This window comes from Lycium barbarum, chromosome 4 (genome assembly GCF_019175385.1).
Source record: "Lycium barbarum isolate Lr01 chromosome 4, ASM1917538v2, whole genome shotgun sequence".
NCBI lineage: Eukaryota > Viridiplantae > Streptophyta > Magnoliopsida > Solanales > Solanaceae > Lycium > Lycium barbarum.
In genome coordinates this window covers 16,966,004-17,038,092 of record NC_083340.1, presented here as the reverse complement: position 1 = coordinate 17,038,092, position 72,089 = coordinate 16,966,004, and the positions used below count along the sequence as shown (strand labels likewise).

Below are 72,089 nucleotides of genomic sequence, written 5' to 3'. Positions count from 1 at the left end.
ATAATCGTTAGCTCGATAATTACAGAACCTTTCCCAAACACAACTTATACTTCACTTTCCTTTGACGAACTTAGTCTAGCCAATTCATATAACTCCAAATTCTTATCGCATACAATTTAAAGCTACCAAATATCTTTCTTATGGTCATAAGAGCTCCATGCTCACCTTATGCTTACTCTAGACTACTCACAGTACGACAACCCAAATTTTCAAGGTGCAACACTAGGGTTCTAGGATTTTCTTACACCATTAGAGAATCTAGAACTAGCATAAGAACTTAATAGAGGAATGAAAGTGAACAAAGTAATGGTTAGGACTTACCCTTAAGGATGCTTCCACCAAAGTAAAGAAATAAATCGCCTCTATTGCTCTGGGAAACGTTTAGGGGAGTTTATGGCTAATGACTCATACTTAGCAATATAAAAATAGGTTAATGTTTCCAGATGATTGCTGCAGCAGTTGATGTTTCGGCCCCAGTGGTCCCCCTATAGCAGTCAGACACCTCGTTGTGGCGTACCTATTAAAAGGCACGGCTCGCCATAACGGTCCAGACCGCGCCGTAGCAGTCCCGCTATGGCGGCCCGCGTTCCGCTATAACGGACTTCCTCAAAACCCAACACACCGCGGTGGTAATCAACACTCCGATGTGGCGGTCCCGTATAGTGGCACCATGCCCGCTAAGGCGGTCACACCAAAACTAGAAACTTCTGATTTTTCACCAAGTTTTCTCAAAATCCCGACATCAGTCCGAGGCCCCACATACACAAACCAGCTATGCACGCATAGGTAAAAAAAGAGCTACGAACTCACCCATGACCTTAAAATTCCCAACGGATGTCTAATTTACTAAGTCAACCCCCCAACAGAATTAAACGAGCATCTCAAAAATCGAACCATCCGCCCCGCCAAGTTATAATCGACCCTCTGGACCTCACGAAATCGACTGAAATCCGAAAAAGGTCCGTTTACCCAAATGTCAACTATTGGTCAAATTCCTTTACTTGAGGATTCTAGCTCCTTAAGGTTTCACTAAACTAGCTCCTAGTCTCGGAAATGGATCAGCAAGGGTAAAATGGTCAAAACGTACATAACAACCTAACGAGTCGTTACAACCCTAATCACTTATATCACTAGTATTTTATAAGAAACACAAGGGTAGATTCATAAATAAATAAGAGAGTTGTAAGAAAATGGAACCTGATTTTTGCCACTTTCTTTCTTGCACTATGAAAATGTCTCTGTCTTTCTATTGAAATATGACAATTTTCATTCCCAAAGAAAATTACTGTTGTCTTGGGTTCGTTTCCGTTCAAATCTCCCATAGCTAGACTCGTTGCCCATCGTTTATGTTATTATTATCATTAGCATGTCTCCAAAGGTTATTTGACGAAGATAATTGCACATGAAATTAAACAAGATCTCGAAGTGAACATCTCAGTAATAAAATTACTTCATGAATAAGAGAAATGTATGAAGACAATACTTTCCTTCAATCATAAGCTCACAACTTTGATAAATTGGGAATAATTAACCCATTTCTTGTCAATTCATACCCACAAAGAGAAAATAGTCAGATGCACCCTTAACGTTTGCCCGGTTTAATTATGACGCACCCAACCTTTGCGGGCGTCCTATTACCCCCTGGATTTTTTTTTCTATATTTTTGTACCCTTTTTCGGCCATTTCTTACATGGGCATGTCAACACGAAACAGCAACGCGTGAGGGAATTTTTTAATATGGCCACGTCAGCGCCATGTCAGATTTTTTTAAAATTTTAGTCTTTTCCTTATTATTCATTTGATTTTTCTTTTATTAATTTTATTTACACTAACTAAACTCTAATTAACCAATAAAATCATCCAATAATTTTATTTCCTTCATCACTAAAAAATTCCACCACTACATCTCACCTGAAAAACCATATCCGCCGCCACCTCCGTTATCTTCCTTAATTAACGGAAGATATCTTTTCAATTTTATCTTCATCCCTTTATCTTCCTCAATAAAAACCCATTTTCTTCCTCCATTAAGGCACCCACATTCCATTTCATCATCAAACATACATATCTTTTCAAGAAATCAACCTATTTGGGTTCAAGAATCATGATTTTTTTTTTCTTTTTCTTTCCTTTATCTTCCTCAATTAAAACCCATTTTCGTCCTCAATTAATACACCCACATTCCATTTCATCATCAAACATACATATATTTTCAAGAAATCAACCTATTTGGGTTCAAGAATCATGATTTTTTTTTCTTTTCTTTATCCTTCTCAATTAAAATCCATTTTTTTCCTCCGTTAACACACCCACATTCAATTTCATCATCAATCGTACATGTATTTTCAAGAAATCAACCTATTTGGGTTCAAGAATCATGAAATTTTTAAAATTTTAAAGTGCAACTGAACAAAAATTAAGTGGGTGACTGGGTAGTGGAACTGGTGTTGCGGTGGGGGCGTTGAAATTAAGTGACTGAGCTTTGGGATAATTGGGGTATTCTTATATTCAATTGTTTCATTGATTTTGAAAATTCAAAAAAAACAAAATCAAAATCTGAAAATCCAAAAAGAAATTAAAATATTATCACTGTTTCGACTATCTGAAATCTAAAATATTCGGATTTCATTTGTTGGTGTTTGCTTCTCAACTGGGTTATTGTTGGGCTAAAATGTGAAGTCATGAATTGATTCATTGGCTGAAGTTTGATATAGCAGATGTGAGTTTATTGTTGGGAATAGCTTTGTAGTTGAAAACCCACCATTGAAGCACAAACTTCAAGCTCGATCCGAACTGGACAAGGAGTTTTAAAAAATTTATGTGGGTAATGAGTTCAAGACCGGGTTGTTAGTGAATACCTAAGCTAGTTTTGAGCTTATCCACTACTTTGGATTGACGAACAACAACAAGGAAAATCTGAAAAGCTCGAAATGCAGCCATGGAAGTTCCATTTTGAGCTTGAGTTTAGAATCACAATTTGAAAAGTGAGTTCAACTTTGACGTCTAAATTCCTTGATTCATTCTTTGTTTATTTTGCCCACTTTTTATTCAAGTTTGCTCCAAGTCCCTTCATCTTCACACTGCTTTATTTCTACATAATAAAAATATAATATTAGCACAACTCATCGTAATTAACACTCAAAAGATAATTAAAAGTATTGAAGTAAAATGTGCGGCATCCAATGAATAAATATATGTATTTTAGGCCGAACATCACCAACCCGCACTTAAACTCTTGCTCGTCCTCGAGTAAGGATTAAAAACACTCTCAATAAATCAAGCTTAGCAACGCCACCACTTTGGTTGATACCAACAATTAGGCCCTATAGCAAATTACAACATCAAGTACACTTCCCGATCATTATGCAAGATATACAAGCTAGCACAATCAAACTACAAACTTCTCACCTCAAAGACGGACTGTACAACTCATCAAATTTCGGTTCGCTCACCTACTCTGCCAAATAAAGCTAATAACATCACCTATCTATCATGAAACAAGTGCTCTCACAAGAAATTATCCATACACTCAAATTGGTAGTTGGGCATGAGACGCCTCAACCTTTTTATTTATTGAGCCTGCAGGTCATGGATATCTGAGCCAAATTGGTCTATCTCTTGTTTGAGCTTTGTTCTTTCTTCCATGAAGTATGCTATGTCACCTGTAATTTCCTCAAGATAATCCTCCCATACCTCTAATCGGTGAGCTCGAACCAATAGCCAAGTATCACTTACAACATCCGCTTTGTGAAAATCACTTGAGAGACTAAAAAAATAGTTTGGACACTCATTCCACTTACCACCACACCATTTACAAAAGTTCCAATCATAAAATTTAGAAGGTTCACACAACACATCCTGTATGATCCAAATTTTAGAACAATTTTCCCATGAGTGGGATCCTCCACAAAGTTCACAAAAATCATTTAAACATGAAGACCCAGCATTCAATTTTTCAATGTTAGGTTGGCTAAAATGATTTTTTGAAAAGTTTTCTAAAAATCAGGAAAACGACATCCCTGATAGAACTAGAGAAAACAAGTTCCATAAGTCATTTGCATGCTTATTTTCTTTCCCCTACCCCAAAACGCCACATGTTGTCCGACCCCCACTTTCCCACACAGCCACACCCAACCTCCAACCCCCACCCCTTGCCTCTCACCCTCATCCCCACCACCAGCATACAAACCCCCTTACTCCCCCATCGCCAACTACTCAGCCAATCCCCACCCGTAATCCCCAAGTCACCCCTACTCCTTATCACCTCCACCTCTTCTTGGGAAAATATTTTATGTTTACATATTAAATATTAAAAATAAATAAGAAATTACTTATTTTGAAAAAAAAAAAAAATTTCCTTCGTACGAAAATCAGCCATGCATAGTGTAAAAATTCTGAAAGTTAAATTCTTGAATGTTTTAATGGGTATCAATTATCTTTTAAGTGCATATAGGTACGAGCATACTATGAGAGGAAGTACTTGGCACACTCATTGAATGATACAAAGACGGCAGTGCAACAGCTTCACAAGTTAGCAAGTGGGATAGTGAGTTTCATATTACTTGTGATTTTACTCTTAATGATGGGACTCTTGTCCACACACTTTCTCTCCTCCTATCCCAAATTGTCCTTTTGGGATTTTCTTTCCAAAACACTTGCAAGACTATCTTCGAATCCATCATCTTCGTGTTTGTTGTCCATCCTTTTGACATTGGAGATCGTTGTGTTGTCAATGAAGTTCAGGATCAATTTTAACCTGATGTAGCAAATAATATTTCTTATCCCAACTTGCCCTTTAGGGATTTTCTTTCCAAAACACTTGCAAGACTATCTTCGAATGCATCATCTTCGCGTTTGTTGTCCATCCTTTTGACATTGGAGATTGTTGTGTTGTCAATGGACTTCAGGATCAATTTTAACCTGATGTAGCAAATAATCTTTCTTGTTCTATCTTATTTGTCAACACGTAATGTTTATCAATTATTTAATTACAATAATATCACCTACACAAGCTCTAAATATGTTTATTGTATATATGCAGATGATAGTTGAAGAGATGAATATATTGACAACAGTATTTCTCAGTTATGACAATGAGAAAATATCTACCCGAATGCAGTTTTGATCACAAAGCCAATAAGCAACTTTTATAGATGCCTTGAAATGTATGACGCCGTTTCCTTTGATATTGATACCAACACTTCTATGGAAAACCATCATAGCCCTCAAGAAGGCCATTCAATTGTAAGAACTCTTGTCACTTTCACCCACCCCCTTTTTTAATTAATAATTGCTTTTCAATTTAACTTTTGTGGACTGTACAGGTCAGCTTGTGCGCACCTCAATTATTTCTGGTATTGGGTAACTCTGCTCATCACGGCTTGGGCAGATGGGAAGAAATTGAATCACCTAGTGTTTTGCCTCCATTAGAATTTGAACATGAGACTTCATAGTTCTTCACCCACTTTATTGACCACACCTTGAATGCATTTATGTGGTTTTCTTAACCTATATATCTATATTTTGTGTCAAAATACTTGGTTCGGCTAAACCCACACAAATGAGGTTGTATCCACCTCAAAACTTGTCTTATTTCTCAAGCTATTAATCCTGCTTTTTATAACAGTTATCTATAACTATTTTTTAGGTAACTTGATGATATAAAAAAAATTAGTCTATTAGTGTGCAGAAGTTAACCTCTTTCTGTTTTCTTGATCTGGACCACAGTGATTCTAAATATTTAGATGCAGTGAGTAAGAAGCTGAGTTTTAATTTTAACTTCAGCAAATTGTGATTGCCTGATATACTAGTCTACGTCAGCCACCATTCCAAACTTGTCTTGATATTGCCAGTTCACTGGATGGGATGGCAACCTTGTCTTTTTCTTTTCTTATTTTGTGGATTTGAGGTTCATTTATTCAACTCAAATCAACATATATATGATTATGTGTTTGATGGAAAATATATAATATATATAGGTACCTCGAGAGCAAGCCAAAGTATTGGAATCCAAAACACTCAGTGATAGTGAAAGGAATAGCTAATGAGCACACAGTAGGAAAGATGCTATGTGTTCAACATACGATTAACCATCAGAACTATGGGAATAGAAGCAACATGATCACTGAGCTCATCCTTGAGTTGAAGAAGATCTTTGAGACCCTTAATATCAAATACTCTCTTCTCCCTCAACAAGTCCAAGTGGACATGACCAATCTCAGAAATTAATATGTCATTCAAGAGGTAAAACATTGAGGTAGTTCATTGCTACATGGAATCTAATCTGGTTGCTGATGGACTAGAAAAGTTGGCTATTATGCTTAAAGAAGGTTATCAGGCAATGTAAGAGCTTACCGCAAGCCTCCAAAGGACCTTACCACCTTGACAAATAGTAGTTACCAAGTTTCAGGATTTGCTATGACAAATCCAATTTTTTGTCAGTTAAATTCAGTTCTTTCATCACTGTCCATGGGAGATATTTTTTTGTTGTGTATATATTAGAAGAACACTTTGCTCTTGTAACTCTCCCAGCTTTTTGTAGAGCATCACTATATTATGTATAGGACTAATTTCATGCTTAAGTGTCTCTGTTTTAGTCATACTTCTTTGAGACACAATGGTGGCACTATAGAGTTTTACTGATTTTATTATAGGTGAGTTTGTTCACCTTGTGTGTTGTGGAGGTTAGGCTCACATCCCCCTCCATTTATGTAATTATTACTAATCAATAAACAAGGTGGGATCAAGCCAAAACCCCATCACCTCCAAGCGTTAGCTTTGGGTGAATTTGCTTAATTTACAATAAAATAAAATATGCCATTGCACTCTTTGATCATATTTTATTTGATATCTATATGACAAGCAACAAGATAATTGCAGCTAATTAATTAAGACAGGTCTATAAATTGCAATAATGTTGCTTCTTTAGTTTCTAGATAAAACATTTTATTTGTGGTGTGTGCATTTAATTTTCCTTGTCAACCCTTTATTAACTTCTCAAGTCTCCACCATGTATTAATTTCATTCTCCTTTATTTTAATTATGCTAGTGTTGTTTGCTCCTATTGTCTGTCCTAAGTCTAGACAAAGGAGGATTATAATAGGCTACCCTGATAAATAGTATAAAACAAATCTATTTATGAATCTTACATTATTGTCGATATCATCAAGATGAGAAGCATGGTTGATAAGATGGGATTTTACCAACTTATTTGCATCTTTATACGAGCTTTTGTTGTCTTTAAGTGATGAATATGATTAGATTCTTACATAGGTTGCATGATTTCAGGTTGCAGCAGTTGTAGAGTTAAGAAGACAGGAAGAAATGAAGATCAAATAAGTAAAAGAGCCACAATTACACAACTTTGGACGTTAATTGAGAAGTTCCATTAGCTAATGAAGATCTGTAATCGCATTTGAAAATCGCTAAAAGCGGAATGGTGCAACAAAAAGCAAAAAGGTTGGCCAAGTGACCACTTTTAGAAGATTAGAATTGTCATTGACAGAGGCTGAATCGCTAATAGCAAATCCGGGTCACCATTGACAAGGCTGAATCGCTACGAATAGAAATAGTGATTCTGAATCGCTAATAGCAAATTTGGATGCCTTTCGCGAATTTGATGTTTAGAGGGAAGAAGACAATTTGCTTTTAGCAAAATACAATCACTAAAAGCGATCCAAAAATCATAATTGAGTCATTGTACACGTCTTAATTAAGCCCAAAAGTATAAACAGAATAATGTTTTATTAATTAAAGAACTTTTGTCGTAGAGAGTAGTACTAAGAAACTTTTGAGCTTTCTTCTCAGGGTTCTTGGTGACTTCACATTGGTTTTGCAAAATTTTCCTTCCTCTTTTAGCATTATATTTATGACTATTTTTAAATTTCTTTTGTTTATTTTTTCTTTTAGTATGTTTAGCTATACTCATTTACTAGGATTACGAATTTGAAGTGTTGTTGATGAGTTACTAATATAAATTCTTCTTTCGATTAAACATTGTGTTGTCTAAATGTTTCATTCTTTATTGTATGCTTTATGATTGTAAACACTAGATTAATGGCTATTACGCTTTGATGATTACATGTACTAGACTTCTTTTGCTTCTTCCTCCGCTTCTTCTTATTCTACTTCTTCTCTTATCTAGGATTTGAGATTACCAGATATTTTCTAACAATTGATCTCGAATTTGAATTGGATTTGTTTCATTTATATGAAATAATAAGTTCATGATGGTTGAAAAGCTTGAAAACAATGGCAAATCACCATTGTTGCAAAATGAATTTGTTATATTTGTTGTTTTTGCAAATTGATGATTGGGGTTCGTTCCTTATTATATATGAAACTTATGTTTCAAATTTGAGGTAGATTCGGGTGTTGCCTTGCGTGTTTGATTGTTGAAATTTGAAGAACAATTTGTTGATTTTGGGCAAAATTTTGTTCGCCTAAACTTTATGCGATAGTGTCTGAAGTTTAGCCAGCCTGACCTCATTTGAAAATTTCTTAAGTTTTGGCCTTGACACAGTAAAAATATCATAAGTTAGGTCATGCCGAAGCCACAACCTCAACATTTTGTCTGAAGTTGGATACCACTTGTTGGTATCAAAATAACAGGGCATCATTCGGAAGCTTACAATTGCAAATCTTGAACAGCGATAAATTAGAAAAATAAAGAAAATATACTAAAAAGACATAATATTTTAATAGAATTTGGTCAATTGGCCTACATATGAAAACTAACATAAAGGAAAGCATAAAAACTATCAAGGGAATAATCTCCCCCTAAACAAGACTATCTAAATGCCTACATTGTGGATGCTATTATGTTATGTATGAGAAGAAAAAATCTTCTATTTATAGAAGTCTAAAACTTCTCCTCCAAAAAAAGGATAGATATAGCATAGTCCTTTTCTACAAAGAAAGTGTAAGTATTTTTTAGCATTTTAATATTACAAATTAATATATTAAAGTGTTGCTTTTAAAGTGTCTTTGAAATGGTCAATGACCACGTTCAGTTCATAGCAGAATGTGGAGTTTAATGCCTTTGACTCCTTTATCCAATTATCACATTTATTCCTTTCAGTTAGTGTCATATAGGTAGAAATGGCCTCTCCGTTTTGTCCTTAATTTTCCTTTAAACCACATCAATTAGTGGTAAGAATATGGCCACTATTCTTCCTTTGTAACTCATGTAACCTCCATATAATAATTCTTCCATTATCTACCTATTTTACTACCTCATTCATGCCCTATTCAATTCTAGGATGATTTTCAAAACTATAAATAGAAGTTTTCCTTAGATTTTGGGGGTAGAGAGAAAAATATATACTTCGGAGAGTTCTTAAAAAGTAAGAAAAAAAAAGAGTCTATTAGTTGAAGGAAGGTGTTCTTCTTTTTGGTGGAGCTTTGGACTCAACATCTTGTCCAGAGTTTGTTGAGTTGTACAACGTGATCGGGCTGTTGTATCCTGGAGGGGACAAGTCAGAAAGATTATTGCTGGACCGATAGATTTGCTGCAGTGGGCTTGAATCTCCTTAAAGAGAGCGAGATATTTGAGCCTCAGCCGAAGATATTTTTTTCTTCATTTTATTTTTCAATTGTAATTATAATTTCATTGTATTATCACCAACAGATTTCTATCAAGAAATTTCTTTTTGAAGTAAAACACAATTATGATATAATTCAAATAAGATAGGAAATTTAGAGCAACCCCTAACAATCTGAAGCCTTTTCATATCACCAAATGTTCTCAATGTACTCCCATTTCATTATCAGTCTCCCGTCAAAGCTTGATCTATATTTATATTTCGTCTGTATTTACTAGTACACGTTTAGTTTTTAAGAAATTTCTCTTAATTAGTTAATCTAGCTTGTACTTTTCTAGGTCCTACGTCTTCTTGGTTCAACACAGAGACTATGAAACATATTTTATCCACCAAAAGAAGAAAAGAAAATAGAAACGCTTTTTCCTGTAACTGATTCATGGAGCTTCTATTCTATTTGTTCTAATTGACTTGACCTTTTCAATTTGCCTTAGTATTGCATTCAGATATTTATTATTGAAGGCCACAACGGTCAAATATATGAAGTTAGGCTTTGTCAATGTTACAATTAACTACAGTCAAAACTGTTCGAAGTTGGCTTTTGCGCGCCATACAAAATTTCAGGCAAAAATGTCTAATGTTTGACCTTCACAAGGCCACACTTCAGGAAAAAGTTCTGAAATCAGGCACAAATTTCACAACTTCAGACACGAATATCTGAAGTTGTATCTGATGCAGATAAATTTGACAATTTCTTTTAACTTCGGATATAATTTACTCCTTCCGTCTCAATTTAAATAACATTCTTTCCTTTTTAGTCAGTTCTAAAAAGAATGACACATTTCTATTTTTAGTGACAATTTTAACTTTAAACTTCTCATTTTACTCATAATGAGATAATTTATAGCATACAGATATCTATGACTTTTTTTAGACCATAAGTTTTAAAAGTCCTACTTTAATACGGAGGGAGTAAATGGCGGCCCCAAAAACGGGTGTTTGTGCACTTCACACTCATTTAAGCCTAACTGCCGCTTTTGCGTTAAATGGACAAACAACTTCCAAAAATACTCAAATCTCTCATTTGTGTTATCTGACCGAGTCAATGTTCAATTATTAATTCTAGTAAATTGAATGAAATAAATGTTTATTATATGTAAAAAAAAAAATTGACAAATTTCAAAACAAAAAAAATAACTCTATGGCATTTGCATATTTAACAAACCAACATAATTTATTTGGTTTCTGTCTTTGTATAAACTAAGCCAAATAGAACCATGATTTATTTAGATTCACGTCACATCAATTTTACTTTAAGGGGAAAACGCTTTCCAAAAAGATTCCTTCATTCCAGAGCTTGAACATGATGTCACACCCCCTTTTTTATCCCCCATTCAAAATTCCTCCTCTTTTGAAGTTTTTTAAAAATGGTCATAAGGGAAGGGTTCTTGAAATATCAAAGTGAAAAAATTGAATTCAAAAGGTTTCTTATTTTTTTGAAATCGCACGTAATATTTGTTATTTCTTTAGGTGTTTAGGCCATCTAGTTCTTTTTCTTGAAAATAATTTGTGTTAAAGAAATCATTTTTGAACTAATCCTACCGGTGAGCTACCAAAAATTTAAGGAGATTCTATCGAGGGAAAAATGTTAGGCACCCTTTGAGTGTCGTGTCAGACACGATTGCTCCCGTGACCTAAGTTGGTTTCTAAATAATGCATGCAGTTTAAGACCAAACAATACAAGCATGCAGAGGTATAAGAAAACCTATTCGTTTCCGGTCTAAATTTATAATAAATAAAATAAAATTGCTAAATTGTTCTAACTATGCATTACCCGACATCTAGGGCCTTATCCTCGAACGGTCTCCAATTATATTTGATTTCTTTCGAGACATATCACCTGAAAATAATACATGATATTTTGTAAGTACGTATATCAATAATCAAGCGGATCTAAAGTTTGTCTACCAAATCAGAAAATAATAGTGACGGATAAGGAATGGACCTTAATTAGAGCAATAAATTTTCTTCAAATAGAATGCAAGAACATCCAAAGAATCAGAGCTTACAAAACAATTTGTTCGGATGAAATTAGGGTTGATTTCTCATATGGCCACTCAACTAATTAGTTATTATCTTAGAAAGTCACGCTTCTTCTTGATTCTAATTTCCTTTAATAAAGAAAGTGATTTTCTGAGAAAATAGTTATATTAGTTGTGACCATCTAAGAAATCAACTTGATGAAATTGAAACGGAGAAAATCCGGCCACTGATCTTTGGGCCGAAAATCGAACTGTGATAGGAGCTTCGGCTGGTAAGATCGAGCAATTAGAAGGTGGGAAACTTGTGCCCACCACTTTTTGTTGAAAGTGCTGCGTGAGAGTGTAATATCTCTGTGTCGTCCGAGTGAAATTGTGAATTTGGCAATGAGTGGCGTGGTGAGTTTATTAGGATGATAGCGAAAGATATTGCATAAGGTGTCATATTTTGACAGGCAGAAGAAGGAATAATTCCCAAAAATATAAAAGGAGCACCACAAGTATGTCACATTCGATAGAATTTCCTATGATATCTGCCCAATATATAATGGCATTTGGACTTTTCTTTCAAAATGATTGTACTTGTTCACTTTCTAATCGAAGCAAATAAATAATTTAGAATAACATTTAAGCAAACTAAATGCCATCAAATTTATTTTAAAAACAAAGCCTTGCGAAAAACATTTTATGTTACTTTTTCCTTTCAAAAGTAAATATTACTCCTAGTACTAAATCTTCAAGATCCTAAAAATGAAATTTTTTATTTTTTGTAATTTCATTTAATTTAATTTCGTTTTATCTAAATAGAAGCCAAACTAATCAAGTTGCTTTATTAAATATGCAATCAAACCAAAACCAAATAGATGGGGCACTAACAAAGAGATAATGACCTTGCTACTATTGAGGATATGTTTCCTTCTCTCCAGTAAGTGCGGCAAAAAGACTCTCATTTTACGCGCTTGTTCGACTTATGATATTAATAACTTGCTTTCTAATCAGAGCAATTTTATAACCATAAGAAATAACTACTAGAAAAGTAAAAATTACATGGAGATTTTTCTGCAGAATAAATAAGAAAATTCGCAGATAACCTAATTTTCTGTGGATATTCGTACCAAAAAAATCCGATGGAAAAACCTTCGTGGGTAATTATTACCTGTGGATTTTTAAATCCCCAGATAAGTTACATGGGGATTTTGAAACCTCATACAAATTACCTGCAGATATTAAAATCCGCAGGTAAGCAAAAAAGTGTGATAAGAACCCCATCCCCACCAATATCACCAATTGAATAATGGGGTCTATTTCTGCGTAGGGAAAAATATTAAGTGGGAAAAATAATCGGGTAAAGGAGAAATAATATTTTACTGCGTAGGAAAAGTAAAATAGGAAGAGAGAGATTTTTTTTAATATATTTATGAATAAGTTATTAATTATGTAAACCATGGTTAGAGAGCCTTGCTTTAGTCAATTAAATATTAGCCATTAATTCTAATCCATGTCATGTGTCTCTAATATAAGGTAGAACTTGAGAAAAATGGAGAGAAGGGAAATGGAGAGGAGCCCAATCCGACAAATTTCCTCGGGATTGACTTCGCTGCTAAATTAATTTATTTTCTTTATTTTTTTGGTTTGAAAATGATACAGTATGTATTGGACAGAATTTAACCTACAATTAACTTTAAATAATAAATATTTATGACATTGCTATCAATAAATAAATAAATGGGTGCAAAACATTTGTATCTCCCAAATTTACAATTCACTTATTATCTTTTTTAATAATAGTTATTCTTCCCCCTTTTCCGATGCAATGCCTATTTTATCTTTAACATTTTCAATCCTCCATCTATAATATCTTTATTTATATGATATGAAATATTTTATTTTCTAACCTAGGCATTTTACCTATGTTTAGATAATTTTATATTTATTATAAATTTTTATTTAAGTTCATTAATTAACATTATAAATATATGTATGGGGGTGCTTGTATGTGTGTGTACATTCATGTTTTACTTCTCTCTTAGTCTCTTTTGTTTTTATGGATAAATGAATTTAATTTTCTTTAATAGAATATTTTGTAAATTATAATTTAAAATCTATTTACAATATAATATTTTAGGGATTATTGTAAAATCTACCTCTATTCTTATTGATTTTTTTTTTTTTTGGGTATTGCATTGAAATATGTTTTTAAATTATCAGTCTTTGTTATTTCACTTATCTACATAGGTATTATAGTTTTGATTATTATTATTAAAATTATTTTTTTTCTTTTATGCTCATTTGTTCATTAAGGAACATCATATCATTTACTTACACTTGGTTTGTTGTAGATTTGTTACATATTAAAAAAAAAAATAGATCATGATTTTAACAAAGTTAAAGAAAAGGGCAAAAGTTGATAATATAAGATTAAAATAAACATTAAGATAATTTAATTGACATATGAGGACGAGAATGTGTTCAAAGTTGAGGAGAGAATTTAATTTTTAAAGTAAAGTTGAACGTGTAAATGGTTTTTGCTCTAAATAAATTAACTAAACATGATGATGTTATTAATAATTATGTCAAAATTACTGCTTTAAACCTTTTCTTTTCAAGACCTTATTAGAGTGAAAGTGTATGTCCAACAAAATATTAATACCAACCATAATACGCCCAATAGTTTATTCCGAACAAATTTCACATCATTGATTTTCATATGGAATCGACATTTTAACTAAATATATTATGTATAAATAATCAATAAATATAAAACAGATAAAGTCAATATCGATGGACGTTGTTTGAATATTGACTTTTGTTATTTGGAGGTTAATTTTAAATTATTTAATTCGCACACAGTCACTAACTTTTGTAACCGGCAAAAAATATATATAATTTCTTATATCTCTAATAAATAATTATCAGCTAAATTCACACCAATATAATCTCCAAATAATTCCCTACATAATAATATCCCTAGGTATAACCCACAAAATAATCCCCAGCTAAATTCGTAGTAATAAAATCTCCAAGTAATTCCCTAGGTAATCCAAAATTCAGGTAAATCACCAAGAAATAATCTCTAGATAATTCGCAGCAACAAAATCCCCAAGTAATTCCCTAGGTAATCCAAAATTCCGCAGCAACAAAATCCCCAAGTAATTCCCTAGGTAATCCAAAATTCAGGTAAATCACCAAGAAATAATCTCTAGATAATTCGCAGCAACAAAATCCCCAAGTAATTCCTTAGGTAATAAAATCTCAAAGTAAACCCTCAAGAAAAATAATCCCCAGCTAAATTCGCACCAACAAATTCCCCAAATAAATTCCTAGATAATACAATTTCCAGATAAATCCCCAAGAAGTAATCCCTAGGTAAATCCGCAAGTACCATTACATGGGGATTTTCCTATGAGTTCACAAAGAAAATAATTTTCTTATATTTTTGGTTGTTTACCTGCGGAATTACCTACGAAAATGATACTTGGGGATTATTTTTTCAAATAAATCCATAGGGACTAATTTGGCGCCAAATTTACTTGTGGAGTTACCTTGAAAAATACTATCCGCAAGTAAATATTCTAAAACTTAGGAATTTTTAGATTTTCGCACGAATGAATCCCTTGATTATTTCTAGCAAGTGTTGGTCCATTTAACGTAAAAAGCTGCAGGCTTAAATGATTAACCCACCATATGGAAGAAACCTCCAAAAATTTATCTAAGCATTTGGTCCACAATGGATTTTAACCATTGAACTTGCACCATATTTCTCTTCTTGTACCCTATATTCCCCACTTACCTAACTCCTCACAGCTCACTGAAACATGAATTGATTAACTTTACCCTAGTGATCTGTTACTATACCTTTCTTTATCTAGATGTAGAATCGAAGATAAGAACAAACTCTCACAAATATAAATAAAATAAAGGAGAAGGAAATTAATGCATGGCGATCGACATCTTCTACAAAGTGCTTTTTGACATGCATTTGACGCAATAAGCTATATTAATACATGCGCGAAGGACAGAGCCTAGGAGGCATATAGTTTCATGTACATCTATTCTCCTCTCCTTGTACCATGTAGCAATGTAAGTTAAGAGAACTCAAGGAGGTTTCATACTTCAATTTGAAGCGTTGCTACAGAGAGATTATAAACCCATAGTTTTTTTTTTAAATAAAAATTATCGTCATATGATGTCATAAGCTTTATATCAAGAAAACAGAATTACAAAGCTGAGGGGAGCATATATAAAACCACCCTCTGTTACAGTACGCAGCCAACAACTGCACATAAATAATAATTAAGCTAATGCAAGTTCTGCACAAATATACAAAGAGCCCGTTTGGATTGACTTATAAGTTGTTTTCAGCTTTTTTTAGTGTTTGGCTGGCCAGCTTATAAGCCATTTGTGCTTAAAATAAGACTAAAAAAATAATTGGGTCCGTTTGACTTAGCTTATCTAAAATAACTTATAAGATAAAAATAATTTATAAGTTAAAAAAAATAAGTTGAGTTGCCCCAACTTATTATTATTATTATTATTTTTTTATTTTTTTTTGCTTATAAGTTTTTTTTTTTTTTTAAGCTTATGCAAATAGGCTCAAAGAAGCAAAGAGGGTCCAGTGTCTTTGGCAAAATATTAGCTACAGCAACTCAACTGGACCCGCTCTATACAAAAATATTCCTCATCTGCTTAGGCCTTAGAGAAGATAAACCACAGTTACTTACAATCTCAACTTTGTGCAATTACCATCACAAATCAGAGGTCTTATGACTATGAATAGATGGGGGATACCGCTATAATCACATCAAATAGTAAGAAAGCAGAAATTGTCTTTGATCCACCCTGAATGTATTACTGCAACAGTTCACATATTTTTGTGGATGAACTCCTCCATTTGTATAGCGGTTATCTTCCTCTTACAAATTACATTTACTTCATATATATCTCATTGTATTGAAGATAGTTCAAACTATTTTTCAAGTATATATGATATATTAGGAGAGCTTGTAGTTATGTTCAGCTCGCTCATATAATTGTAAATCTCTTGTTTTGAAAGATGAATAAAATGATCGGGTGTTCAAATCCCATGTTACTCTTGTTACTTTTGCATTTTTGAAGAATTGGGACGACCAATGGGGGATAGGTATGTCCGGTGTTACTTTTGCGTTTTAATTAAGTACATTTTTTCCCTTTTTTCGTTAGGTTTGTTACTTCAAAATTCACAAGTCTGGCATATTGAATCCCTATTTTCCTTTTCATCGTAAAATTTGACATCATCAAAATCAAATGTCTCTATTAAAAGTTTAAAACTAGCAGCAATGGATGATCCCAATATTTTCATTATGTAGATTAGATATATATGTAAAGATTACTAAATTTCAAAAATAATAATAATGAACAAAGAAGACGTAAGAAGAAAGGAAATAGAAATACAAACAGGAAGAAATGATTACCTCGTAGGACAGGACATGCAAAAGAAAGAAATCATGAATTAGACAAAATCATTCTTGTTTTCATTATTGAGCGTCAGAACGTCAGTGCAGCACATTGTCCCTTCCAATGTGGCGTTTGACACTTTTCTATTCTATATAAGCAGGGAGGACCAACACACCTCCTCCTTCTTTTACCATAAGCTTTATAAATTATACACGCAATATCATAAGTTATATAATTTATATATTTTATCCAACTATTTTATATCTCATGTGATTATAGTATTTAATATTTATTTATTTCTCATGTATAGACGTATGCACTTAAATTTTAATTTTTCGATATATTTATTTCTTCCGTACACTTTTACTTGTTTACTTTTGACTTTTCGTATTCTTCCTGAATATTTATTCTCTTCTCATGTATAGACATATGCAGTTCAATTTTAATTCTCCTACACAAATTCATTTCCTCCGTGCACTTTTACTTGTTCACTTTTGACTTTTCACGTTCTTTAAGAATTAATAAATTGCACGTGGATATATGCCGTAGTACTGAATCTTTATTCTCTTCTCATGTATACACATGTGCGCTTCAATTTTAATTCTCCAACACATATTTATTTTTTCCGTACACTTTTACTTGTTCACTTTTGACTTTTCACGTTCTTTAAGAATTAATAAATTCCACGTGGATATATGCCATAGTACTGAATCTTTATTCTCTTCTCATGTATACACATGTGCACTTCAAATTTAATTCTCCGACACATTTATTTCCTCCGTGCACTTTTGACTTTTCACGTTCTTGCTGAATATTTATTTTCTTCCCATGTATACATGTATGCACTTCAATTTTAATTATCCGACACATATTTATTTTCTCCGTGCACTTTTACTTGTTTACTTTTGAATTTTCACGTTATTTAAGAATTAATAAATGAAGTACTCCATCTGTCCCATATTTCTTGGCCACATTACTTAACTTTTCACGTTCTTTAAGAATTAATAAATGAAGTACTCTCTTCGTCTCATATTACTTGGCCGCATTATTATACTTGACTTTTCACGTACTTTAAGAATAAATAAAAATGAAGTACTCCCTTCGTCCATATTACTTGGCCACATTACTAAAAATATATGTCTATTTTTCTATTCTATATTTGTCTTCTTTTGTATTTCTAATCTAATCTAATATATATATATATATATATATATATATATATATAGGTGTAAAGAGAGGACTAACACAACAATAGAAATTTGCACCACAAGCTATATAAATTGTACATTTTAACCAACTACTTTTTTATCCCACGTGGTCATATGTCATAGTACTGAATATTTATCTCTTCTCATGTATACACGTATGCACTTCAAATTTAATTCTCCGACACATTTATTTCCTCTGTGCACCTATACTTGTTGACTTTTGACTTTTTAAGTTCTTTAAGAATTAATAAATAAAATACTCCCTCCATCCCCACATTACTTGGCCACATTACTAAACTACTTTTTTATCCCACGTGAACATATGTCATAGTACTGAATATTTATTCTCTGCTCATGTATACAAGTAGGCACTTTAATTTTAATTCTCAAGACACATATTTATTTCCTCTGTGCACTTTTACTTGTTCATAAATGAAGTACTCAACATTACTAAAAATATTTGTCCAAATTACTTGTTCATTTACAGAACCAAGATAAAATTAATTAAATCTTTCACATCTTATCCTCTCTATCTCATATTACTTGGCCACATTACTAAAAATATATGTCCAAATTACTTTTTCATTTACAAAACCAAGATAAAATTACAAGATAAAATTAATCAAATCTTTCCCATTTTACCCTTAGTAATAAATGTTCTTGAAAATAGTCAATTTTGATTAGAATGTATTTATTGGAGAGAGATAAGGGTAAGATAGTAAAATACATCTTTTATTTCTGATTTCTTAAGGGGCGTGCAAAAGGAAAAGTGACAAGTAATATGGGACAGAGAGAGTATATATTTTACCATAATATTCATATTTATTGGTGTAAGTCTCAATAGCTTTCGAAAATAATTTGAAAATGAGTAATTAATGTGAAGGGTAAAATTAATAATAAGAACACACAAATATTCACCCATTAATTCCATGGAAATTAATGGCCAGCCCCTTCTGCATGATTCTCCCCACTCTTCTTGCGTTGCCTGGCTTGATGGTCCCCATGATTAAAGAAATACAAGAAAAAGGATGACATGTATACAAATATGTACGCCTATAATATATGCGTAGTCGTTATCTTCATACACAATCAACATAATTGAAGTTTCGTACTAATTAATAATTACTATATTGGTTTCTTTCTCTTGATATGTTAACGCGGACAAGTAAAAGTAAACAGAGGGAGTGATTTTTATCTCCGTTTTCCTTCTTTATCAATACTTTAAACGTGAAGAGAGGACGAACAATAGTAATGCAAATTTGGACCAAAAGTTATTTTAATTCTCCTACACATAACTTGTTCACTTTTGACTTTTCATGTTCTTTGAGAATTAATAAATGAAGTATATATTTTATGATAATATCCATATTTATTGATGTATAGTCTCAATAGCCTCAGACAATGATTTGAAAATGAGTAATTAATGTGAAGGGTAAAATAAGAAGAAGAATTTTTTTTTTCTTTGACATGTTAACGTCGACAAGTAAAATTGAAGGGAGGGAGTGGCTTTTATTCCCGTTTTCCTTCTTTGTCAATACTTTACTTATTTACTCTTCTTTGCAGTCTCTGATTATTGTTTCTTTACATTTATAAAATGTATTACTTTATATTTTCATTTTAGAATTAAAATTTGGTGATTTATGATTTAACATATATCTTTCTAATTTTGATTCTTTGTAACAATTTGTTTTATCTATAATTGTTAATATAAAAAATTATAATATATTTTTTAATTAATTTAATAAAAATATTTTATTAGTTTTGCTTTTAAAAAATTCAATATATACAACAATGGTTTTTATGTTTGGATCTGAACAGTTACTTAATTGAAATGAATATCAACCTGTCGGTATACATATAAGATATTAAAGAATTTAAAAGAAAAAATTTAGAATCAAAATATTAATTTTCCCTTATATTCTTATTATTTTCTTTTTCACATCGATGAACAACTTTCATTGTCATGATAATGAGAAAAAAGTCCGACTCTCTCCATCTCAAAGACTTAATTCCATCAACTCTATTTTTTAATTATAACTAAAGTAATGGTACATAAAATACATTTTGTATATGTTGCTATATATAATAACTTATTTTCAAAATACAAACCTTAAAGACTGGCTAATTAAAGTGAATAGATATGTTCGTCCCGTGCATCACACGGGCATGTATTGCTAGTATATACTGAAACGGGTCCTGTGCACCGCACCCTCGCGGTGAGGGCCTCACCTCAGCGCGTTGGTCCACCTCTGAATCTAATCAAATTTTCAAATTAAACTATAAAAATGTGTGAATTGAAATCGAGATAAGCCAATGCACATGCAATATACGGATCCAATGTTATTGTACTACAATAATATCAGCCACACTTTAATTCTAAACTAGTAGTATTCAAACTCACCCGATGCACCGTCGATATAAAAAGAAAATCGTATCATTTTTATATACCAAATTAAGTACTTATCAAATATGCAAACTTATCATTATTGAGTTTTCAAACTCAACTCTTCACCTAACTGCATGTCATTAATTGATATTTGTAATGGTTTCTTAGCAAAGATGTATGTGTCCCTTAGAACTGTAGGATGAAGAGATAAGCCAATGCACCTGGAGGTATACGGGTCCCAATTTTATTGCACTACTATAATGTTAGCCACGAGTTAATTCTGAATAAGTTGAGATCGTTATTTAATTGATCCTTCTCGATAAGGTTTCTCATTTTAAAGATATTTGTATAAAGATAAGAGTAATCTTAAATTAACTAACACTACAACATTACGCATATATAGCTACGAAATACAGCATAGCTAAACATGAAAATTTCTGTAGCTAAACACTTTAGCTACAATATTTTTTCTCGTAGCATTCGTAGCAAAATGTAGCGTAGCTAAAGGTTAGCTATAGACTTTACATGGTCCGTGGCTAGGGACTAATACTTATTGCTACGAATTTTTTTGTGTTGTAGCCATGATGGTAAAAAAAATTTGCCACGAAATATATACTTATAGCAAGTAATCGCATTCTTTTGCCATGACAGATAAAAGTTGTAGCTATCTTCATATTGAAGCCACAAAGTGTATTATTGTAGCAAAATTTTTAATTTATTTGCCATGCAAACACATGTTTTGTGGCTGTTTATACAGCTTAAGCTCATGGCAGTAGTACTCGTATTTAGCTACGAATAAAAAAATTCATAGCTATGAGTAAAAGAATTTGCCACAAATATTTTTCTATTCTAGCTAAGAATCCATACCTTTTGCCATGAAATATATTGAATTATAGCTAAAGTTTTTTTTTCGCATTTTGCAACGGAAAGTAAAAATGTCTTGCTATGTTCTTGTTACGTTGCAATTACATATACCTTTAGCTACGAATTCAAAAATTTCTTGTTACATAGCAATTATATATACCTTTAGCTACGAATTCAAAAATTTATAGCTACAAACTGAAGAATTTGCCACAAGCATTGTTAATTCTGAGAACTTAATAATGCAACTAAGAGAATTCAAAGTTTTTAGATTCCAAAACATGTTTCAAGTTGCACATAATTTTATATTTCAATTAAAATACATTTACAATACAAAATTCCTCTATGACAATATCTTGTTTGAGATCCAGAGTCGCATAGTCTTCTTCTTTCTCTCCTCTCACGGTCTCTGAGTGCACTTTAGCTGGATCAACATTGATTTTAGCTTGTCATTTCTGCTCTAATTCCTCAAATTTACCTATCAGTAGTAAAATATTTTAACATCAGAAAGGAGAAACAATCAATCATATATATATGTGTGTGTGTGAGATAAACCATTGCAATCATCAGTAAAACTCAGACAAAATCTTTTTCTCTTAGTCTTCAATTACCCCCTCCTTTGACAGATTTCCCAGCAAAGAGAATACAGAAATTAGCCAACTTAAAAATACAACTATCAAATCAAAAGCTCAAATTGTCATTGTTCAATATTGCAGGCTTTGAATGTTTTCTTCCTTTGTCCAATTCTTTATTAGTTATGTAAAAATAATTTCAAAAGTTAGCAATAGTTACTGTTTCTTCTGAAGTAGTGACCATTCTCTTAAAATGACTTCATAATTAATGTAGAATAATTTTTTTTACCATTCTAGAGTAATTACTATAAATCTGTTACACTAGTACTACTAAATGATTGTTGATAAAAAAGAGGGTCCATAACAACAAAGGCTATAATATCATGGAGTATGAACTTTAAGTGATATTATACCCATTATATAGCTACATCTTTTTCAATGAATTTGGAGTGAGTTCTTTTTCTTTAGGGGTATGAGACAAAAAAAAAAAAAAAAAACTCAAAAAACAAAGCACACAATTCAATTACAAAACTTATGCTTCCTATTTTTGTGCATAACATTTGTTAATCGATTAAAAAAATCTGTAAAAAAATGATGAATGATATATATATATATATATATATATATATATATATATAAAGGACCTTTAGAACGTGTGGAGTCCAAAAACATAATAAGAGTAATTTAGTCGTTGAGCTATATGAATCTGCTATAGGACCTCGAATCTGTAAGAAGACAAATAGAGAAAACATCAGATGTTGGAGTAATCCAATTCCATTTGATAATCTAAGAACAAGAGAAGTGAGAAACTTTAAATTAAGATTGAAATTTGCAATAATAGAAAAAAGTAAAGGTTGAAATTGGAGATTGAGACATAGGAGAAGAAAAAGACGGAACCTTTCTTCCGGGGATTTTAGGTTGATTCACGTGAGTAATGAGAAATCTTGCTCCTCTGTAAATGATTGATTTTGAGAGTTTTAAGCTTTTAGGGTTTCTGACTCTCTAATCTTACTAGTCAATCTAATAGAAGAAGAAGGCTATAATTTAGGCACAAAAATTTTAGAGCTAAATATTTTGGAGGGAATTCCTTTTTTTCCAAGTCTTGAATTAGTGAATTCATGTTTCCCCCTTAATAATTATAACAATAAAAAGAAGTTTTGGTAAGAAATCTCTTAATACAATACGTTGCAATACATTCCATGTATAGTAATTGGAATTTTTTCATTTTATTTTACAACTTATTAATGAACATTACTTAATTTGATAGAAATTACGGTATATAGATACACTTCTATATTAACTATACCAAATTATTAATCCTTAGTTCAACTAATTATAATTTTACGCTAATCATTAAGTAATTGAATTAGTAGTAGGTCATAAAGTTAATTAGATATAATCATCTATTTATTTAAATTATATTTGAATTTTACGAGTAAGACCCTATAAAATTGAATCGAGTCAAATGACGAACACCACTAATTACACTAGATTGATAAATATTGCTTTGATATATTATGTCTGAATCAAAGAACATGAATTCTCTTGATCGAGATGAAGCTTGAGTGAGACTTAGTGGACTTTAATTTAAATTCAATATAATTAGTTAATCAAAAGTAATTAGGTATAATCACCTATTTATTTAAATTATATTTGAACCTTACAAGTAAGATCATGTAAAATTGAATCGAGTCGAATGATGAACACCTCTAATTAAACTAGATCGATAAGGGTATTGTTCCAATAAATCATGTCCGAGTCAAATAATCATTCCCCAAACACTTAATCAGGGTGAAGCCTGAGTTAGACCTATTGAAATTTTGTTTGAATTTGATATGATTAGTTAATCGAAGTTAATATAATCACTTATTTATTTAAGTTATATTTGAAACCTACAAGCTATAGAATTGAATTGAATCGACCAATTAACACCTCTAATTACACTAGATCAATATATATGTATTATTCTGATCGAACAAGTCTAAGTCAATTAACAATTCTGGAAGCTCTTGATCAAGATGAAGCTTCACTGGGACTTAGTTAAGATTTGTTTAAGTTTGATATAATTAGTTAATCAAAATTAATTAGATATAATCAATTATTTATTGAAATCATTTTTAAAATTTACTGTCAAATTGAATCGAGTCAAATGATGAACACTTCTAATTACACTGGAATAATCAATGCATTGTTCTGATAGATCATGTCCGAGTCAAATAACATGAATTCTCGGAACACTTGATCAAGATGAAGCTTGAGTAGACTTAGTGAAATTTTATTCAAATTCGATATAGAATTAATTAATCAAAAGTAAATTAAATATAGTCACCTCTTTATTTCAATTTTATTTGAAACTTGCAAGTAAGATCTTGTATAATTAAATCGAGTTGATTGATGAACATCTCTAATTACATTGGATCGATAAAGGTACTATTCCAATGTCCGAGTTAAATAACACTTTTCTAAACACTTGATCAGGAGGAAGCTTGAGTGAGACTTATTAAAGTTTTGTTAAATTTGATATAATTAGTTAATTGAAGTTAATATAATAAGTTAATTGAAACTTACAACCGATAAAGTTGAATCGGATCGAATTATTGACGCATCTAATTGCACTAGATCAATGCTATTATTCCGATAGAAAACATTTGAGACAAATAACAATTCTGAAAGCACTTGATCAAGATGAAGCTCCAATGACACTTAGTGAAATTTTGTTTAACTTCGATATAATTAGTTAATCGAAATTAAATAGATATAATCACCTATTTATTTAAATTATAGTTTAAACTTGCAAATAACGCCCTTTAAAATTGAATCGAATAGGATAACTAGTACTATTTTTATGGTAACTTCAAGTGTAAGAAAACAATTATTTAATGTGGCAAAAACATAGTATTGCTGCATCAAATTTTAAATTGTGGTAAAAAAATAATTATTAGCAACGAAAATTTATCAAAATAGTAAATTTGCGGCAATATAATTTTGCCAGGTATAGCTGTTAAGCTAACTATTGCCACGACATTTTAGTACTTGATGCAACAATACTATTTGCTATGGGTTTTTTATTTTAAATATTTTTTTTGACTAAAATGTTTCTATTGCTACAACAAATTTCAACTCATGGCAAATATTAATAATTAGTTACGAAATTTTATTATAGCAAAATATTTGTGGCGGTGTCATTGAACTTTTGCCACAATTTTATAACTTGAAGCAAAAACATTTATTTAGCTACAATATTTTGCTTCACATTATTTATTGTGGCTATAAGGTTATTATTGATACAGTAAGTTTTAACTCATGGCAAAAATTAATAATTAGCTACAGAATTTTATTGTAGCAAAAGATTTGTGGCTATATCATTTAACCATAGATACATTTTTTTTTAACTTGAAGCAAAAATATGTATTTAGCTACAATGTTTTGTTTCAAATAAATTACAGTGGCTAAAAAGTTACTATTGCTACAGTAACTTTTATCGAGTGGCAAAAACTTATGATCAGCTATAAAATTTTATCGTAGCAATAAAGTTTTTTGGCTGGGTGCTACCACGACTCTCATTTATTTGAATTATTATTATTATTATTAGGGGCATGTCGCGCTCACATTAGTACACACAAAATAATGGAGAAGGAAATTAATGCAGGGAGGTTTACATCTACTACGAATTGCCTTATGACACGCATTTCTTGCAATAGGCTGTATTGTTGTGAGATAGAAGACTCATGCATGGATATGAAGTCTTCCATCTATGAGATAACCTAGTTTCCTAGCTTAAGTGTACATGCAGTTGTATACATATTAGGAGTGTATTTTTGTATTTCCTAGTTGTTTACTACTTAGGACTCTACAATTACTATGTGTATAAATAGAGCTAATCGTACATGATCAATTTATCAATAATACTCAACCTTCTCTCATCTCCACGGCTGTGTAATTCTACATGGTATCAGAGCATTAAACACACATCTACGCTGCAAAAACCTGTTATCAGTAAACACAACAATGGCCTCAAACTCTGCCCCCTCTTCCTTGTCCCTCTCTGCTTCCTCACTGCATCACCTTATGGCTGTCCTATCAAGCAAAATCCTACAAACTACCTTATTTGGAGAACTCAAATCATGCAGTTGATGCAAGTCATGAAAGTGAGAAAAATAGTCCATGAAAACAAGCCTGAGACAGGTCCATCTGAGGACAAAGATGATACTGGAAAGGCTGCTGATGAAAAAGAGGAGAAGATCTCTGAGAGCAGTTGGGATGAACAAGATGTTCTTGTGAGGACTTGGATATCAGGAACAATGACTGAGGAAAGTATGTACCTCATTGTTGGATGCAACACTGCCAAAGAGATGTGGGAGTGCTTGGAGGAAGCCTACCTTCAAGCAACAAAGGATAAAGAGTTCCAACTTAAGCAACAACTGCAAAACATTAAGTTAGGGACAAAGAAACTTGATGAGTATTTGAAAGAATTCAAGGGCATATGTGATGGTCTTGCTGCTATACACAAGCCAGTCGATGAAGATAGCAAAGTCATTAACTTTGCCAGAGGTCTAGGTTCAAAGTATAAGACCTTTAGGACTGTCATGTTGGGCAAAGCTCCATATCCCACACTGAATGAATTTGTCAACTCTCTTAGAGGTTTTGACATGAGGGAAGAAGAGGAGGAGATGCCACAACAGAACTACAATATGGTTTTCACTACACAAAGAGGTAGGGGAAGAGGAAAATATAATCAGAGAAGAGGAAACTCCAACTACAATTCAAGAGGAAGGGGTTTCAGACCTGCAGGACAGGCTACCACAAACCAAAACACTCAGAATAACCAAGGGAGGCCTGTCAAATTTGTGGAAGAAACAATCATTCAGCCTTGAAGTGCTTTTACAGATGGGACTACTCGTATCAGGCTGAAGAAGATCTTCCTCAGGCCTTAGCTGCTGTCAACCTACAGAATCCTACAGGTGAGGATGAAGCCATGTATATGGACTCAGGTGCCACTACACACATAATAAATACAACAGGTAATCTGTCTGATCTCCACACTTATAAAGGAACTGATAAAATAATTGTTGGGAATGGTGCACAGTTAGATATTACACACGTTGGCAATACAAAGAAATCAGGATTGCATACTAAGGATATACTTGTAGTTCCTAACATTACAAAAAGGCTTCTGTCAGTTAGTAAAATTGCAAAGGATAATTGTGCAAAACTTGAGTTTGATGAGTTTGGTTTTTCTATTAAGGACAAGAAGTCAGGGACACTACTGGCCAAGGGACCTAATACAAAAGGACTATATCAACTGGAAGATAACAACCTCTATGCCTTAGCAGCAACACAGGATTGGAAGAAGTCAGAGAGTATTTGGCACTCTAGATTAGGTCATCTTAGTTTGAAGTCTTTAAAATTATTGAGTAGTAGCAAGAATATTGATGTTAGAAGTTGGAATAAAGTGCCTATTGTCTGTACTAGCTGTCAGTTAGGGAAAAGTTGTAAACTTCCTTTTGATTCAAGAAATAAAATTGAGAAGTTTCCTTTACATAAGATACATTGTGATCTCTGGGGTCCAACACCAGTTGTGTCCTCTCAACATATGAAGTACTATGTGGTCTTTGTGGATGATCATACAAGATATACATGGCTTTATCCCTTAAGAAAAAAATCTGAGTTTTATGAAGTGTTTCTTAAATTCCAAAAGATGGTTGAAAAACAGTTTTCTAACACTATTAAGATATTCCAATATGATGGAGGTGGTGAATTCACTCAGACTGATTTTGTCAAGCACTTGGAAAACTGTGGTATTATCAGGCACATATCTTGTCCAGACACCCCAGAACAAAATGGCATATCTGAAAGAAAACACAGACATATAGTAGAGACTGGATTGACACTTTTGTTTCATGCTAGATTGCCTCAGTTTCTGTGGGTTGAAGCCTTTTTGACAGCTGTGTTTTTGATAAATAGGATGCCATCTTCAGTTCTAAAGAATGAAGTTCCTTTTGTGAAGTTGCATGGTGTTGAACCAGACTATAACAACCTGAAAGTCTTTGGTTGTAGGTGTTATCCTTGTATAAAGGGATAAAACAAATTTTCACCTAAAACATACCCTTGTGTGTTCATTGGCTATAGCAGTCTACACAAGGGATATAGATGCTATCATCCACAAATTAGGAAAGTCCATGTGTCTAGACATGGTATTTTTGATGAGCTTACTCTACCCTATGTTCAAACAGATCAACCAAGTGCCACAGTGTCCTCACCTCACCTAGCTACTTTCCATGAGTTCTTTCCTAATATGCAGGAACAGGCTAAGCTTTCAGGTCACAGTAACATCTCAGGGGAAGTGTTGTTAGAATCTAATAACAATGCTGAGACAAGAGATGATGTGAGCCTTATGGAAGAACTGCAGACGACTAACACAAACACTGATGTGGAAGGAAATGTGACACAAGATGATAATCCTAACAGCAGTGAAGATGACACAAACAGTGTCACAAGTAATGATAATGTTCATGCAGGTGATGTTCATACAGGTAGTGATAATGCTCATACACAAGAAAATGGAGGAACTCAAGGTCCTAACTGTTATATCCCGTGTTTTCGCACATTTGGAAAAATTGGATATAATTTTGACTTGTAAGAAATAAGGTCGTAATTGATTTCATTTAACACATGAGTTGTTTATGAAAGAATATTAATGTGGAAGTGTTGAAGAAGGCCAAGGGCAAAATTGGAATTTCAGAAATTAGTTTCGGGAATTACAAAATGTGATCCATAAGTCATTGGGCTCAAAAAATTGGATGAAATTAAGGCCCATTTGTGAGGGGGTGGCCGGCCAAGCACTAGGCCCAAGCCCCTCAATTAATAAATTTTTCCATGTGCCAAATTAATATAAGGGACCACATATTCATCCTTTATCTATTAGAAGGTTCATGAAACAAAAGAGAGAAACAAAGCAACAAGAAGAGCAAAAAAATTATAAGGCCATTCGGCCATGGCTCTCCAAAATCACCCCTCAAAAATCTTGACCCAAAAATTATTATCTTGTGGTTTTCCTACTAAATTAAAGATCCTTTACAACTTGGTGTAGCTATTTTGGAAGAAAGAGAGCTTGGTTCATCAATTTGACAACTTGGTCAAGTGAAGAAGATAGGAGAAAAAGGTAAGAATTTATCCCTTTTTATTATGTTATGAAGGTTTGTTTATGTTGTAGTATGTAGAAATGAGTAGAATTTATGGAAATATGGAAGTTTGCAAAGTGGGTGTGTATATGGGTAGGTGGCCGTGTATATGCATTGTGGTATAGACATTATGAGTTGAATTTTATGTTGTATTCTAGTTGTGGTTATGGTGGAAATTACCTTGGAAATGGAAGTTGAATGAATTTGGTTGAAGTTGTAAAATGGGCATGGAGCCGTGTGGTGCTTCATGAAGAAATGGGAATGAATTAATTTTGTTTAATATGTTAGTTGTGTTGTTGTGATCCTTATAATGTAAATGAAGATTAAATGGTTTAAGTTGGTATTGAAATGGAATGTAGAAGATTATATCACTTTAGAATGATTTTGTGATATTATGGAAATGAAGTTGCTAAGGTGTCAATTATGATTATTGTTGATGAAAGTGGAAGATGGAAATATGTTATGAATATGTGTGTTGAAGATTAGAAGTCTTGGATGGATTATGGTTTTGGTGGAAAGTTTGTATATTTTGTATATCTTGTGAATATTTTGTAGAAATGATATGAAATGTTTCCGAATTGTATTGTAATGATCTTGATTAGTAATGAATGTGAAAACATTGAAATTGGTTTGGAAATATGAAGTTGGAATGAAGGTTATTGCACTATGTTGGAAAGAGGACTAGTTATGCCATATTATGTTTTGTAGTGATTGTTATTGTTGTTGGTGTTCTCGTTGGGTTGTTGTTGATTGTTTTGGCCGAGTTAAATTCTCGAGGATGCTATATGTATAGGGGAGATGCTGCCCAAATTTCTGTAGATAAATATGAATTAAGATTAGATTCCTAAAGCTTTATGATTAATATTGGTAAATGCGACCAATTGTAGATTTTGGACGAAACGGGAATCGAACTTGGACTAGCGTAAAGGGCAAAAAAGGTATGTAAAGCTATCCCTTTCCTTCTCTTGGCATGTCCTAGGTGTACTAGGATTGAATTTGAGCCTCGGAAAGTAATCTGTTCATAGGAATCCGCGTTTGAAAATGTCCCTTTTTCATTCAATAGAATTGGATCCTTCAAGTATGTTTTGTTGAAAGATTTGTATAAACTTTTACAAATTGCCTAGAAAGTTAGGAAATGTCCCTAGGACCTCCATAGGTGACTTCCTAAGCTTAATATACGTAATTTCAGCCCATCGCTTCGGTTGTCCTGAGGTGGGCCCACTATTCCCGATTTTACCCTTTTTGTACTTATGACTTGTCTTCGAGCGATTCTAAAGGAAATGTTTTAACTACTCTTCTAACTACTAAATAAAAATTATTTTAAATATTCCCTTAAGTCTTATAAACTATTTTGGAACATGGAAGCGATCCCAGAAAGATTATTTCTCCGTAATTCATTATGACATCCGAAATACACTTACTATGATTCTGTCCGATTTCATTATTTCGATTTGTCATTCGATATGTCTTATCGAGTCTCTGGAAATATATGGTATTTTGTATTGCATTTAGTTTCTCACTACTCCATTCTTGGATGCCTCAATGTTTCCCCCACTAAGCCTGGGCCAGGATATGTTCTCAAGCGTATTCCACTGCATTGTTCGCAGTGCCTCGATGTGAGGGGGCAGGTATACATGTACATGGGTTGTGGAGTATGCTGTGTCATGTACACACATTCTGATATATGATGATATGATATGATATGACCATCTGATATGTTTGATATGTGCACATTCTGATATGATATGATATGTTACGGAGCCATTCCCCATTCTGGAGTATGATGTGTTGTGGCGCCAGTGTCAGGGTGGCGACCACGTTCTGTTCACCGTGTCCCTTGACGGGGGCCGGATATGATATGGCATATGTTTCTGCATACGTTCTGTACGTTTTGGAAATATGTATTTGATAATCTGGAATTTTACACTCATTTTCTGTAAGTTCTGTTTCGACTATGATTTTGTTTCTGTGCTTCAGGATTTACATATTCCGTACTGACCCCCTTTCTTCGGGGGCTGCGTTTCATGCCGCGCAGGTACAGACGACAGATTTGCTGATCCGCCTGCCTAGGACTATATTCTGCCATCTTGGAGTGCTTCATTGTTCGGAGCCTACGTTTTGGTACAGTCTTTGCTATGGTACATTTGTACGTTATTCAGGGGTATGACGGGGCCCTGTCCCGTCTTATGATTCTGATGTGTTCTGTAGAGGTCTGTAGACATGCATGTGGGTTCTGTATATGTTTTGGGTTGATATGATCTGTGACAGCCTTATCGGCTTCCTGGTGCTATATATGTTCATCTGTGATAATTAATAATGCCAATCGACTTTTACATTTAAATATTCTGCTTATATGCTAGTTGGGTTACGGGGTACGTACGGGTGTCCAGCACGGACACTAGTCGCGGCCTACGGGGTTGGGTCGTGACACTAATAGTGTTGCAGTACAGGATCCACAAGGCATACAATTGGAAGTTGACCTGTCAAAATGGTTTAATGTCACTGGAGATAGTGACAATATACCTATACAAGTCCCATCAGATCCAAGTGAAGTTGCTCAAACAGGTGAATTAGAAGCAGCAGAAGGACATCACATGATGACTAGACACAAGGCAAAGAAAATGCCCATGACTCACACTTCATTGACTATTGAAAAGATAGATGTGGAGCCAAAAAGTGTGAAACAAGCACTTGCTAGTCCCCACTGGTATGCAGCTATACAAGAGGAAATTGATGCACTAAATAAGAATCATACTTGGATTCTTATTTCCAGAATTGTAGACATGAATATTGTTGGCTCAAGATGGGTGTTCAAGACTAAGTTGAAGTCTGATGGCACTATTGATAGATACAAAGCCAGGTTGGTTGCCAAGGGATACTCACAACTTGAAGGCATTGATTTTGAAGAAACATTTAGTCCAGTAGTCAAAGCTACAACTATAAGGGTGGTTCTGTCTGTTGCTATAAGCTTGCACTGGTCTATAAGGCAATTGGATGTTAAGAATGCTTTTTTACATGGATTTCTTCAAGAAGAAGTGTATATGAGTCAGCCACCAGGGTTCATTGATCCAAGATATGCAGATCATGTATGTCTCCTCAAGAAGGCATTGTATGGGCTCAAACAAGCACCTAGAGCCTGGTTTGACAGGTTTAGTATTTACTTACTACACCTTGGTTTTCAATGCAGCAAAGCAGACTCATCATTGTTCGTCGTTAAGAATAGAAGAGGTATTATCTTACTTCTTCTATATGTGGATGACATTATTATCACTGGAAGCTCAGATGAGTTCATTAGTGATATAATTTCTGGCCTTGCAAAAGAGTTTGCTATGAAAGATGTTTGACCATTACACTTCTTCTTAGGAATTGAAGTACATTATTTCAAAGGAGGGATCCATCTGAGTCAAGGGAAGTATGCTGCAAAATTGCTGAAGAAGACTAATATGACACTTGCAAAACCAGTTGGCACACCTTTGGCACAAAAACATGGTCTACAACTAGCAACAGGAAACACAGCTGATGCACCATTGTATAGGAGTGTTGTAGGAAGTCTCCAATATCTGTGTCTAACTAGGCCTGATATATCACATGCAGTTAATCTAGTTAGCTAGTTTATGCAGGCTCCAAACACTGAACATTTTCAGGCTGTAAAGAGGATTCTTAGATATGTGAGAGGGACATCAAACTATGGTCTGAGGTTTCTAGCTAGATCACTACTTACATTGTATGGATTCTCAGATGCAGATTGGGGAGGTTGTACAATAACAAGGAGGTCAACTAAAGGTTACTCAATATATCTAGGTGCAAATTGCATCTCTTGGGCCTCTAGAAAGCAGCATACAGTGTCAAGGTCCAGTGCTGAAGCAGAATATAGAGCACTGGCCTCAACAACAGCTGAAATGACTTGGATAATATACATTCTTAATGATATAGGAGTGTACTTGAAATCAGCACCAACACTATTTTGTGACAACATCAGTACATTATACATGACAGTAAATCCAGTTTTACATGCTAGAACTAAACATGTGGAAATGGATTATCACTTTGTGCGAACTAAAGATCAACTGGCAGATATTCACACTAAAGCATTGACAAAGCAGGAGTACACAAGATTCAGAAGCAAGCTAGGAGTGTGCATACCACCACCTCACAAGCTTGAGGGGAAGTGTTGTGAGATAGAAGACTCATGCATGGATATGAAGTCTTCTATCTATGAAATAACCTAGTTTCCTAGCTTAAGTGTACATGCAGTTGTATACATATTAGGAGTGTATTTCTGTATTTCCTAGTTGTTTACTACTTAGGACTCTACAATTACTATGTGTATAAATAGAGCTAATCGTACTTGATCAATTTATCAATAATACTCAACCTTCTCTCATCTCCACGGCTGTGTAATTCTACATGTATGAACTGAATTCCTATTAATATGAAAGAAACATAGTCCAACTACTTCCAATTATAATATTGAATAAATCAATATCTGAATGATTGAATATAGTCTTGTTCGATTTGAATAGACAGCAAAAATCTATTTATGTGATATTTTCAATTTTTATGTTTAAAATAGATATTAAAAAAAAATATTTAAGTTAGAAATAAATTTATAAAAATATCGCAAAATAATTGCCCCGAATTGAAATCGAAATATCCATCTATTGAAAATCGAAATATCGAATGTTCTTACCGTCGTCCGTCCTTCCTTCACTGTTGGATTAAGAGAGAAGCTAATGCTTCTCTCTTGATCCAACAGTGACACTTGGTTGGAGTTGGACGTGAACAACAATATTGATTATACGTGGCGAGTTTCGTAATTTCGTTTAAGAGTCGTTTGGGCAAGTAAGTAATACGCTATGTAGAGATTAATAATGCATGTATTAGTTTAATATATGTTTTTATCTTCTTAACATAATATAATATTGGTCTGCATGAACGGATATTTAGTTCATTTAATAGCTTTAATTCATATATTGGCAATATCTGCGGATAGTCCCATATCGATCATATAAGGGATCGGATGGGTGATTTTTCTAATATGTAGGCAATGATTATCTCTTACGTTAATTTTTTGAGTCGAGTTAGGCTCAAAGTCCATTTTTTAACATGGTATCATAGCAGAACCCATTTGAATTCTCATTTTTCAATGTTGGGCCCAATATTAAATTGTTTATGCTTCAGATGTCAGTATTGGGCTTGCGAGGGTGTGTGAAAAGTCTCACATCAGCTATATAAGTGATGGTCTCTTTTATATGGCGTGGGCGATCATCACCAGTTGAGCTAGTTTTTAGGGTTGAGTTAGGCCCAAGGTCCATCTTTAGTAATATATCTGCATTTTCATTCCATATTTTATCTTGCATAAATTGCTAAATAACTTAAGCAGGTATTAGCAGAGGCGGATGCAAAGTACTGGTATCGAGTTTGAACGTACCTCGTACCTTTGACGCTGTACACTGATTTATGTGTAAAAGTTTAAGAAATTTGTATGAAATACTAAATATGTACCCATAACTTATAAAAAAAAAAATCAATGCTAAGAACCTTATTGATTGAACTCATAATATTAAATCCTGGATCGGGTATTAATTATGAGGAAAAGAAAATTAAAACCCAACATTGTAATGAAACATGTGTTTTATTTTGGAAATTAAAAAATGAAACAAAACATTATATAAAATAATGTACGATTTCACGTGCCGATTAGCTTCTCCATATCTTCAACCAAACATCATGATCACCTTGATATTTGATGACACATTCACATTCTATATAAGGACAATTGATAGGTTGATGAAATTTAACCAAGTAGCTCCCAAAAAAAAAATGGAGAAATTACCAGCCTCTGATCATGTGATTCAGTTCATGGACGAACAAGATCACACGAAGAGTATCGATGATGCTAACAACATGGCAGAAACAAAACTTACCCAAAATCCTTCAAAATTTCAAACAATACGTCGCCTTACTTTCTCAAAACCAAAAGCTCGAGTCTTTGAGTTCAATAGTAGAGTTCCGATCTTCCAAAACACTATAAATTCAGACGACGAATCTGATGAGTCGTTAAAGCCCTCGTGTGAAAAGGACGAAGATAGTGATGATGAATATGATCAAGAACATGGAAAAGATGATCAAGAAGGAATATTTGGGATTAAAGAAGAGTGCAAAAAAAAAAAGGAGAAAAATTCCTTTTAGGCTTTTGTTTGAGTGGTTACTTTTGTTACTCACAACATCTTGTGTAATATGTGCTCTCACAATTTCACCTCTTAGGAAAAATCCCTTATTGTGGCTTGACTTGTGGAAATGGTGCATGCTGATTCTTGTCAGTTTCAGTGGTCGCCTTATTTCAAGTTTGGTCATTCGATTCCTAGTCTTCCTCATTGAGAGAAACTTCATGCTTCGCGAAAAGGTCTTATATTTTGTCTATGGTCTTAGAAAAAGATTCCAAAATTGTGTTTGGTTAGGTCTTGTCCTTTTGTCATTGAATTTCTTGTTCAACTCAAAGCTCAACAAACAAAACAAGATGCTAACAAAATTACGCGAAGCGTTACTGCCTTACTCATTGCTGCAATGATCTGACCCGTAAAGATCATTCTGGTCAAAGGTCAAAGTTTTAGCCTCCTCCTTTTTCGTTGCGACTTACTCTGATCGTATGAAGGAAAGTGTGCTCCATTACTATGTTCTAGACGCACTTTCCGATCCGCCTGTTGCTGTCAAAGAAAGGCATAATTTGAAAGAATTGAGGAAATTTTCGAAGCTAAAGAAGCTGAGCATGCAAAGCAAGTCATCAGCATGGAGTGTGAAGAGATTGGCTAATTATGTAAGGTTCTTTGGGTTGTCAACAATTTCTAAGAGTGTGGATGAGTTTGGGAACACTGCAACTGAGATTACTAGTGAAATGGAAGATAGAAATTGTTCCAGAAAGATCTTCAAGAACGTGGCCAATCATGGTGCCAAGTAAGTCTTCTCCTCCTTTACAGAGATTTTGTCTCGCGCGCACACACGACAATAATCAATCAATCATTGAAGGTTAACTTTTACATCCTATAGTATACTACTTTTAAAAAAATTATATTTTTTCATATTATTTAAAAATACTTTTTGAACCAAAACACTATAAATACTCAGAACAGCCTAAAGTGGCCCATTTAGTAAATAATCTTAACTTTTATTTTCTTTACAGAATTTAGCCAGTATAAATCTATATAATATGTAGATAATCAGTATGTATATATTATACAAAAATTATTCAATTAATATATACCTGTTATAGATTGACTATACACTTATACCAATTATAAAAGATTATAGCTAGGTGAGCGTAAGTATTTTTAGTTGCCCAGCTAAAAGCCTAAAACCTTCAAACTTCCCGCGTTTCTAAAAATAATTTCGTATTTTTGTTAAACATACCAAAGATTGAATGGACATCACTAATTTTGGGTCTTGCTGTTACTTGGTTGGGGAGTAAAGTAAGTTTCAACAAGCCTGGCAACATTTAAAAGCCATTAACTTTTGTTATTAGGAAGGACGACCTTTTAGCTAAGGCCAAAGCAAGTCACCTGTGATTCGATAATTTCATTTTCTGCCTTCAAACAAAAATTCTGTAACGTATAGTGATTAGCGGGGAGATGAACATGGTCACAATCCAAGCATAATTGTCGCCCTCATTAATGTTATTTTTCACCCGACTTCTTTCTAACTCAAAATATGTCCACTAGACGAAGTTTAAGATGTTTATTCAGGTGTATTATATAACTGGTATATAACTTCTAGTTTAATTAAGAGAATATCACATAAAACTTTAAAATTTCCTTATTATCTAAAGGAATTTAAATTTTGAAAAACTTACCATGTTACCTTTGTAGTTTGTACTAGTTTCTTATTTTACACTCCTTAAGTTGAGTAATTTTTTTATTAAAGAAAATAGTTTATTTAAGATTTGAATTTGGATAATATATTAATTATCTATATATTCATATATTTTAATATTGTCCACAAATACTACTCCACAATAGAAAGGTCAGGTTGAGTACGTAATTAGACTCCACACAAAACCAATAATATCACATAAATTGAGAGAGAATGAATAATAGAATTCAACGAGTTATTGAAAGAAACTGATTTTAATTTGTCAGGTACTCCTTGACAGTGACTAGTGAGTGACAATAGCAAATACTAAGAAGTTGAAGTTGACAACTGCTAGTATAATATATGGTATAATTTAAATAATGTCCCCATCATTCTTTCACACGAAGTGGAGTACATTCCACAAATTTAATTTAAATTAATAGAATTATAGGGTCAGAATCTCTGCATGGGTCGCTCTCTCAACTCTATTTAAGTTTGAACAAAATATAGTATATTGATAAACGTCCTTGTACTTATATGGAGTACGTATACATATTGGATGTAATATGGTATAATTAATGAGTTGTATAACATATGGTAATTGGCTTTTGTCTTATTTTGTTAAGGTACATAGAGGAGGAAGACCTAATGAGGTTTTTGAATGGAGTAGAGATAAACACCATATTCCCACTCTTTGAAGGAGCTGTTGAGACCGGAAGGATTACCAAGTCTGCCTTCAGAAATTGGGTGGTAATTATTATTCACTTTACTACAAATCACTGTTCGTTTGCAGTTGGTTGGATGAGAATAATAATTCCGGAATATCCCATGAGATTATTTTATCTTGTGTTTGGTAATGAGTATTATCCAGTATGAGGATAAATGGTGGATAATTTATCTCACATAGAAACAGTGGCGGACCCAGGATTTTACACAAGCGGGTTCAATTACGACGTAATAAATGAGGATTGATAACCAATAGTTTAAGCAACGTTAAGCAGAACAATCCCCCCCCCCCCCCCCCCCGGCCCTTTTTTGGTTAATAATGTAATCTCAAAATAGACTTATTTTAAACTCAACCCTCAATTTTTTTTAAAACAACTTGAGAAAAAAAATTACAAAGAACCTATTACTTTTTTTTTTTAAGAAAAACTATCTAATTAAAAGAGTTTTACTTCAACAAGAATTAAAAAAATCTATTAACTCTATGTAATTTAACAAAATTCATTCATAATGACCAATTTTGTTATTTACGAACAAAAGACGATACAAAAAAGTTGTAAACTAAAAAACTAATATAAACTGATTAACTATATTAAAATAAACTATATATAATTTCAACAAATATAGTTGCATCTTTTAGCAAAAAAACTATAAAAGAGAGTATCAAAATTCATTTTATAAAATTTTAATTTCTTTAAGGTAAAATAGATTTTATATAATTATTTTTTATTGAATTTGAGTAAGAAAACAAAATATAAAAGGTGACATTGGAAAAAAAAAAAAAGACAATATAAAGGCTAGCTAGTTACCACCAATCAACATTAACTGACTTTTGTTGGCCAATACTTTGATCTTTGTAGCATAGCAGGAAAATTGGCCAAAAGTAACAAAATACAACATGCAGCGTGTCTAAAGAGGTTCGATCCCGCATTCTGAAGGTATTTTTGAACCCACTTGACCGCTGCGCCAGAGCCAAGCTTTGTGTCAAGTGGATTCAAAAGGTTTCATATATTAAAATGTGATGATGATTTTCCCTACATAAACAGTAGATTTACAGACCAAGTGGGTTCAATTGAATCCACTTGGCAACACGTGGGTCCGCCCCTGCATAGAAAGTGAGATAAATAATCTCATGGGATATTCCAACGCAAGAGGAATATCATTGTCTATCTTATCCCACCGACTCCCCCCCCCAACCATTCCCTACGACCCCCACACCCCTACCCCTGGCCTCCCACTAACACCCCCGATATTTTAATTTCAGGATTATATTCTTTACAAAATTATTTTTTGTGATATTATAATTTTTTTTACCTTGCTAATAAACAGTAGAAGAGTCTCACATAGGGATGGCCAATCCCTTGTATGGTATTGGGAAACCCTTCCCTCATGAGCTAGTTTTTGAGGTTTAGTTAGGCCCGAGATCCATTTCTTTTACATGGTATCAGAGCATGGTTCATCTCAATTCTTGTTTCCAATGTTGGGCCCATAATGAATGAATGAGTGATCTTCTTATGTGGTTTTGGGAAAGTCTTCTCTCATGAAGTAGTTTTTGAGATTGAGTTAGGCCAAAATTTATTTCTTTACCATAAACATCTGCTAAATTCTTGATTTTTTTTAATTGGATAACTGTAGGTACGCACATACTATGAGAGGAAGTACTTGGCACACTCATTGGATGACACAAAGACGGCAGTTCAACAACTTCACAAGTTAGCAAGTGGGATAGTCAGTTTTGTTATACTTGTGATTTCACTTTTAGTGATGGGGCTATTGTCCACTCAAATACTAGCTCTCCTTCTATCCCAACTTGTCCTTTTGGGATTTGCTTTCCAAAACACTTGCAAGACTATCTTCGAATCCATTATCTTCGTCTTTGTCGTCCATCCTTTCGACATTGGGGATCGTTGTGTTATCGATGGAGTTCAGGTATATTTAACAATTTACTTATAATATCAATTTTACTCAACACTAACAATTAACCGTCTAACAAACCGTCATGCTCTTGCATATGGATTTGGTCCCTTCAAGCTCTAAATATGTCTATTGTATATATGCAGATGATAGTTGAAGAGATGAATATATTGACGACAGTATTTCTCCGTTATGACAATGACAAAATATACTACCCGAATGCAGTGTTGATCACAAAGCCAATAAGCAACTTCTATAGAAGCCCTGAAATGGGCGATGCCATTTCCTTTGATATTGATACCAACACTTCTATGGACACCATCATTGCCCTCAAAAAGGCCATTCAACTGTAAGAACTCCTGTGATTCCCCCCTCCCCCTCCCCTTTTCTTTAATTAATAATTGCTTTTCAATTATTTTGACTTTTTCATCGGGTATCGGTTACTTCTCACAAGCATAGATATCGTGTAACTATTTTCACCAAGGCTCAAGCAGATGAGAAGAAATCACATAGTTTTTTTTTTTTGCTTTTGCTAGAATTTGAGCTCATGCCTCATGGTTCTCCACCCAATACATTGACCACTAGGCCACACCCTTGCAGCGCAATTTTAGTGATTTTTTACTTATATATCTATGTTCTGTGTCAAAATAAGGGTTCTTTAATTAATCCTACCTCTTATGGCAATTACTTATAATTACCTTTAAGGCCACCGGATGTTAACTGCCTCTATATGTTTTCTTGATCCCGGTCTATAGTGATTCAAATTCCCAACGTTAAGATGTGGTAAGTGAGAAACTAAATTCCATTTTTAGTTGTAGCAAGTCTGTGACTGCCTGAACAAACTACTTTATACTTAATCAAACATTCCAAACTTATCTCGATACTTACAATTCAATAACAGGGATAGCAAAGAGAAGCTAGCACCATGATCTAGGACCCTTACAAATTCTTTTCTTTTTTCTTTTTTCTTTTTATTTTGTGGGTTTCATTTATATATCAAATCAACATATATATGATTATGTGTTTGATGAAAAATATATATATAGGTACCTCGAGAGCAAGCCAAAGTATTGGAATCCAAAACACTCAGTGATAGTGAAAGGTATAGGGAATGTGCACACAATGGGAATGATGCTATGTGTTCAACATACCATTAACCATCAGAACTATAGGGATAGAAGCAACAGGATCACCGAGCTCATCTTTGAGTTGAAGAAGATCTTTGAAACCCTTAATATCAAATACTCTCTTCTCCCTCAGCAAGTCCAAGTGGACATGACCAATCTCAGAAGTTAATATGATCATATTTATTGATCTATATAAATAGCAAGAGTTTGACAAGCAACAAGAAGATTGAAGCTAATTTATTAAAGCAGGTTTGTAAATTGGAATAATGTTGCTAATTTAGTTTCTGGATAAAACATGTTTTTTGTAGTGTGTGCATTTAATTTTCCTTGTCAACCCTGTATTAACTTCTCAAGTTTCCATTTCTGTATGTTGTATTAGTGCTTTATTTAATGACAAGTTATGATTTTGAACCTAGCTAGTATTGGGATTATTCCTTTTTAAAACATTTTTGAATTGTGCATGTATTTCCGTAATTCAAAAATAACGTGAAAAAATAATAATTTTCACTTAACAATGTTAATTCTTAATGTAAAAAGTCACACACCTTGAATATATATAATTGCGTTTTTGGACGGAGTGTCCCTCCTTATGCGGCCAGGGGCAGACCCACGTGTACCCTTATGGGTGCTTAAGCACCCACTAATTTCAATAAAAAATTTGTTAATTATGTAGAAGTTTCGTATAATTAGGTATATAGATGAGTTAGCACCCATTGACATAAAGAAGCGCTAGGTGCTATGGGCCAAAGGTCATTTTTTGGTTCCAGGATCGAGGGTTCAATCCTTCTTTTCAACAATATCCGATAATTGATCACATAATATTCTATATTTCCCTTTCTTTTTCAGCCTCACTTTCACATTAATGTTTATTTCCTTTTTATTCATCTCATTAACTCCTTGTTCTCTCTCTCTCTCTCTCTCTCTCTCTCTTTTTGGTTTAAACGTGATATATTACTCTCTTCGTTTCAATTTATATGAACTTTTTCGGAGTACGAGGGTCAAACTTTATAACTTTGACAGTAAATTTTGACATGAATTTTTCAAGTTTGTAAAAATGAAATTTATATAGTTAGAAACTACATAAGAAGTATTATAAGTCATGATAATTCATAATTCAAATAATTAAGAAAAAAATGTAAGGAAAATATGGTCAAAGAACCACCTCGTAGACTACCAAAATAGTAATACGTTCACATAAATTAAAACAGAGGGAGTATTATATACTAAGGAGGATCATACATAGGTGTTACATTATCACTATCATTGATAGTGTTGATACTAATTAAATTAAGTCAAAACAAATTTATCTTTCTCTCTCATTTTTTTTCACTTCCTAACAAGTTTGTGCAGAAACAAGAACAAAATCCACTAATGATATCAAACTTAATAGAAAACCCTTCTGAAAATTGGTCAGCAATTTAATACCTAAGAATTCTTTTGTTTATCATATTCACGTTCTTTGAGTAGCTTAATATTTATGATGAACAGTTTTTAGAGTAATTTTAAAATCTTTTGTTTTTTTAAAATAATTGATAAATTCAAATTACCTTACATTAAATTTTAGCAAAATAATAAAAACAAAATATTAAAGTATGACATTAATTTAAGATAGTTTTAAATGTTATTAATCAGATGTGTACCTTCTTACTATGATAATTTCGTGATTAGTTTTAGGTTTACTCTTAACACAGAGAGCACCCATTAACTTTAAATTCTGGATTCGCCACTGCTTGTGCCGGTCTTTAAATATTGTTTTTGTGATTACTTTATTTCTAAATTTATATCTTTATGTGACCTCAACAATGAGTTCTTCCAATTCGCATGAGACCAGCTATTCGTTATAACATACAACACTGTTCCAATAAAGAAATTTTGTATTGGTTGTTTATGTAAGATTAATTGATGCATGATATGTGTTGGTATAATACCTTTGTGATTAAATTATCATATAATTTCATCTTATCAAATTACTTAATCATGACAAAGTAATATAATTTAATATAGATATCCGGTACAACTAATTTTTGTCGTTCTATCGTTCTTCAATGCAATATTTCATTTGTTTTTATTTGCACGCAGAACGTATTGTATTTACACATTTCTCCTTCAAATTAATTAATTTTCTTACTTTGCAATAAGAGGATAAATCACTAAAGAAGTACAAGTGTCAATTACTTCTTAATCGATATGCAAGATAAAATGAAGCCAGAACAGAAGTTATAATCAATATTTATTGAGCCAATGAAAATACAAAATAAACTGAAGCCCGAAGAAAATTGTGAGAAGAGCTATCCCAGTCATTCGCATGAATGCCCCTATCTTTGGGCGATCTTTAATTTTTGCCCCTCAAATCGCTGGTCTTTAATGTTTGCCCAATTGAAAATATTAATAATATTAATCGGTAAAATGAAAAAAAGGATAGAATAAACTTATCGGATGAACGCTGTGTCGTGGCAACTTGAAAGCGATTTCGATTGGATCGACTATGGTGAAAATCGTTTAGCGCGGTCGCTCCCCAAGGTTCCACAGCACTTCCAAACACTTGCACTAGTGGCTGGAAGTTTGGAGTTTACACAAACATAATTGCCCAAAAAAAAAAAAAGGAGAAGAAGAAAGGATTTTACTTTATCTTTTTTGCTATATCAATAGATCCCATAAGATCAGATATATAGCAAAATAAATATCTTTTATCTTTAAACATTTTTGAAACTTTAAGAGTAATTAAGGCCATAAAGACCATTGTAATGAAGGCCTAAAAGATAAATTAAAACATTTTTCTTCATCATGAAGGATATCATTAAGGTCATAAAACGTATAATTAATTTTGCTTTTGACCAAAGCTAGCAGAAGATATAATAGAAAATTCAAAGATGATTCTTATTCTTTATTTGAGATATTAATAATATAAGTATATATATTACAATAACCAACATATCTCAAAAGAATAATACGAAATTAATTTCTGGGCAAAAGGAAGAAATATGAACTTAAATATCTTTCGATTTGAATTAGCACATTGTGAAATGAGGCAATGACTAATATCCACGAAGTGAAATACTCTTGAACTAGATGGACATAAGCCGAGACCCCCACAACACATACAATATCCTTAATTTTATGCAAACTCCGCGATACTAACAAAGTGCTTTTTATGGTCATGCACACACCTTGGGTCTTATGAGTGCTCTAGAAAGACGGCCCAAGTCTTTCATAAAAGGTGACCAAACCTTTACACTCACGTAGATGATTCCATCAAGTCTATCTCAAAGCCCACCTTAAGACTATGGAATCATTAAGAACAGAATAAGCTCAACCTTCTCATATCAAACAGTTAATCCATTAAGTGTTTCTCAATAGCACTACCACAACAGGTTATGGAAACATTAAGAGTAAAACTCAACCTTACAAAACACTACCACACGTCATAGAGATAGGATATGTAGTGTATATTGACGACCTATATGGCTTCGTTTGACCACAAACGGGTATCCACCATATTACCTCAATCCATGGGCTTTAGCCCTATCTCTCTCGACGTTTCAAAAATTATTCTGTTTGCCAAATTTTTGGTTAAAGGATCCGCCATATTTCTCCCGGACCTTACAAATTCTAAGCTTCAACAATTGCTTGAAAACATCATGTCTAACGCAAATGTGTCTTTTTCCCGTTTATACACATTACTCTTAGCAATTTCAATTGCCTCTTGTGAGTCACAATGTAAAGAAATTGTGTAGCTTCTTCCCCCACAATGGCACATCTGTCAATATTGGAGATAAAAATCATCATATACAAATAATAATAACATGTGAGTTATTTCAGGACTAATATATGCACTTGAAACACTCTTTTTAAGAGCATTCTCAAAGATGCAAATCACATTTATCATGATGAATATTTTTCTCATTTCATTAATCTCCACTATTTTGAGAATAAAATTTTATACTCATGAAAATATATCACACATTAATGAAAAAGTTTTAGGTAAAAGATAATTTTTCCTTTTCATCTCGAGTTTGATAGGTAGAAAAATATTTTACCTTTTCAACTCACAGCAGGGCTAGTATAGAACTTCTACTTTGATATCCGCTGATTTTTCAACTCCTTATCACCATGACATCCACGAAAGAAATGTAATATATTTTTCCACCTTTACTCAATGTGTTCTTGAAATTAGCTAAGTCTGAATGCACTGGTTCAACCAATTTTATTTTTCTACTAGTGATAGTCTTAAAATACCTTTCATTATGTTTTGCTTCTATACAAATTGAGCACTTAGAACTCGTCAAAATTCATCGCATGAATTAAATCCATTTTCCAAATCTTTTAATAGAAGAAATATTAACAATAGCCTACCCTGCCAAAAATCAATAGACTCAATACTATAAGCAGAATTAAGAGCACTTTTGTTTACCCCCAAATGAGAGCAACAATTGAATTTGTACGTGGTTTAAAGGATATGTGACCAAGCTTGTTAACAAAGATAAAACGAATGAACAAACAATAAATAATTAACGTAAAATGAAGGAGATAGCATGTGAATATAAGCAGCGGGTCCGAATGAGAGAAGTTCCTTCCTCGGACTAAGTAAACAGAGATCAACTTTTATAATAGTCGGGCTTTTGTTATTTAGGGAGATGACAATATGAGATACAAATGAGATGAAGATGATGTTGATGCCCTCTAACGAGGCTGGTACACATGTTTTTATAGTGCTAGTGTCACACTTTAACTAGAAGACACGAACTCCAACGTGGGTAAGTGGTTCCTAAAATATCGGGCACGTCCGTTGAAGGCGTGATCCTCAGAGATAAATTTGTGAAAGATAACCTTTCACAGATTTGGGCTTATCTTCTCAGACACTCCTCGAACTTATCTTCTCGGACTTATTTTCTCGAACTTATCTTCTCGGGCTTATTTTGTCGGACCTTCATTAATCACACTGTATACTCCTTTGATGAACCGAGGAGAACTTTTCCAAGTTCTTACCGCACACAGATAGTCCCTCCATTTTCCGAAGTAAAGAAATGGATACGGGGAATGGATTGAAATGACCTCGTTGTGCCCAAGACCGTGCTTCACTGCGATCGCTTAACTGACTAACCTGAGTCCTAACATAATTAATGTTGTGTTGTTGTTTGCTTTAGAAACGTGCACTTATCAGAATCCCTTGGCCTTCTGTATTCTAACGTTACTAGAAGCCTTTTCAAATTCAACTTCCTCATTATATAAAGCCATGCACAGCATCAGTTCTTCACATATTCTGAAAATCTTGTCCTTTTGACGCTTGTTTAAGATTTCTTCTTCTCCACTAGTGTTAAGCGACGCTGCCCTGCCTCCAAATTCTCCTCCACTGTCTCCTACTAAACTTTCACCACCACCATCTCCTACTGAACCTTCTGTTATGAAAGACCTAGATCTTCAAGCGGCTGAAATCGTTCCGGCTGGGTTAAAATTCGAGGATGATTACAAGGTTGGTCATCACTACGACCATGCGAGGCACTTTGAATCTTTTGTCGTTGATGCCACAATTCCTAGGGTTCAGAGAGATTGTCATTTGGACGATGGTGTTGAGATTTCATCTGTTGGGCAGGATGTGCGGATTAATCACCACATCCCAGGTTATTCCTTCGTATACACTTATCTTTTTGCCATTGGGTTCACACTTCCGATTCATCAGGTGATCGAAGATTTGTGCCGACGTTATCGGATTTGTGTAGGACAAATTGCTTCTCAGATATGGAGACTCATTTATTGCATCAAGTTTTTAGCTGATATGGCTGGGTCCCATTTACTTTGGACCATTTAATACATTTTTACATTCGGGGCCTGATCGATCCCGAGGATGACTTTGATCGGGGATGGTTGCATCGGTTCGTTATGATAAGAATGACCCAACTGCAACGTGCCAGCCCGTTCCTTTACCGGAGGAGTAGAATTTTGAACCAATTGTTGTTGAACCCGAACTATTACCCGGGATATTTTGAATGGTTAACCACCGTGTTGGGTACTGCTGAACACGTAGGCCGTTCTTGGAAAGACCTAGGCCCAATTGGATGAAGGGCAAGGATCATGGTAAATCCCATTTTTCTACTACCATTTTTTACGGTTTTTCAAACCTAACTCATTTCTTCATGTATCAGGGCTTCCGGTGAAGAAGGTACCATAGGCAAGGGCTGCCAAAGTAAACCCCGAGGACACAGCCGAAGGAAGAGCTACTGGTTCGGCTAAAGTGCCGAAGAGAAGTGCCACACCGGAGGCATCAACCGTAGGTTCGGGAATTGGTGCCAAAGTCAAATCTCACCGAATTTCTCAAAGAGCATCTTTCGGGAAAGGTCCCGCCCCGAATATGGAGATCAAGGACGATCCCGAAGAAGAGGTTGTTGCGAGTGCGCGTGAAGATGTTCCTCCAGCCCGAATAAATAAGAACTTTCTCGAGAAGATTGCTCGACTTCGGCCAGAGAATGCTCGGCTTAAAGCATCTTTATCAGGAAATGGCGAGGAGCCCAAAGTTGACAAGGTCTAAAGCTCAAAATTTTTAGGATTTTGTTTTGTACGGTCGTTTTGATCGATGTCAATTCTAGTCGCTTTGTATGATCGTTTGGACCGATGTCAATTCTTGTTGATTTGCTTGTACGGTCGTTTCGACCGATGTCAATTATCTTGTTGATTTGCTTGTACGGTCATTCTGCCCGATGTCAATTTTCTTGTTCGTATGCTTAATTCAATTGAAGTTTTGTTTCTAAATTGGCTCGTGGCTCGACTGTCTTAGTCTTTTCCGAACTTAATTTTTGCTCGAAGAGACCATTCAGACTTAGCTATTAAGATTCTCATTGGGAATACACGGGAAACCCAAATGTCCCATCTTGTCACTTCTCTCTGACACAAAGGACGCGTCGGTTCTCGATTGGTCACTTCAGGGCGCGCGTCAGTTACTGATTGGTCTTACGAGGCACGTGTCGATTCGCGACTGGTCGTGTGGGAAGCAACGAATGAGAAGCGTTTTGCCCCTTCTATAAATACTCGGCTCATCTCTTCCTTTTCCCATTTACGACTTCTGAATTTTGCACCCTCAATCTTCAACTTTTCCCCCATTTTCAAACCTTTAAATCTTGCTTTTAGTTCACTAAAAAACTTCAGAAACCAACTTTAAATCTTCAAGAATTCCTTGTTTGATCTTCACATTCTTTGCATCCTTTTGTTCGCTCTGTTTGTGTTCCAAACTACTACTTTCCCAAGTCCGTTCCTCTCCTCCAAGTTGCTATGGCTTCGAGTTCTAGACCTTATTTTCATGAGAATACTCCGGTCGATTCCCCTCGTGCCGTCAGCACTACTGTCGAAAGAGATTCTAAGGTTCCTTATAAGCCTCGGGGAAGTGATATGAAGCCGCTGTCATATAACTTTGACTCGAAATTTTCTCCCAAGAAGGCCCCGAAGGGAGACAATGCGGACCGGGGTTATGACGTGAGGTGTTACCCCACTGCCATTACCGAGACGGTGCTGCCAAAGGTTTGAGCCGAATGTGGCTGGAAAGTCAGCCCAATACCCCCACCAGCTGGTGAATGGAGGTACGGTTCTTCAGAGATGATCATCCTGGGTTCGAATGAAGACATTATGACCTACGTGGAGGGGTATTCAAGTGTGTACACCTTCCTTTTCACGTTCAATTTGAAGCCGGCCATCGACGAAGTCATTCTGGATATGTGTCGGACGTACCAATTGTGCCTCGGGCAGATCAGAATGAATGTATGGCGCGTGGTCACGTGCATTCGATTTTTGAACAACGAGGTCAACGCCGAGTTTACTTTAGATCATTTGATCCGGCTTTACTCACCCTGATTCTTTCGTGGGGGTATAGTGAAGCTGTTGAAACGTGGAAAGTACCCCATTCTTTCCGGTATGGACGATAAAGACCGGGGATGATTGGTGCGGTATGTCCGTGTCAAGACCAAGCAGATTATTCCTTCGAGCCATCGCCCTTCTTCGAGAAGTGGAACAAACGACGTAAGTAACTTCGATGCTTAAAATTTTCTTCGGTTCATTCCCATGTTTCTATTCATGTGTTCTTTACCTTGTAGCCAAAAAATGGGTCCCTCATTTCATGGCCCAATGCCCCCACGTGCTACGATCTTGGAGCTATTTGTCAGCGGGTAAATAGGAGGTAAGAAATCACGGTGAGTTTTATTCGGCCTCATTCCTTCGGGTTTTTTTTACTCTATTTTATCCGTAAGTTTGAAGCAAAACAAGACCCAACTGAGGGATCCTCTGCCCCCTTCCCTTAGGGGGAGTTCGATGTTTGATCGGGCCGACACTGAGCAACTTGTTACCGAGGTGGCCCCTAGTAGGAAACGGAGCAGATCTACCCAGCCCTCATCTTCCAAGGGCCCAAAAAGAAAGAAACCGGCCATGGCTTGTAGTAAGCCTTTGCGGCCACTGAGAGACGAGCCCGAAAAGGATGAGGACTTCATGATCACCATCCGAGTGCAACAAACTGCACCAGCCGTAGTAAACCCTACTATGGCCGGTGTGGACTTGCAGCGTGTAACCCTCCTTCTGGGTTATCCGAAGTTGACTCCCAACAGCCTTCAAAGAGCCCAATCCGGATTTCTGGCGACATCATTTCGATTGAGGAGGATCAACCTGGTGAGGAACGTGCCACCGATGCGGGTAATTTTCCCGGCGCTTCTTCTTTCCCTTCTTTACACAGGGAAGACCTCGATACCATATTGGAAGAGGTTGCCTCGGTAAATGCTGTTAGGGCTGACCCCTTGGGTTTTAACTTGCCGATCCCCCAAGGTAGGAGACGACCTTTGCACATCACTAAATCGGGTTCTCGGCCCCACCTTGTAGGCACCTTTCCAGCTCCGAGTGTTGACCCGAGAAGGATGAGGTCTACCGTTATTTTCGTATCGGAGGGTACTCACTTTTTATCCCGTCCGATTGGTGTGGCCAGCTATTTTCTTCCTTTGGTGTCCTAGGAAGACCGTGAAAAGATGGATGATGTATCGTTGCTGTGTTTTTTGAATGAGAGTATACACGCTAGCAACCGGGTAAGTATTAGTGAATTCCCCTTTCATGCCTTTTATCATATTAACCTATTCTCAAATGCAGGTCGTGGTATTACTGCACGAGGGATTTATTAGAGGTTCAAGGGAGAACGGTGAGCTGCGAAGTCAGCTTGAAGATGCCCGAGGTCAATTGGATGCTCAGAGTCGTGAAACCCATAAGTTTGAGACCCTGCTGCGAGAGGCCGAAAAGAGGCTATCGGAGTCTCATGGCGACTCCGTCATTCAAGCCGAGGTCGATGCCGTCAAGGCCGATCTTGATGTTGGTAAAGTCGAACTCGAGGTGGCCATAGCCAAACTTGTCCTTGCTAGGGAAGAGAGCCTCCGAGCGAAAAATGAATTGGCGGCCATGGCCAAGAAGTACACCATCCTTCGGGTGGACAAAAAAAGGCTGGTCATGGAGGTTGAGGTTTCTTCTAAGGCTTTTGAAGAACGGGTAGCTGCCATTTCCAAACTTAGGCAGGAGCTTAACGCTCTCAAGGCAAAATTTGGCAGGTTAATGGCCGAGCATTCTACACAGGGAGAGGCTCTAAAAATGGCCAAGAAGGCAACGGATGATCAGGATAAGGCCATGGGGGATCTGACCACTCAACTGAGACAGTCCTTGGTTGCTCATCGCCGCATCCAAGATCAGGTTGTTACCGATGTAGAAGCGGCCACTAACTGCTCCATTCTGAAGGCTAATCATATGAAGTGGTTGACTCGGGTTCATACCCTTCTTAAAATCCAGGAACAAGGCTTCGAGGGTATTGGGGACAAGATTACTCAGGCCGAGGAGATGGAAAGCAAGATGAACAAGGCCGTTAGCAGCGAAAGCTCCGGGGATGACCCCTCGAACTCTAAAGACCTTGCCTCCTCAGGAGAGGAGTAGTGCTCTTTAGTTTGTTTTTTTTTTTTTTTGGTTGTGTAAACATAGGAACGATTCGGCATGTTTTATGCCGATATAACATTGTGGATGTTTCGGCAAATTTTGGGCTAATGTAAAACTTTGAATGTCTCGGCATATTTTGGGCCGACATATATATATATATATATATATATATATATATATATATATATATATATTTGAGAGTTTGCTTTTGGCGTTCTTTTGATGCTTGGGCCGAATGTAATGTGGATGTTTTTGGAGTGACAAACCGAAGTTATTGCACTGCGAACATCGAGTACTATTATGATGCCTTTTTTCAGTCCTTTACCTTCATATCCCATATATTATCATGGGCCCTATTTTACACTCGTAGACTAGAACTTCTCCAAATCGGCACATTGAGCATTTTAGGTCGATACATTTCGACCCGAGAACATAGACGTCGGTCAGACTTAGTCCGGACTGTTAGAGCCTTCATGTTTGCATCGAGTCCAAATTCTCTCAGAATTTGTTTTGGGTTCGTGGTTTGTGGTTTATTTTATCTTATCGTAGCAGTGAGTCCCTTGAGGAAAAGGAATAAACGAAAATAAGAATAAATCGAAACTTCATAAACGGAAATATGAACCGAAGTGTTTTTCTCATTTCATAATCACAAATGATTACAGAACCTAATGGCATGACTCATTTAGTCGTTTAGCCTTCGCAACATATCCTATTCGAGCACAGCTTATTCGGTCGTTTGGCCCTTAAAAATAATCTATCCGGGGACGACTCATTCAGTCATTTGGACCTTACAAATGACAGAACCCTTTGATGCCCTTGGTTACACATCTCACGGGGTCATATGCTCTACTCCCCCAGTGTTTTTATGTTCGAAATATGAGAAGAAAAACACTATTGTTGCTATCGAGGAGCCCCAATCCCGGCTCGCAGCCAGTCTTCGACATTTTTAAGTAACACGATGTACGTTGTTGCCTCATTAAAAACTTTCCTAAAAACCCAAGTTGGGACAAAATCGGGCTAAGGGAAAAAGAGTGCAACACATGTTTTCCGACCTAAGTCCGCTATCACAGCTCTTTATGCTATTACCTGCAGGGGTCAGTTTTAACATGTTTTAAGAAATTTACCAGAGTTAAACTCGTACCTTAGCTATAGTATATCTTTAGGTATGCCACATTCCAATTGATCGGCACCTGTCGTCCGCCCATTGCCTCGAGCTAGTAAGATTCTTTGCTTGTTATTCCGGTGATCTTGTACGGTCCTTCCCAATTTGGCCCGAGTTTTCCTTCATTGGGGTTCTTCGTATGCAGCGTTACCTTTCGAAGGACCAAGTCCCCGACTTGAAAATATCGGAGGTTGGTCCTTTGGTTGTAGTATCTGCCCATTCATTTTTTTGGGTTGCCAAACGGACTAAAGCGACTTCGCGCAATTCCTCCATTAAATCGAGCTTTATAGCCATAGATTCGTTATTTGTTTCTCTCGTGGTATATTGGAACATGAAGCTGGGCTCACCTACTTCCACCGGGATTAAAGCCTTTGTACCGTACATCAGAGAAAATGGTGTTTTCCCGGTGCTCAACTTTGGCGTCGTTCTGTATGTCCATAATATCTCGGGGAGAACTTCTCTCCATCTGCCTTTAGACTCATCGAGACGCTTTCTCAAGTTCTTGAGTAGGGAGAAGAAATGATGACTTTGTCGGAGGATCTGGAAATGAACCTGCTTAAGGCTTCAATTCTCCCAGTTAGTCTCTATACGCCATTTACATCTTCGACCACCCAAATATTATCTATGACTTCTATCTTGTTGATACGCTCAAATTACACCTATTATTGGCGTAAAGCGGACGTTGTCAAATATAGTAACCCAAACAAGGTTGGGGTCGAATCCCACAGGGAATATGGAGAGAAAAGGATACTAATTGTATGCGATACTATTCTTTAAAGGCTTTAATCTTATTCCGGACAGTTTGAAATAATTGTTGAGTAATGTAATTGAATACTTAGACTTGAATTGTATTTAATGCGAGAGAGAGACCAAGGTTGTGTTCCCCATTTTGATTAGATATTATGCTTCAGGTTTCAATGTGATATATTTCTAATGGTTGTTCTAAGAGTATGCACTTGATCTCTTAAGGACTTCCTAATGTTTCCCAACAGTTAGGCCGTATTTCCTCTTTATGATTTTTCCAAATATAAAAGAGTTGAAATCGAAGAGCGACCAATAATGCCAATTTAGACTTGTTCTTATCCCTAAGTTAGTCTATTAAACGAGGGTTAACGCCTCGCGTCATTGTTATTCAATCTTACCAATACTAACTCTCTTTCCCAAGAAAAGTTAGTATAATGGCTTAGGCTAATGCTTGCAATCATTACCCATCGCTAACGCACAAAGATAGAATAAATACTAACAACCATTATGCATATATCAATAGTAGAAATCCATTCACATAATAACCATCATGGGATCCACAACCTTAGTATTAAAATTAGCTACTCATCATTTTGGTTAACAAAGAAAGCTTAAGAGTTAACATAATATACTTACGATGCTAATACAATACGAAATGGAAGTGAAGTTGTTGCTTTAAATGCTCCAACCACTTCAAATATTCAAGACTTAAAGTTAAAGCTCTCAAAGAAATATCAGAATAATGAATTAAAACCCTACTTTAAGTATTTATAGGGCCAAAAATCGCGCCAAGTTTCTGGACAAAAACACCCTTACGCGGCATCGTTACGGACCATAACACAGGTTACGGTCCGTCCTTCGGTTCGTCCTTTGTCAGCGTGATGTCACGACCACTATGCGACGGACCGTAACACAGGTCACGGTACGTATCTCCCAGCGGATCATGGCCTCAGTCTTCAGTGGCCAATGCGTTACACCATGACGTTACGCCCCGTAACCTAAGTTACGGACCGTCCTTCTGCGGCGTAACCTGTGACACTACTTGGGCAACTTTTTGGAAATTTTCCTCAGCTTACGGTACACGTTACAGCCCGTAACATGAGTTACGGACCGTCCTTTATAGCGGCACGTATCCTCTCTGGTACGGATCACGTTACGGCCCGTAACATGAGTTACGGACCGTCTTTTAGCTCTAACTTGTCCGTTTTTCAGCATTTCTTATCATTTCCGATCCTTAGTCAACCAACCCTATAAAACACAAAAATAACATAAGAAACGATGTAAAAACACTTAAAAACAAGCAACACTTCTAGTTACAAAGGCATAAAATGTGCCGAAATTCACGGCACATCAACACCCCCAACTTAAGCTTTTGCTTGTCCTCAAGCAACTACAATAAGACTCACTCATAACACACGACATCTAGCAAAAATAAGGATGACTATGGTAGTTTTGGCATGTGTTTCTAGCACAGATTCTTCAATCCAAGAAAAATATTTGGGCTCTTATCCACCTCCTATTTGTGACACAAGACGCACATTTCAGAAAAATTGCAATTCACTATGCAACCTTAATTAATGACACAATCATAGTATGGGAGTCTCTATGCACATGAATTTCAACTTCCGGAAAGCCAGTTACTTTGCAATCTACAATCCTTACACCCTCACATAGACCAAAGAATTTCCCAACACACATTTACAAAATAAATGGGACAGAAGGACACTCACAAAGAAATTTTCATACCATAGGCTCGCCTTTATTTTCCATGCCTTCAACTTTGAACAGTTTGATTGTGATCACATTAGGACTTTTTAGGCTTGTAACATTGGCTTAGGGACGGGTAGGATGAATATTTGGATAGTGGTGACTCACCCTCCTTGACACTTATTTTTGACTTTATTCACCTTTCTTCCTCTTATTTTTGACCCTACAGCTTCAGCGTGGATTTATTTAGAACTTATATATCTATATATCTAGTTTTTTTATAAGTATATGTGTGTGTGTGTATATATATATATATATATATATATATATATATATATCCACACTGAATCATGCCCCGCAATACTGACGATCACCCCTAACAGGCCTTTGGCCTTATTTTCCGCATCTTTCACTTATCACCCCAACTTAGGCTTTTAGCCTCATTTTCTGCATTTTTCACTTATCACCCCCAACTTAGGCTTTTAGCCTCATTTGTCATTCTTTAGTGTCAAGGAGGGACTTGGTGCCAAATGGGTTTATTCACAGAAGGGAAGGAGGTTAGTTCACGGCTAATCAAAGAAAAAGTCTATAGGCTCAAAATGGGAGACTAGGGATCATTTTCTGTACGGGCTAGGCTCATTTAAGATAAACAGGCTTTGGAGTTAATACAAAGAAATCCTAAGATCACTTCACAATCAAACTCTCCTTAGAATTCACGCACGACCAACCGGGCAAGTTCTAGATTACAAGCATCATATACAAATAGAAACTAAGAACTCACAACACAATGGCATAAGAATTGTTTAAATACTCTGACTTCACTTCCGTTTGAAGAATTCACATACATGGACACCCTTTATTTGCAATGTCATTAAAAAAACCATACATGTCAATATCAACAACTCATTCTTGATGTACATCACAAATTATTTTTTTCGGCGGGATATCATTGACTTGTAAAAGCCACTTTTATATATGCTAGAAACACAGACCACCACCACTTAAGTCATCATTACTTTACTCTTAACTAACATCCTAAACATGCCAGGTTCAACATAAAAATAATATTCTTCGGGAAAAGAACACATGGCAAAGAACAGCCGAAGAGGGTCCTAACACATACTTAATAATAAAAACAATACCAACAAAAACAACAATAATAACAATTTTCCTAAACACATAATTACTATCACAATTTGGGATAAAATACCCACAAAAACAAAAACAATAAAAACCAATATCCAATATACCAAAGCAATACCAACAATACCAACAAAAATAGCAATTACCCACACCCCTAACTTTGAAACATGCATTGGCCTCAAGGCATCTATATAATCCATCAAAAGAACGGAGGGCCTCCCTGGAGCGCACTAGGCGCTTGGATTTGCTACAGCATCATGAGGTTGAGCAATGGTGGTATCAGGCTGGCCAACACTAGAAGTCCCAGTCTCCGTGGGTGGGGGAGAAGTATGGGGAGCCGGCTCAATGGGATGGGCTGAGCTAGAAGTAGCTCCAGTGGTGTCAGAACCCAGCCGGGACTCATGTCGGAGCTTCTTCAAAGTTCGCCGCTCCTCCTCCTCATTCTGTGGGCGCAAAGCAGCAAATGGATCAAGACTCTGGAGAATGGGCTCGAGGTTTTCATCATCTAGCGTGGCTCTCCTACGCTTCCCTTTAGCCAAAGAGTGGGTATCCTCTTCCAACTCCTCGTCTTGCTCCAACTCAACCGTGTCCTCGATCTCATCATCCCTAAGTAGACTCTGAACCGGCTGGTATAAGCTCTGTACCAACTCTGTGTGTACTTTCGAAATCTGGTCCGTCACAACAGCCACTTCCTACGCCTTCAATTTCTGCACATCATCCTTGACAATCCGCAATTCACTCCGAATAGTGCCCAACCCCACAGCAGGGTGTGTCCTAGTCAGCTCCGTCATTCTGTTCTCAATACCATCTATCCGAGAGTGGATACTTAGGTGGTCATCAGCCATCTGTTCTTTTATTGGCCGTAACGCTGCATCAATAGCCCTTTTTGTGTACAATTTCAGCTCAGTCATGAGCTGCTTGACCTGCCTATCTGTTCGATCTTCTTGCAGGACCACTTCTCCAAAATTCTCCCGGTTGAAAATCATTTTTCTCGCAAGCTCGGGTTGGACTCCCTGTATGGGCTGAGCCGGTGCTGAGCTCGCTCCAGTGGAAGAGGTAGGACCACCCGAAGTAGGTGCGGCTGGAGCTGGCATGGGCTGTGTAGCATAATCAGCCGGCGGAGCCTCAGAATCTGTGGGCCAACCCACAGCAGTTTCCTTAACACCCATGATAGCCAAGGGTAAAACATTTGATCCTGTTGGCCCCTCCGGCACATCAGAAGACTAGGCAAATGGCATTAAACCCTGGCTCAACATATCATCTCTCCCCTTTGTGATGTCATAGATACTCCTGGCGATCACACTGTGATCGATAAAGGGGAGGGGTTCTGGTCCCTCGCGCAAGCATAAGAGCGTAAACAAACATGGATGAATGAGGGAAGTGGCTGGTTGGGTGGCTTTCTCTCGGAGATATGCTGCTACTAGTCGTCCAAAGTTGATCTTATACCTCAACATAAGGGCAGCCACAATAACAGCTCTGTCCGGAGTCAAATAATTATCTGCCTGGGTAGGACGGATGCGGAATAGAACAATCTGCCACCAAAACTTTGCCTCTGGCCTGAGGGTGTTTTTCCAAATCCACGAAGCCGCTGTCAACTTTGGCACTATTGCCCATTCGAGATCTGCCGACCGTGCAATCACTGAGGCCACCCATTTTCTGACGGAGATTATATCTTTCTGTTCAATTTTATAGACAAACTCCCCTTCATCCGCCACTGTAGGCGCAATATAATCCTCCCCGAATAGTATTTTATTGATGGCCGTCGGAGAAACATCAATCTTTTTCTTTCGCACGACTACCTCATTCATGGCCGATACTTGAGTTGCGCGCTGCCCTTTTTTCTGTGCTTTAAATACAGCAGCCCCATAAGAAGCGTAAAATTCCCGAACAAGAGCCGGGATGTAGGACCCCACAGAGTTTTTCAAAAACTCTAACTTGTGGAAGCAGATAGTGTCACGAATGCCTGGATATCCATCGAGACCATCGAAGCTGACGTTCCTTTCTTCGAAAATACTTCGCTTTGGTCCCTGCCCCTCATTCTTTGCCAGCTCACACCCTTTGTTGTACAAGTCTTCAGATCCCTCCACAGAAAACTGGAGGTCCTGCTCATACATAGCCCTCATCCGAATGTCAGTCTCGCGACTTTCCTGCTCGCGCTCCTCCGCAGTAGGCTGTCTAATGGGTAGTTGAGACCGGTGTGGTGGTGTGACAGCCTGCCTGGGTCCACCATGGCTAGACGAACTAGAAGAACTCTCCTCATCAGACGAGGAGGGACTTTCGGATGGTGAGGCTGGCCTGGTAGATGCAGCGGTCTTCTTTGTAGCCCTTGTGTCTTTGCTTTGATCTTCATCGCGCAACCGTGAGGTTACTTTGCCTGCACCGCGACCTTTTCCTTTTTCTGCAACCTTGGGTGTAACCTTTTTTCCTTGTCGTGGGTTAACCATACCTGTTGAAGGCAATGAGATATGAGAAGCTGTTCAATTATACAACTCATTGGTTGAAATTCAAGACTTCACTTAGCTCATGCACCGTAACACGGTCGACGGACCGTCGATGGTGTTACGGGCCGTATCTTCAACCGTAACTCAAATTGTTCATTTATAACACAGGAAACGTAACATTATCGACGGACCGTCATACGCGTTACGGTCCATAACATTGAACCGTAATAGGACCCAAATTTCGAGAAGGTTTGCTGGAAATCATAGGTGTTACGGTATGATGTTACAGATCGTCACACGTGTTACGGTAAGTAACACCTCACCGTAACGTCACTCAGATTTCCAGAAAGTTTTCATGAAAATCCTCGATGTTACGATGTGGTGTTACGATCCGTCAACTGGGTTACGGTCCGTAACACCTCACCGTAACATCAGCCAAATTGCCAGAAAGTTTTCATGGAAATCATCGGTGTTACGATGGATGTTACGGTCTGTAACACACGTTACGGCCTGAAACACTGAACGACGGGCAATTGGTTCACAGAATGCATAACTTGGCCAAATTTTCTCGTTTAAGCACGAGGCCAAGATTTTCGACTTTATGCTCCTTGGGTATGGTGTAAAACACCATTTTATCCCCTCACATACCTCGAGTTACTCAGACTTCACCCGGTTTTACCAAAGTTTTCTTTGGAATCTTTTATCGAACAGTTTGTGGGCAAACCAATTTAGTAATTTCACGAATGAAACTTTCAATCGGGATGCCCTCCGACTCAGTGGGAGACAATGTGCTTGTGCCCAGGAGCCTCTCAAACAGAAAACATACCAATCCCAACCCCAACCCCAAACCATTGTTAAATCCCGCGCAATTATTCAATGGGGATTTAAACTCATTCAACACACTAATTACAAGGCATTGCATACGAATTTACTCATGAAAGATCATAGCAATTTTGTCGATAGATAAAAGAAGAAGGAGAGTCAAAACATGGTGATACCTGATCGTTGGCGATGCTTGGATGAAACTCGAAATTAAAGCAGGGATTTTTGACAAGAAAACAGCAACTATGGTGAAAGAAATATGAGGGAGAGTGAGAGATGAAGAGAGGGGGAGATGAAGAGAAGAAGAGGGAAGTTATGAGGGAGAGGGGGTTAAAACTTTGAAAGCACCGGTTAAATTTTGAAATGGTAACCGTCGGGTGATGTATTTAAACATGCCCGATCGTTACGTTCAATGTTACGGACCGTAACATGAGATACGAGACGTAACTCGTGTTACGGTCAATCAAACGACCCCATTTGCATTTTTCATTAATGACATGGCACTACAGCCGACGGACCGTAACTCGTGTTACAGTCCGTATTACCTGGCGTAACGGGTGCGAGATTTCCAGTGAGTGCCGGAATTTTTGTCAAAGTTACGATCATGTGTTACGGTCCGTAACATGGGCGATGGTCCGTAACTCAGACCGTAACACTTTTCCTCATCCTTCAGTGATTTCTGGATTTTATTTTCTCTTGTTACGCTCCATGAGACGAACCGTAACATGAGTTACGGGCTATATATGGAGTGTCTCGTCTGTGAAAACTCAACAGTTATTTTGTTTTGGCCTCTTCAGTTCTCAGAATCCTACCACATTAGCAACATCAAAAACACAAAAGAAAACAAAGGAAATATAAAATTTCAACTACTTACAAAGCGATAAACATGGGTTGCCTCCCACACAGCGCTTGGTTAAACGTCACAGCTCGACGTGATACCTCAATTTCGAGTTCAGGAACCATATTTCAAACGATACCTATCTACAACCTTACCATTTACACCAATGGTAATGCTTCACTCTTTGTGCATTTACTTTAAAAGTCCGAGTGCCATCCTCGGATTTCACCTCAATGACGCTTCCATTTGGGGAAACATTTACGATTTCAAAAGGGCCTGACCATCGAGACTTTAGCTTGCCCGGAAAGAATTTTAGGCGCGAATTGTACAACAAGACCAAGTCCTTCGGCTAAAAATCCCTTTTGAGGATCTTCGAGTCATGATAGTATTTCATATTTTCCTTGTACAGTGTTGCACTTTCATAGGCATGGTACCTAAATTCATCCATCTCGTTGATTTGAAACAACCTCAGCTTTATTGCTTCATGTCAATCCATGTTCAGCTTCTTCAATGCCCAAAGGGCCTTATGCTCAAAGCTTAATAGGCAAATGACATGCCTTCCCAAATACCAACTTATACGGTGAAGTCCCAATAGGCGTTTTGAATGCCGTGCGATATGCCCATAGAGCATCATCCAACTTTTTGGACCAGTCAGTGCGATTCACATTGACCGTCTTTGCCAAGATGCTTTTTATCTCTCTATTGGAGACTTCAACCTGACCACGCCTCTGAGGATGATATGGAGTGGAAACTCTGTGATGCACGTCATATTTTTCAAGAAGATCAGCAAATGGTTTGTTGCAGAAATGAGAACCACCATCACTAATAATAGCTCTAGGAGTGCCAAATCTAGTAAAGATGTTCTTTTTTAGAAAGGCATTGACCCTCCTACCATCATTGTTAGGCAAGGCCACCGCCTCCACCCACTTGGAGACATAATCCACCGCAACAAGAATATATTTCAAGCCTTATGAGCTCACGAAGGGCCCCATAAAATCAATGCCCCATATATCAAAGAGCTCCACCTCAAGCACAAATTCATCGGTGTTTCATGCTTCCGACCTATTGTGCCCTAGCGTTGGCATTTATCACAAGAACGTGCCAATATATTCGCATCACGATAGATGGCTGGCCAATAGTAGCCACACTCTATCACCTTGGCTGCAGTTCTATTTCCCCTGTCATGCCCACCAACCGGAGAATCATGACAAGCCTTCAAAATATCCATCACCTCAGAATCAGCCACACATCTTTTGATCATATTGTCAGCACAAGTCCTGAATAAGTAAGGCTCATCCCAATAATACTATCGGCAATCTCTCAAGAATTTCTTCTTTTGATATGCCTTCAAATCTTCAGGAACAATGCCAGTTACCAAGTAATTGGCAATATCGGCATACCATGGTGCCACATCATTGGAGATTACCAAGACTCTTTCATCCGGAAAAGTGTCATCAATATCCAGCACATCATTTGGTCTTCCCGGTGCTTCAAGTCTGGAGAGATGGTCAGCTACTTGATTTTCTGACCCCTTTCGGTCTTTAACTTCAAAGTCAAATTCCTGTAGCAATAACACCCATCTTATCAACCGAGGCTTAGCATCCTTCTTAGCCATCAAGTAGCGCAAGACAGCATGGTCAGTGTGAACCACTACCTTAGCACCCAACAAATAAGGCCGGAACTTTTCAAAGGCATAAACAATAGCAAGTAGCTCCTGCTCCGTTACTGTATAGTTCAGTTGAGCTCCATTAAGTGTTTTGCTGGCATAATAAATTGGGTGTAATATTTTGTTGAGCCGCTGACCCAGCACAGATCCAATTGCAAGACCAATGGTATCACACATTAATTTAAAGGGCAATGACCAATCCGGGGACACAACAATAGGTGCGGAGGTTAATTTCAGCTTTAACTCGTCGAAAGCCTTGATGCACTTCTCATCAAAATTGAATTTGGACTCTTTTTCCAAGAGTTTGCACATTGGGTTTGCAATTTTGGAGAAGTCTTTGATAAATCTTCTATAAAATTCGGCGTGTCCCAAGAAAGTCCGAACTCCTTTTACTGAAATGGGTGGAGGGAGTTGTGAAATCACATCGATTTTGGCTTAATCAACCTCAATCCCTCTTTCGTAAATCTTATGGCCAAGGACAATTCCCTCCTTTACCATAAAATGACACTATTCCCAGTTGAGCACGAGGTTTGTCTCCTCACACCTTTGTAGCACCCGATCAAGATGGTATAAACATTCATCGACTGAATCTCCCACCACAGAGAAGTCATCCATGAAGACTTCAAGAAAGTTTTCAACCATGTCAGAGAATACGGACATCATGCATCGTTGGAAAGTAGCTGGGGCATTGCAAAGACCAAATAGCATCTGGCTGAAACTGAATGTCCCATAGGGACAAGTGAAACTAGTATTTTCTTGGTCTTCCAATACAATGTTGATTTGGTTGTATCCTGAGTACCCATCCAGGAAACAATAATAAGACCTTCCAGCTAGCCGATCAAACATTTGATCAATAAAAGGCATAGGGAAATGATCTTTGCAAGATGCAGTGTTCAGCTTCCGGTAGTCCATACACACTCTCCAACCGGTGACAGTTCTTGTCGGAATCAACTCATTTTTAGAGTTAGGGACAACGGTGATGCCCCTTTCTTTGGCACACACTGGACTGGGCTTACCCATGGACTGTTGGTAATCGGGTAAACCACCCCAGCATCTAGCCACTTAGTAATCTCTTTCTTTACCACCTCTTGCATCGGTGGATTTAATCTTCTCTGATGCTCAACACTTGGTGAACTTTCCTCCTCCAACTGAATTCGGTGCTCACAAATTCCAGAGGGAATCCCCCAGATGTCTGCAATAGTCCAACCCAAAGCTCTTAAATGATTCCTCAAGACTGCGATGAGTTTTTGAATTTGGCCCTCATTCAGAAGTGGTGACATAATAACTGGGAAGGTGGCATTTGCTCCAAGAAACACATATTTAAGATGGGATGGAAGTTGCTTGAGTTCCAACTTCGGTGGCTTAATAATTGATGGTTTTGCTGGAGGAGTGGTTCGTTTCTCTAGATCAAGAGACAATTTCTTGGGCCCATAAGAGTAAGATCCCAGACAGGTGAGTGAATTCACTGTCTCAATATATCCCTCCATTTCTTATGCATCAAAGTTCACCAAGATGGCCGATAATACTTCGCCCAAGCATTCTTCCTCCATTCTGAATTCTACCGCTTCATCCACCACATCAACATAATTAATGACTGAAATTCTTTGGTAAAGACTAGGTAATTTCATACCCTTGCTGGCATGAAAAGTCACCACCTCATCGTTCACCCGGAACTTGATTTCATTCTTCTCGGAATCCATAAGAGCCCTCCCTGTCACAAGGAAAGGTCTCCCCAGAATAATAGGAATTTCTTGATCAATAGCACAGTCAAGAATCACGAAATCTGCTGACAGTAGGAATTCCCCGATTTGAACAAGCATATCATCAACTACCCCCACTGGCCTTTTTATCAATCTGTCAGCCATCTGCAACCTCATGGTAGTTGGCCTTGGCATCCCTAATCCTGATCTCTTGAAAATCTCAAGGGGCATAAGATTTATGCTAGCCCCGTTATCACACAAAGCCTTAGCAAAACCCTGCTGTCCTATGGTGCATGGAATGGTGAATGCTCCAGGATCTTTCCTTTTTTGCACTGTGGTCTTGGAAATAATGGCACTAACGCGATGCGTGATACCCACAGTGTCGTGTTTCAATGGATTCTTCTTCTTTGTTAAGAGATCCTTCAAATACTTAGCAAACCCGGGTATTTCTTGGACAGCGTCCATGAAAGGAATGTTCATCGTCAACTGCTTGAGTTGATCATAAAATCGCAAGCACTTGTCATCTTCTGTTTTCCTCACTAGCCTTTGAGGAAAAGGCGGTGAAGATTTGAACAATTGGATCAAAGGGCGTAGAGCGCCAAAAAGTTTTGCTTTCCCTTTTTCCTGTTTTTCTGTTTGTGCCTTGAGATTATCAAGATTCTGCTCCTCTTCAGCTATAATAGGGACTTCCTCCTCTGTTTCTTCCTCCACAATAACATCAGATATATTAGGTTGCGTTTCTTCTTCAACAATTGGCTCGAGATCAATCACTTTTTTCTCAGCACCTTGAAGTATTTTTCCACTTCGGGTGCTAATAGCAGCTATATGCTCCACAGAGTTTACCCCATTACCTTTCGAATTTGGAACTGTATCACTTGGTAGTTGTCCACGTTGAGGAGTATGCACTTCTCTGGAAAGGTCTCTAAATTGTGATTCAAGTTTCTGAATGGAAGCTGAATGAGATAGTTGAACCTGAGACATTCCCTTGATTGTGCTCTCTGTTCTGTCCAGATTCATTTGCATTTTTTGCATCATACTTTTCAGCTCCGCGGAATCATTAGGCGCATTACTAGCAAAGTTACTAGGCCAAGTCTTTACAGCTTCAATCTTCTGTGTATCTACCCGAATGCCATCAGCTCCAATAATATGCCCCAAGAATGCTACTGAAGTCAACCATAATTCACATTTAGAAAACTTAGCATACAACTTCTGGTGCTGGAGCATTGAACTTTTATTCGTTCTCTTTAAATTCACTGTCTTCTAGTAACCAGCTCTTTCTGATCGTCTCGCTTAAACCACTTCACAATTTCCCTTAATCCAACTTATAACACTTTAGGCATATTATGTCATGTCGTTTCTTGTCATACTCCTTTCCCTTCCTTTATTCACCCTTTGATTTTCTCATATCCTACTATAGGAGATTTTTCTATCCCTTCTCCTTTGCTACTTGTAAGTCACAATATCATCAACAAACAACTCTATTGCCAACATCTTAGCCTCTAATCCAGTATAGCATTGCTATCCTTTATAATATCTCTTAAATTACTCATTCCCATTCTCTTGTCGTATTCTTTCTTTTTATAAGCACTCACTTTCTAATGTCATATCATTCAAGACTTTTACAAACGATTCTCAGTACTGTCTCAAATACCATCCTGACTTCTATCCATTTATTGCTGGCTTTCAGATCTTACTAACTTGTTTTAGCAAGGGATCTCAATTGAAATTTAAGCATCTATATCAAATATACTTCACTGTCAATTGTTTCCATCTTATACTGCATTTCTCTCACCCGCTTCCCCCCTTTAGGGTCTACTTATACCATTATCTATTTATATTCTGCTCTATGTCCCCATTTCCAGTCTCAAATTTATCTGATCCTTTTTCCGATTCACATGGTATACTGTACCCTATCCATGTTTTTTCTTTATAATTTATAACTTTGATTATCCACGTACGAAACCTTAACAAAATTTCATCTAATAATCTGTAATCGAGTAATGCAACCAATGTAGCAACTCATCCAAGGCCACATTCCACTCACTCCAATAAGTAATTATTTAGTACTTGTAGTCGTTCCAAATTCTCAATTAGGTAGCACTTATATTCTGATGATAAGTGTCCAAAGCTCTCTTGTAACATTATCTTTATTCCAACCCGTATCATATGTTTCCTCTAATAAATTTACAATACATCGTTTGTTCCTCAAACCTACAGTCCTTGTCCTTTAAGGATTTTACTGTTTTCGAGGTAAAGTCATACACACGTACTCCTTTATACTTTATGCTCTTTTACCCTTGTTGTGTACCCAACACTGTCTTCTAACTTACTCAAAATCATATCAAGTTCATCTTAATGACAGTCTTATTTTATCACCTTGTCGTCATACTACACCTTTAAGTTCGTAGCTTATCTTATCTTACCCTTTCGTTCTATACCCATACTCAATTAATTACGTCTATCTTGGGTGCTTCCTTTAGAATTCCCTTACCATTTCTCCAGTCTATGTCCATCTTTTATTCTGTGCACAAGGAATCTTATGCTACCTTTGTATCCTTCGAAAAACATTACTTCTACATAACCCCTTTCTCATTCTCAAAACGTACTCTGTTCATCCCTGTTTGTTCTTATCATACCAGTCATTTTCTATCACTCATTCCACCTCGCTGCTCATTTTTCTATAGTTTGGTCTTCCACAGTTCCGTCACTTATATTACTCGTGTTCTCGGCTATACATGTCATAACCTGTTACTACACTGTTATCTCGCTTTCTTCTTATTTCTTTTTTTCAATTAATTCCTTATTTTCTTGTGCTCGCTATCATTTCCGTCATCACATAATCTTTGTTCTGAACTTTTCGTATAAAACTTTATGAGTCTTTCTTATTCGTTCTATAGCTCGCCTTTCCGTTTCACACTTGCTTTTATACTTTAGTCACACAGATCACGTCATGTCTTTTAATCACTTCCTCACTAGGCTTTACTCATTTTCATAACAATCCTTATTACATTCACATAATACCCTGTTCGTAATCAATCCTATGGTGTAACACTTCTTAACCTTATTCACGATTCTTACTATGGTTTAACTACACTCTGTGGAGTAGGTGTACTTAACCTTTTACCCTTTCAGGTATATTTTATCCTTAATACCTCACAAGTTGTCTTATCAATACATTCATATTCGTCACAATTCTTCTCCCTCTGTACTCTTGTCTCAATCATACTATTACTTCTTCTAACTATAAACTCGTCGTAATTTATCCCTGCTTGTCAATTCAGTTGATACCTCAATATAACACTCTATCAAAATTTTCCAACCTTTTCTAAATCATCTTTTATTATCACAAGCCCTTCCAAATTGCCCTAGCATTTCCTTTTTACCATATTGATATCGACCTCATAATTACTATTACTATCAATTCAGTAGCTAACTTATTTCTCAAGGTCAGCCGTACTCGCAACTTAGTCAAACCCTATCATTACTATTGACATGACCTTTCAAGACATATTACGAACCTATATTTTATTCTCTTTTTATTCCTAGGAAAATTTTGGCAGAGTTTCCAATGTATTTCTTACTATCCCAAAACCTGCACGCAGGAAATACCAACAATGCCTCACAGGGCCAACATATATATATATAAATAGAATATCATAGCCACACAGGGCTCCCAAAACCAACAACAGTATAAAAATGATGAACTTACCTCGTATGTCCAACTCAAACCGTACCTGTTATACTTTTCTGTTTATTTTCCCTTTCAGTCTTTAAGTGCAGGTTTCAATCATACCTGCAACATTCACACTATATCTGACATATATTCTGCTTACCGTTACTGATTCCTTCAGCTTCTTCTGTGCGCACCTTATAACTGAACTTATCAACAATATATATACATTCAATCCATTTTTCTCACTATACTTACAATAACTTACCTTGATGATGGCCAGTTTGCCATTCTGTATATGCAATTTTTGATAACGTAACCTCAATGAAATATTAGCCTCTGCAACTCCCAGTAGCATTATTTACCTTCTCTTGTCGACACCACTATCCTGCTGAAATCAAAGGTTAGTATACATGGGATATCATTTCCTATCTCTTGGCTCTATCGCACGATCTAGTAACATCCTAAATGTCTTGTAGCTTCCTGTTTATAAATGTGGTGCACAACACACCGATAAACAAGACTCTACTAGACACGGTCTGTAGACACTCCGAGGATGAACTGCTGTGATACCACTTTTGTCACGACCCAGCCCCGTGGGCCATGACTAGTGCCTGAGCTGGACACTCGTATACGTACCTGTTAAATATAGACAAACTGATTCTTAAGAACAATATGGAAACTTTGCAAAAGAACCTCAAAGGTTCATAACGTCATCATATATAGGTATCCAGATAACCTGTCTCCTGAGGAGTCACAACTAATCAAAATATAATATGATACGCAAGCCGACAAGGCTGCCACTACATGTCAATATGATACGCAACCCGACAAGGCTGCCACAACATATCAATACCACACGCAAGCCGACAAGGCTGCCACAACATATCAATACCATACGTAAGCCGACAAGGCTGTCACAACATGTCAATACCATACGTAAGCCATATAGACACAGCTGAACAAAACTTATACACAACCCACACATATGTCTACAGACCTCTAAGAGTATCGATAGTGAAATATGACGGGACAGGGCCCCGCCATACCCCTGGGTAAACATATATGTATACACATCAAAAGATCTGTACCAAAAGTCTAGGCTTCAGAACAATGGAGCTCTCCAAGACAGCTGAGTGGAAATCCTAAGTTGGAGGATCACCAAATCGAGTATCTGTACCTGCGGGCATAAAACGCAGCCCCCCCGAAGAAAGGGGGTCAGTACGAGATATGTACTGAGTATATAAAGCATGAAATACAATAAAGAGGATCATGACTGAAATAGAGATTACAGGAGACAAGTATGACAATCATAAACCAATACACTTGCCTTATGAAATGTAAATCATGCATATCAATATCATATATCATACCCGGCCCATTATGGGACTCGGTGAATAAAGTCATCACGTGACATCCTTGGCGCCATAATCATATCATATATATATCGTACCCGGCCCTCTAGTGAGGGACTCGGTGAACAATGCAGCGAAACTGTGCATGAAAACATACCCGGCCCGGGACTCGGTGAAAGATATATTACGGCATGCACAAGCAGAGTAGTGAGCAACCATATGCAAACTAAATCATATCTGAGACTCAATAGAATAATCAAAATGAACTATCATTTGAAAATCAAGACAATAGTCATATCAAGTACCCTTCGAATGTCACTATGGATTATATCAAGATAGGACGACTGGAGTCATAGACACGTATCAAGACATAATGAAGTAAGTTCTGGGAATCAAGAACATTAGCCATCCTAGTATCTCTAAGAATAGGAGCTTCTTTGGAGTCATATATACGTCATCTGTTTGTTTCATAAAGATCATGCCAAAAGAAGGAAGGGATAACTTTACATACCTTGTCACTTCTCAAGTTAACCATAACTGTTACACCTCGGAAACTCCCCCGTACATGTACAGTGAACAGGCTAACAGAGGGCGTAGCGAATACTATGTTTTGATGAGTAAGAAGGAGTATTAGATGACCCTCAATGAGGTTTCAAAAGCGTACGATGCAAGGAAAGAAAGTTGCTAAGTAAAATGAACCATATGTTGTGTATCGGACAAAGAATAAGGAGTAACGAATTGGCGATGGTATAATGATGTCTTAGAGAAGTGTAATTATGTCCCTAAGATTGATATTGAGGTGTTAAACAAGTGATAAGAAGGTTCCATAAGGATCGGAGATCAAACGAGACAACGAGAACGAAAACGGAATCACTGGGCATTATACGGCCCAACCTACGGACCGTATAATTTATACTGGCCGTAGATTTGGCCGTATAATTGGCCAAGGAGAGGGCCAGCCACTGGACCAAATGTACGCCAATACATACAGTCCGTATAAATAGTACGGACCGTATGTTGGTCCGTATAATAGTGGTGGGCCAGCTTTGTATTTTTAATATAAGGATCCATTTCATTTCATTATTTCATCTCTTCCACTCTCCAACTCAAGAACACTCTAGAATATTCCCTAAACCCTCCAAACACAAAAATACCAAGGAAATCAAGGATCAATAACACCAAATCTATGAAACAAAGTGTATGAAACTTCATTGGAAGTCATCCAAACCAAGAAATCCAAGAAAGAGTGAAGTAGGGTTTTGGTGCTATAGAGGTATTCTCTTCCAAGCCTTGTTCAACCATCATCCAAGGTTAGTTTCATGATCATTCCATGTTGTTTAAGGTATTGGAAAGCTTAGATGCTTGAAATGTAGAAGAACATAGAAAATGGGTCATTATTGAGTGAATAGTGACATAATTGAATGATAGTGGAAGTGAATCATGAATGTTGGAATGTTGAGATTATGAATATGTTGTAATTAATGTTTAGGCCACGAAATTAGTATTATGTATGCGGAAATGCGATAACAAGCTATATCCATAATTGTGAGTTAATTGGAAGAAAATGGTGGGTTTTGCTAAGAGTACATAAATGACGGTTGTTGATTGTGATATTGTGAGTGGTATTGTGGATAGTGGGAGTTGAAATATAATACGGGGAAAGTAATATAAACAAAGGAAGTGCTACCAATTTTCTCTAGAATGGTAGTGCGTTCTTATGGCCCATGGACTAATGTTAGAATGACTCCTCTTTTGAAGGTAGAGGCGCGACATTAAAGAGGAATACGCAAGCGCTAGGTCGTTCAAACGAGAAAGGTATGTGAGGCTTAACTCTTCTTTCAAAGGCATGAATCTCTCTAGTTTCCATAATCCCTCCATAAGAGGAACTTATGAGCTCTCCTAGCTATTGAACCACCTATGAGTATGATAATGATGAAAACGAGCTAAAATATAGTGATTTACGAATTGTGACACGATGTCCCTATAATGCTAATTATGTTCTTATCATTAACACTCGCCTTGTGTTTTACTTCCCTTCAAGGCGAGGCACGATACTCATGAATGTCCATAATATATTCGGGGGTCACGACCTTACGTCACCCCGACATAATGTGATTGTCTCAGAGCCCATTGTATGTTGTAATGTTAACATATGTTATGATGAAAAGATAATGTATAATGCTAACTTGAACATATTTATGAGATATTTGGAATACTAAGAGATGATACATAATGCGATACGATTTCCACCGCGCCTATATGGCCGGGCATGTCACCGCTATGCGAGCTGCTATGATTTCCACCGCGCCTATATGGCCGGGCATGTCACCGCTAATGCGGGCTGCTATGTTTACACCGAGCCGAGAGGGCCGGGCATGATCACCACTAGTGGGCGGCTTATGAGGGTTACCCGGACGCGGGTAACGATATAGATGACGATACAGATGATGACGCGATGATATATACGATGATGTGTGGGATGTGCTAACATGTATACTATGATTATGTAAAATGTGATATGAGTAAGTAATGTAATTGCCTATGACATAGTGCAGGTTAAATCCTTATCTCTTAACTCATGATCTTCTATTATGTTGTTTATTTCATTCCTGCCTTACATACTCAGTACAATATTCGTACTGACGTCCTTTTTCCTTTGGACGTTGTGTTCATGCCCACAGGTAGACAGGGAGGAGATATTGCTCCAGATTCTTAGAGGCTGCTAGCTGATTGAGAGCCCTCCATTATCCCGGAGGTGCCTATGATGATTTTTATGTATAATGTATATGTCATCCCATAGAGGCTCGTAGATACTCGATGTGGGTCGTGTGATTTCATGGCAGGATCCTTATGTATATGTATTATTTTGCTAACCTAAGGGCTTATGTATATAAGAGCATTTCGTGTCCTAAATGAAAATGGATTTCTTCTATAAATTGAATATGAATTGGCTAATTGATTGATGATGAGTCTAAAAGGTAATAATACGAGTGGTGCTCGGCGGTTAGCCCGGGTACCCGTCGCGGCCCCTAGTTGGGTCGTGACAATAACTTAGGTCTCGGGCTTCACCAATCTACAAACAATACCAAATATGCCAATAGTCAAATTAGGACAATCTTTCAAACCAATCCTTAATTACTTAGAAATCTAACGATATTCGGGCAGCATCTTCCCTAAAACACAATAATCCTCGTGATTCCAACTTAGACAAAATATCAATCACCATACCAAAAAAAATATCAATAAATACATATCCAAATGGAATCAAATCTATCCTTAAATTACCTCCAAAACAGCCCACCGAACTACAACACCAATTTATCCGATTTCCGATATAATTTTCATATTTCTTTTATCTAGCAATGTAGATACGACTTGGATAAATCAAATACATCTAGAAGAGAGGATTTATTACCTTATATGCCAAGAACTACTCTTATTTTCCCACTATACTTCACTACGAAGAATTCTCTGTGTCGCCAAAACATAAGGAAACGTTGTTGCAGCCAAAAGGGATTCACGTTGCTTTTTGTGGTAAAAACTAAGTGTTGAATTATCAACAATAAAATGATTCCACTGTCATTGCTACTGCTCGTTGATATAACTTGCTACTCATTACCTCTACCTATATCCTCTAATGTAACCTAACCAAATTCTTTCTTTAAAATGGAAAAGAAAAAAAATGATCCTTCAAGCTTAAGCATATGGTTTCATGTGAGGAGCTGCCTATTATTTTTTTGCTGGAAGGTTTATCAATCATACGTAAGATCCCAATATATAGCCATATATGTCTTCATGGGCCATAGGGTCCACCCCTTATTATTACTAAGAAAAATGACTAATTCACCAAAAGTTGACACCACTTCCATCTAATAGTACGTAGTCACTAGTTGCTTTCTCTATGAATGCCACGTGGCAAATGTCAACCATGGCATGTGTCACTTTTTCTCCCTCTATAATATTTAACTAATTGCTTGCTCTTTAATTTTATTAAATTCTTTATCTCCGTTACAATCCAACATTAAACTAATTACACACATAATTAATCTCATGATCTCAATTTACTTAAACAGTGATTAC

The 72,089-nt window shown here is 36.3% G+C and overlaps 1 long non-coding RNA gene and 1 pseudogene across 1 annotated transcript; one reads left to right on the top strand and one right to left on the bottom strand.

The window, feature by feature from the left end:
- Positions 1-22,048: 22,048 nt before the first annotated feature.
- On the bottom strand, positions 22,049-23,153 carry LOC132638240 (uncharacterized). Its single transcript, XR_009581636.1, has 3 exons — positions 22,936-23,153; positions 22,692-22,763; positions 22,049-22,083 (listed from the first exon to the last, which is right to left on the bottom strand). It is a non-coding gene; the product is annotated as an uncharacterized LOC132638240 (long non-coding RNA).
- An 11,851-nt stretch (positions 23,154-35,004) lies between these two features.
- Positions 35,005-41,243, top strand: LOC132638239 (mechanosensitive ion channel protein 10-like; annotated as a pseudogene).
- Positions 41,244-72,089: the final 30,846 nt, after the last annotated feature.